General features: G+C 43.5%; 1 protein-coding gene across 5 annotated transcripts; it reads right to left on the minus strand.

Moving 5' to 3' along the window:
• Positions 1 to 403: 403 nt before the first annotated feature.
• nrxn1a (neurexin 1a) lies at positions 404 to 60346 on the minus strand (the record flags this gene model as incomplete). 5 transcript variants are annotated; one of them, XM_080517681.1, is made up of 25 exons in its annotated part: positions 404 to 705; positions 1775 to 1853; positions 9931 to 10238; positions 11482 to 11571; positions 12526 to 12697; positions 13201 to 13382; positions 14012 to 14131; positions 15027 to 15053; positions 15330 to 15503; positions 16680 to 16870; positions 17671 to 18052; positions 18374 to 18496; positions 22234 to 22260; positions 23404 to 23607; positions 28844 to 29096; positions 30197 to 30327; positions 31296 to 31443; positions 33353 to 33577; positions 33752 to 33823; positions 35834 to 35995; positions 37821 to 37844; positions 39077 to 39378; positions 52441 to 52470; positions 53171 to 53188; positions 59614 to 60346. In XM_080517681.1, the coding sequence occupies 25 exons, from the start codon at positions 60344 to 60346 to the stop codon at positions 404 to 406; spliced, it is 4479 nt and encodes a 1492-aa protein (XP_080373807.1). The 5 variants fall into 5 exon arrangements, with proteins under 5 accessions (XP_080373807.1, XP_080373805.1, XP_080373806.1 ...); XM_080517679.1 differs by lacking the exon at positions 15027 to 15053 and adding an exon at positions 51427 to 51438; XM_080517680.1 differs by lacking the exon at positions 15027 to 15053 and having other exon boundaries at positions 14012 to 14143.
• Between the last annotated feature and the right edge of the window lie 295 nt (positions 60347 to 60641).

Here is a 60641-nt window from a genome sequence, read left to right on the forward strand (position 1 = left end):
TTTTTTTTTTTTTTTTAATCTGGCTGCCCCCAAAATAGTTCTTTATTGGGAGTTGAACTGGTGCTTTCTAAATCATTTGGAATGGTGTTTATGTTCATAAAACAAGCCTCTCTCAGAGGCTCTGTTCATTGGTAAATACTGTACAGTGAGGGCTCGTACCCTCAGGCCAGTCTGTGTGTTAGTGTATGGATGTTTGTGCTTAATGTGTGTGTGGGCTTGTTTGTGTGTATGTTTGTGCTTGCGAGCATGTGTGATTATTCAAGAGTAAACATTATCATCAGCATGTCTATGTCAGTGTGTATGTGTGTATTTTTTTTTTTTCAGAATATATCTATTTATGTACATATACCATTATATATAAAGGTGTATGCGTTATATGTCTGTGTGTCGGAAGTCTCCCGCCTCAGACATAGTACTCCTTGTCTTTGTTCTTCTTGTTCTTGGAGATCTTGGCGATGCCCAGCGGCTTGTCCTTGGCGCTGCCATTGGGCTGTGTGGCTGAGTTGCTGATGTAGTTGCGGCTCTCGTCTACGTGGTAGGAGCCTTCATCGCGGTTGCGATACTTGTACATGGCGTAGAGGAGGATGAGGATGCAGAGGGCGGCGGCTGCCACGATCCCTACCACCATGCCCGTAGTGCTGCTGCTCTCCCGTACCACTTCAGACGGACCCGGGAACACTTTAACCTCTGGCAGGGGAGGCCGGGCTGCAAGAGAGGACAGTGGCATTATATCAGTTGGCATTATTATGATAGAAGCTAAATTAATATTCTGCAGCCAGAAGATTCACATTTTAATATAAAACTTTTGCTTTTTCACTTCATATAAGGGGGTTGCAACACTTATGTAAAGAATTTATGACAGTGCTGGTCAGTGTCTCTGCTTGAGACACATTAAACTGCAATAAAATGCCAAGAGTGAGAAATAATAATACAAAAAAAAGGGAGATGCTTCCTGCGGGGATAGGATTTGCAGTTCAAAAAAATTGCTACTAAAAAAAAAAAAAAAAAAAAAAAAACCTTATACCCAAGTGAAGTACACATCATAATAACAACATATTGTGACTCAAACATTGCGATAATGTCACGTCATGGGGGCTTGCGGCAATTTCCACCACAAGTATACATTATTAATTTGGATTACATGTGACGGTGGTGGGTGGAGAGCTGGAGCCATACGATACAATGCATCACCGCGATGAATTATTTGACGTCTATTTTGCATAGTGCTACATGCTGGCTGGGGAAAGGTGCTGCTTACAGCCAAAGCTGTTTACATATAATCATATAATGTGTAAACAGATTACATTACTCATTGCTGAGTGGAGGGCACAGGTGCCCATTATATCAAGTTTTATTACATACTTCTGGCAATTTATGATAGGGGGTTGCAGTGAGAAAATATCTGACACCCTATTAAATGACTGCTTGTACAAAATTTGCATATGAATTTGTTAGACTGTAGGGAGATCAGGTGATGGAGAAGAGGCAGGGGAAAAGAAAGAGAGGGTAAAACGTGATAAGAAAGCAATGGATACGGAAGATAAGAGAGGGGAGCAAAGGCTTATGAGAGTGAGATGAAGATAGAAGGTGGATAGAGTGTGTTAGGTAATGCCTGAAGGCAGGAACCTAAGTGGATATGAAAAATTCATTGTAGTGAGTGACAAAGCCAGAGAAAGGGACAAAAACACAGAGTGGCATTGAGTGTGGAGGACACACGACAGAAAGAAAAGCTCCAAAAGGCAGTCTGAGCGGAGCTTTTGTGGGTGATTCTCACCTGAACTGGGGTCACAGGGGTCAATGTCTTCATCATCGCTTGGACACTCAGCCGACGCCACCAGCAGGTCATCTGCCGACTGCGGGGGAAAAAAAACGAGAGCATAAATGCACATATATAGATACAAATCTGTGTTCCACAACATCTCCGCAGAGATAAAATGCCTGTGCTCCACACCCCTTCTGTTTATGTGTGAGTGCACAACACCAATCCATCGCCCACCCGTTTTCCAGTTTGCCACACACACTATTGCCTGCTATGGCCCCCAGCAATGGCAGGCGGCCAAAACCCGAATGCCAAAGACAGAGAGAATAAGAAAGGAGGAGGGCGGAGAGAAACACTGAATCCTGTTTGAAACCACAAGGGGACAGTCAGATATCATCTCCTTCCCTCTTAACTCTCTCCCCCCTCCTGTTTTCTCTCAACTGGCCCTCCAATCTCGATGCTTCCCTGTGTTCTGTCCTCCCCATCTCACATTGGCAAGTGTTCGCACGTGATGGGAAGGCGTCGCATGATGCGAAAGGCGAGCGTAAAAGCAGTTTGGATTGAATATTCCAGCTCAGCACTCGATAGGTGATTTAAATCCAATTTACTCAATAAGCATCAAGTCAATATGCTACTTATAGTCAACCTCTAACCTACATTATCTAGTTAACATCTCAACAGCCACTCTTCCTCTGTGCCTCACTCTCCTCTCAATGGAAAAGGCGCCCTTTATCCTCTTCATCCCTTCTCCTCCTGTTGCCATGGCAACTCTAAGTTCAGGCTGTTAAAAATGATGAGGAATAAAAAAAGGGAGTGTGCGACCTCAGTAGGGATCTGTGCATTGATTTGCCGTTCCAGCCTGAGTGTGAGGAGAAGGGAGGAAAAGAGAGGGGGGAGGTTGAGTGAAAGATAAATAGATGGATAAAAGGAATTTTAGGTGAAGGCGATTTGGGAGGAACAAGAATAGGGAAACAGATAGGAGGAGGAGGAGGAGGAGGAGGAGGAGGAGGAGGAGGACTTCAAAGTGTTGCGGTCTTTACTTAACACCGTGCTAATGTGCTCCGCATATTCATGAACTACTGTTAAACATCGCCTGCCTTGACGCTTCGGCATGAGAGATATGAGTGTGTATGTGCATGTGCCAGTGTGTGTGTGTGTGTGTGTGTGTGTGTGTATGTGCGTGTGTTTTCACCACACTGGGCGCTCGGTGCCAGCACTAAATTAAAATTGGATTGTGATGCATTGCAGTAGATGTTAGCAACCCAGAGAATAAAGGAGAAACGGGAGAGCAGCAGCGCTATAAAAGAGACGCGCTCTAGAGGCAGATTACAACTGAACTGCAGGTAAAATCTGAACCCAGTCAAAGTGCTAAGTGGTCGATGATGAAAATTACAAGCAATGTTTCAAAGAGAAATCCATTAAGCATTGCGTTCTCTGTTTTCATGCCCTCTTGTTTTTATAAGAGACTGAATAAGTAGTGGAAAAGCCAAGCATTAGTTTATTCATCTAAAAAAGCCTCCACTGGCCCTAAACGGGCTGCCGTTGAGCCTGACAAGCCTAGTGTGGTTTACTTTTGGCCTGAAACATACATTAAGTTATTGGTGCCTGACTCTGTCTCTTTCCTCCACTGCCTTTCCAATCAGTTCTGCCCACTGGGCTGTCAAATGCTGCTGGGGTGAGCTTAGCCTCTGGAATTCAGCCAGTCAATAAAGCTCTGTGCTTTTGCCAGGATCCAAATAGCACACAAACCAATCAGTCTGTAGGAAACACATCACTCCCGACATCTGTCACCGATCAATGTCAAGCCACCGCGCTTGATTATTAATCTAAAGGCACCTATGCACCCTGCACAAACAGCGGCTCTGAATCCTGTACCTTGTGAAATTAATAATCGGGCCACTTAATTTTACAATCTGTGACATCCCCCCCTTCAGCATACCGTCCCATTTCAACGGGAAGGTGTCAATAGCAGTATTGATCCACTTATCACATGGGATACGGCTGACGGAAGAAATACTACGGGCACAACAAACAACTTAAATCACGTCAATCACCCACAGAAGTTTGCAGAAGATGTGCTTAAAAAAAAATGTAAGAGGACCCTCCACCCCCTCCGCCTCCTGCCCCTCCCTCCACGTCCCCATCTTTTCAGCGTCTATCGTGATAGCATGCTGACAGAATGACGGACACATATAATTAGAGGACAACAAACTAGATGCAAGAGGAAAGAGACAGGAATTCAGAGGGCTAGAAGAGAAGAAGGACATCTGCATGCTTAAAGAGCAAAATTTCTACCTGAGCAGCCGAACAGTGCCAACGACCGTCCATGCCTCCCTGACTGCCTATTTCACACATGGTCGCTGCACTCTGTCCTCACACACTCTCGGAGAAGATTCAACAGCTTGTCTGCTACTTTCACAACTGGAAATCAGGCGCACACGCACACACACACACATACACACACGCTCTACAACTGCCGCACATGCTCCATTGGTCTATTTCTATTTAAGCAAACACAGGCGCACACAGGATCAGGCAGAAGTTGGCAGGCTGATGAAGAGATCCTGACGAGCGACGAGAGGAGCTAGCTTCACTACTGCAGATGGTGAGATAGACTCATACACCGCCTGCATTAACAGCCTATCACTGGAGCTCAACCACAGACAGAGGAGGGAGGGAGGCTAGAGAGGAGGAGGTGGCGGGAGTGACGAGTAAATATGGAAAGATATGGAGAGAGAGAGAGAGAGAGAGAGAGAGAGAGAGAGAGAGAGAGAGAGAGAGAGAGAGAGAGAGAGACACAGAGAGAGAGAGACAGAGACAGCAAAGGAGAGCAAGATGAAATGAAAAAGAGAAAGTGAGCGGGAGGACAGGGGAAAAAGTATCTCCAGGAGACAAGGATGGCAAGTGAGGTAAAAAAAAAAAGCAAGGTGGAAACCAAGATTTGAAAGATGTGAAGAGAGAAAAGAAAGCAGCAAGGAAAAAAAAAACTAACAGATGAGGACAGACAGACAGACCATCAGGGATTGTGTGGAAGTGTCTGGGTCAGCTGATTCCCCGATAGCCAATCGAGCGCTGCTCTGAGCCCCAGGTTTCTTCCATCAGTCCTCCCATCAGACATTCGTAGGTACACTCACACATGCATGAACCGAAACGGCCAGCGACAACACATCCACAGATCGAACATCAAAACCAAACTCCAATTGTGACTCAGAGCAGCCTCTAGCATAAACACTCATACATTCTCACACGGTCTCCCTCTCTGCTTCTCGCTGGTGCTCAGCTGTCATGCATTATTAATTCCTTCCACTTTTCAACAGGCACAAAAAAAAAAAAAAATCAACACATTGTGGACTTGGGGAGGAAGCATATAACATATTCTCACTGCATGAAGAACTGATGTTAGGGGGAGATCCCATGGGGAAATTTAGACAGATCAAAATTCAAGACACACCCAGTCGCGAGGCATGTGCGGGAAAATTAATGACTTGCTCGGACCCGTGGCACTTTAGTGAGACACCCCTTACTGCCCCTCCTCTGACGCAATGTGCTGCAATTCCATCCTATTGTTCTCGATCCACCTGAGTGTTTGTGTGTGTGTGTGTGCGTGTGTGTGCGTGTGTGTGCAATCTGTGTTTGTCTCCCCATTTTATGTGTGTGTGCTGGTTAAGACCAGGTTGGTTGCCAGGCAACACTAGTCAGCCTCAATAGAGGAGCTGTAGATTCTTCTTCACCCTTTATAGGGCGCTCTCGAAAGACTTGAACATTGAACATCTTCACCCTATGGGGCTGTTGAATGATTTTATTTTTCTTTCTTGATTTTTTCCCCCTACTTTTCTTACTTTTTGAAGTCAGCATAAATCATCATCACACTCATTTACATGCATATTGAAATGTGATTATCGATTTGTGAAGTTTTAACAATGATTTCTCTAATGCAATTAATGCCAGATCGTTTCTCCAACAATGAGCGTCACCGAAAAAATTGAGATTTGGATCATCATCAAGGTAATCTCCCTGAGTGAATCGGGACCGGATCCTAAAAATGGCCTCATGGTGAACACCGTCAGGCAAAAGAAAAGGAAAACCACCTGGCACAAGACAGAGCTGGAACAAATCAACCTGCCGTGGCGAGACGTGCAGCATGCTGCCATGGAACGAACACAATGGAGAGAACTTTTTGAAGCCTTATGTCACTGGGGACGAAGTGTTAAAGAAAATGAAAACCTTCCACACAGCTAATGTGAAGGCCAAAGGTGTCACCGTGTTCAACAAGACAAGGCCAGATGTATTGAATAAGTAAGTTTGAGTGGCACATCAATACGCAGCGTACGTCCTCCTGGCTTCTTTTGCTCCCAAAGACGTCTGACAATCATCACATTCCTGAAGCCCATTTGAACACGTCAGATCTGATCATGGCCTGGTGACAGATTTTTATGGTCATTGTATAAAGGCGCGCTGTTTGTTGCAATTCATAATCAGTGGCACTTATGCACATTTTAAAGCAGGAACTGTTTAAACCATAATATTGTTAAAGGGATGGTTTGTTCTTTTTGAAATGACGACTCCCACCCTTTCAAGGCTGTTTCATAGTTCCAGCCAGGAAGATGAAGCATTACAAAAACAGCTTCATCCGAAACGCCGTGGGCAACATGAACAAATAAAAGAAACTCTACAAGAGTTTTTATTTGTATCAATATTTCAATGGGATCTTTGCACATTCTGTAATCTTCCTTCATCTCCTTTATCGGTGGCACACATCGAATCTTCGATAGGCTTTAATCTTGGACTTTATTTTGTTGTTTTAATTGATGGTTCCCTTTTCCAGTGGCTGTCTTCTTGCTATTTTTGTCTCAAGCACCGTCATCACTGTGATAAAATATGTTGTCTTGCAATTTACCTTCATCTTGTCATGTACTGTATTTTTATCTCGCAATTAATCAACATTTTGGTATATTTAACTTTTTCTGGGTTTTAATTACCCACACCAGTTTATTATAGCCTAATATTTATATGGATCTTTATGTTTTAGAAATACTTCTATGTATATTTGAATCTCCCTTTATTGAATTTGACTTAAGCTGTTTTATTATATGTTGTTTCGATTAACTTATTTTCTCCAACTGTTTCAGGTATGGATTAGTTTTCCTGTTTAGTCCTATTTGATTTCAATACTCTGAATATGATTGATATGCATATATTGATTGGCAGTATTTAAATGTGCCGAGTGCATATGGTCAAGCAAGTCTTCATATTTTAAAATGAAGACAAATGTTTTGTCCAAAGTGAAAGAGCCAAAGCACTGTTTCTGTGATTAAGATGTGATTAAGAGCAACAGTGTCATCCATCACTGATGTGCACAATTCCATTAACCTCGACTGAGTAATTACGCCTTAATATTCTCCAATAACTGCAAAACTGAGAATGTAAGTAAATTAAAGTGATGCTGGACATTAAAAGAGACAGTTTGTGCAGGACATTAATATTAAGACCATTGAGTTTTGTCTTGTATGGAACAGATTGGATGATATGCCCTGTGCACATAAAACAGTGTGCAGAGCAGCAGTCTGTGGATTTTCACACACTCGCCAAATATATCCAAATAGTCTATGTAGGTTTTTTCCCCCTGCAAATAACACGTCATAAAATAGTGACCCAGCACATGTAGCGATATTTCAAGATATAGAAAAGGAAGAAAAACAATCTATCACTTGGCATTTCTATCAAAAGTAAATGGTGTAAAATGATATATATATATTTTCATCATGTTAAAAAGTTACGAAAAGAAGAAAAAAAAATCTTGTGTCATCTTGTTATTGTATAATATTTAAAGTAGCGTGCAAGCATCATGTATTTGCTGAGCATTTTGCACTTGAAATAGGAAGAAATGCGTATTTTTCTTAATAAAATGTTAAATGAGACAAATAGAAATGCACACATGAAGAGGAGTCTGGGGGCCAACAGGAGTGATTCGCCTGGCAGACTGGTGCAAACACTGCAGTATGCCGATCATCTGCGCTGACCTAGTTCTCATACAGTGATAGTGACTCCGGTGCTCTGCTCTGCATCGCAGATTCAGCTCAGCCATCGGTATATCACAAGAGCAGGAAGGGTTCATCTAAATCACATTTGCATAAACAGGCAGAGATTGAGAAGCGAGGTGTGAAAACAGGAACCAGTGACAGTGCTGTCACTCTGGAGCGCTATCCATCCAACTCCCGTATCCATTATTGATGCCTGAGGCTTAGCTCACAGCCCTCAGCGTTCTATTATTTATGTCTGAAACAGCTGGCGGTTTATACACAGAGGAGCGAGCCTCTATGGGAGTCTGGATGGGAGAGAGAAAGCAAGCAACGGGTAGTGGGGCACCCTATCTCCATGGCAACTTGTATCACTTGGAAAGAAGAAGAAAAAAGAAAAAGAAAGAAAGATCTTTTTTCAGTGCGGCAGGCGCACAGTTTTATAACACAGAAGACGAACTGCAGCAGACACAGACGCCCACAAAAAACCTGACAGCATCTCAGAGTAGTGATCTGAACAATAGAGTATGGCGTACCTGCTGCTAATGCATCCTCAGCCACCACAAAATATGTCGCTGTGACAATTCTGGGTTTCTTAGACCCATTTGCATCAGTTTACTAAACACATATTATGGAAAAGCCATTACTTCCTCCATTAGCACAAGCATTTCTCCTCCAGTAGTTTCGTGGTGGAGGGACCACTCAGTTTGAGAAATCGCTGTCTCATCCATTTGTGTGCATGTAGCAGAAAAATGAAATGAGAACATGAGCTTTCGATCCATTAGGTCATTTTGGTAGAGCTGACCAACGTGGAAGACAATGGGTCTTCTGCCAGGTGTGACATACAAATATATTTTCTCTTTTTATTTAAATCAAGATCTTTTCAATAAGTATAATAGAATTAATAATTTAACCGATTGATCCAACAATTGTAATTAAGAATATTGAAACCTCTTCTTGTGTTGCTCCTTTCAGCCTATATGCTGCAAATTGTTGAAGTTTTGAGATCAACATATTCAGACGCTGCAGTTTCTCTGCAATCTTTTGCTGACATTATTTTTTTCTCCAAATCAAGTATGACTTGTCAACAGTGTCTCTATTTCACAGCTTCTGAAGTGTTTCTTCTAACAGCCTTTTATTTATTTTTGTTTGGTGGCATTAGCCTTTCAAGAGTTAGTTCAGCACATCCAGGATAAGATGAGATCTGGGAAGTTGAAAATGTTTATTGCACCGGGAGTTGATTTCTAAAGATTTTTTGGGGGGGGGAGAAAAACACTTCTGAACGTTTTGCTGCATGAGGACTAACGTTACACAAGTGAACTACAGCTTTTGCAATCTTTAAAGGTCAAGGTTGATTTTGCAGCGACATGTTTTGCACAGTATTTACATTTTTTTTTGCTTTGGTGTGTTGGATGATACATTATTTCACCTCTTTGCAGCTGAAATGAGATAAATGAGGGGTTTCATAACAGTTGTAAACTCACTCTCTGGTCATCACATTCTCTCACACTTTCATAGAGCACAAACCACCAACTTATGTATGACTTGCACTGACTCCGACTTCCTTTAAATTCGGGCAGAAAACTTTGATGTTGGAGCGTCCTGGTGGCCCACGGGCCAGAAAGACTGACCGTGTAATTCAGCGTTTGAGGTTCAGCTTGCAACCTTTCGGTACACATCATGCTCGATTTAAGCTCCTCTTGGCCAAAAACGACTAAAAGAACCTTCAAAAAACTTTCCAGCCGTCCTCCGGCCTTTAACCGGCTCATGAGCAGGCATCATCAGCTGCCTTCTACTTTTTCGCTTTAATCCATAATGTCTCATGTCACTTGTTTTGTTCAATGTCTGTGACGGACCATGTGAAAGAAAGGAATATGTGACACGAGTGAAGTGGCCGCTTTGAGTGGAGCTTTAAACAACATCCCTCTTGCGGGCATATCTAGCCTTTCCTCCAGTCCTTGATTAGCGGGGCTGTGTGCTTGCTAATCCTCTTACCGAGCTAGAAAAGACATTTATCACAGCAAATTACCACTTTTTAATTATCTATTGTCACACCAGAGGAGGGTTGCCGTGTTACAGTTGAACAGCAGATATTTATGTGCCCACACATGGCGCGGCTTTAACGGGCTAGAATTGCGAGGACTGCGCTCTGACCTGTGTGGCGCCCTGCTTTCTGTTGGTGGCTGTGGTGGTGGTGATGTCACTGATGGAGGTGGCGGGGCCGGAGTGGTTGCCTCCGCCCGCGGCGCTGGACTGCGGGGTGATGGAGGAGGACGGCATGTCACCGACCAGTCGCGCGCTGCCCTCCACCCTGATGTGCGGGTGCCCCTCGGCGGCCATGTTGAGGATGCGTAGGCCGTTGTAGTAGAGGCCAGCCAGCTGCCCCTGGAACATGGCCGCGCCTGGCTCGCCTCCGCCGACTCGCACCGTCGTCTGGCTGTTGAAGATGGTCAGCTGGCGGCCTACGCGGGCACACGCACACGCCAAACGCACACAGGGAGGCGCACGGGAGGTAGAGGTGTACGGATGCACGCAAATACGGCCGCGTGCACACACACACACACACACACACACACACACACACACACACACACACACACACACACACACACGCACGCACGCACACGCGCACACACGCACACACGCACACACGCACACACACACACACACACACACACACACACACACACACACACACACACACACACACACACACACACACACACACACACACACAAAGAGGGTTTGAGTGTTACACAATCCACCACCCCCGAGCCATGGTGAGAGGATGGGATAGATTAAGCATGGCAGAGCAAACCGAAGCCGTGGAGAACCGTGGAGAAGGCCGAGACTGAGAGAGATAAGAGTGAGAACAGACAACAGAAAGAGGACGGGGGGGACGGAAAGGGGTGTGGGTGTGGGGGGGTGAGGAAATGGAGACGTTGAGGAGGAGGATGAAGAGGCAAAGAACAGCAGGAGGAGGAAGAGTCAGCAGATGAGAGGAGTCAGAGAGGGCCCTGAGAAGACGGGGCTGACAGATGGTTGGTATGGTGATGGCTGTGCGGCACAACATTATATTTGAAGGAGCGACAGACAGGCAGACAGAGAGACAGAGATCTAGAGAACTGTTGTCACAGCCCTATGAAGCATGCACAGGTTATAAGCTCTAGCACTGCTCACTGTTAAAGGGACTAGAGGCTAATTTAAGGAGCTCTGCTGAAGTTTAGGAGGAAAACTTTTACATACTTTTTTTTTTTTTTTCCCAAAAAAAGCATTGCTCTATTAATCATATCAAATTTACATAATTCTTACAAGTCACAATACTTTGCATGTACTTTAATTTGATTACAAAATTGTTCTCAACATATATGCTTTAGTAAATGCTTTATTGTTTACAATTTGATAAGAAACATTATTTACCATTCTTAATAAAGCATCTTTTATCAGTACTATTTTCTGATTTATTCACATTTAAATCTCTCCATCGTCCCTTTAACCTGATATTATCAGATACACACTAACAAGATACGTCCACAGGCACTACAGTTTACACAGTATTACACACTACAGCTGCCCAACTTTTAAATACTTAGTTATGGATTTAGATTTTTAGATGTTAGTTGATGGTGCACAATAAAGTCAACTGTCTTCAAGTTGTATTTTTTAAAGCTGAAAGTTTTAAGGAATTTTAATCAGGGTTTTTACCTTTGTCGAGTAGCCAATCGTCAACTACTCGACCGAGCCGATAGGGGATTCGCTGTCTGGCGATGGCCAGGCGCTCGTTATCAATGTTGCCTTTAATTTAGAGATGAAAACACAGTAGTAATTACGCACATCCAAACGTGGTACAGGAGCTGGATACAAAAAGAACAGCAATGAAAAGAAAGTAATGGTCTGCTCATTGTTAGCATGTCACTGTGTTACGGTAAGCTTGGCGTGCTGGAAGAAGAGGAGCTGAATTTTCTACGTTTCCAGTGAGCGGACTCTTACTCTCTGTTCATTGGGTTTAATTTAAAGAGACATTTCACGGGTTAACATCTGCAAGAGCACAGGGAAATAATGTTACAGCTGCCACATACTGAGTTTAGAGTTACATACAGGAAGAACCCTCACACACACCTCACAACAACTAACATTTAGCATTTTAACTAGACGCTAACTAAAGTCTGGACTTCATTGTGTTAAAGACTACTATCTAAGATTACCACTTTAAATATAAAAAAACAACAAATATAAAAACAAAGACTGTATTCAACAAAATACACTTTTTCTTTATCTTATTTTTTCTCTCTAGTTAAACATTTATCTCAAAATATGACATGATTTTAAATTATTATTTGTCCAAAAAATGCACCAACTGTTATTATTTTCTTTTATGGTGAGAAAAACCAACTGACACCTGAGTTACCTGTTTTCAGAAATTACCTTTAACACTATTTAACAGGGCTAACATGACATCGCTGGCTAGTATACAAGCTATCGTAATAACTGCCCCATTTTATGGTTTAAAAAGTCACGTTTCATGTCATTTCACACATAATTCATTTCAAACACATTAACATAAAACAACATAAAGAAAAGAAATTGCAATAAAAATTTCTGTTTAAATAGAAACATCGAAATCAACATGTGGTTCATCAGTCAGAAGGTGGGTTAATTTGGACTAAGGTGTATGCAGCGCCGCCCCGGGAGGAGGTGGTGCTGTGGTGGGTCAGAGGGAGGGGCTTACATGGGCGGCGCAGGGCCTACCTGAGGGATACCGCTCTATGACCGGCAGGTCGTCCAGTTGGAGGGTTGCATTGCCACCACTGCGGGTGAACCGAATTATGTGGTACTTCCCATCGTTGACAAACTTGGAGCTCTCCTCGATGTTGATATCATCAGTGCCAACGTTAAACACTACTCTAATGTTTCCTTTATCCTGAGAAGGAGGGAGGGGGGGGAGATAGGAATTTGTTTAATTGGAAACGTGACTAACTTGCTGATGTACCACTGATGGTAATTGTATCATATTTTAACATCTAATGATCTAGACCTGGGATTTGGAAACTGATCGGTGTTTGATCACAAACATTTCATCATCATACCAGGAGACCTTAAGAGGCTGTATAGCCTTAATAGCCAGTAATGTAAAAACAGGACTAATTGTATATCTAAAATGATAATCGATCCACATACTTTTGACATTTTAACCTTGAAATATACTCAGCAATATAGTAATACTTAAAATGACCATCATCATAACATGTGAAAACTATAGCTTATTCATTCTGAGGCCGCTCAGAACGAGTCGAGGAGGCGACAGGTGCTCATGTCTGACCTGAACCATAATGCCAGTGGAATCCTTCAAGAAAGAGATGCACGATAAACTAAATGTCAACGCACCGTTCGGCCGACACTCTGAAAGAGATTGCATGTGCTTACTATTTGCAGCTGCAGGTAGTCTCCCAAGCCATTTGCACTGTCCACCCGCAGCAGAATGGCATGTTTCTGTTGGGTGCTGAACCCCAGGGCGAGCCTGTCAGCCCTGGTGCTGGGACGTTCGTTTGGGGGCCACGTGTAAACCACCATGCCTCCGTCGCGGCCGAAGATATAGGTGGTCCCAGCTGGTCCGCACAGATTTAAAATGTAATTACAGGCAAGTCTGCATGCCACAGCACTGCTACCTATCATCGGGGGGGGGGGGGGTTCCCTGTTGCAGATAGTATTTCTGCCTGCTTTTCTTTGTGAATGTTTATATATTGGAGGCAGATTGCAATATAACAATACAACCTTTAAAATATCCCAGCTGACTACTCTTACTACTAGAGGATGACTGTAATGAATGACTCACAGAAACACATCATACAATAGTTTGACTCATAGGGCTACTACAAACCCATTAGCTATGCCACTTGTAAAGCAGCAGAGAAAATATGGTACTTGAAGCGAGAAAGCAGAGTGAGTTTTCATTCCACGATATATAAGGACAGAGAGACAAGTGAGGGAGTATTCATGGCCCAATATTCAAGAGTTAACACTGCCCTCCCGTGGCTGCTTGGGTAAATGCACACAGACATGCTTCAGTCTGGTGTTGGAAATCATACATTTTAAATGCAGCAACATTGTACCTGCAGTTGTGAACCAGCGTAAGTACAACATGTGCTGGACAATACAGTATGCCATATATCCTGTATTCTAACATGTATACACAGAAAATGTGTTTGAGGGGGACAGAATAACAGCAAAGGCTCACCGTCGTTGCATAACGGCCCAGCATAGGAAGTCATACTGCAGTCACAGGTGAACCCCTCCCACTGCTGCAGACAAACCCCCTGATTGGAGCAGGAATCTTCTTGACAGGTGGTGCTGGGACCTGCAGTGACAGATGTGGAGGGTTGCAAGGGTGCAGACATTAGCAATGGAGAGAAAAAGACAAACATTTTGTTGTTGCTGTGTCTGGAGCCCAGTGTGTTCTCTGCATTACAGCATCTGCCAATTTATAGCTCGTATTTCCTTGAAACAGTTCCCTCTTAATTCTAAATGGCCTCAATAAACGGTTACACCGCAAGGGTGTTATGATTAGCAGCATTCCTGACACCAGGATGTTGTGGATTGGAACTTTAACTTCATAGTGAAAGAAGAAGTGAACCTAGACTGTGATAACAGGTGAAAAAAGCCAAATGTGGATAACATGCAGGTGGTGAGTCCAGATGAGATGGGGAGAGGACAGGAGGAGTAGTTAAACATAAGAGCATGGGGTTATGTTTAAAGGTCTTCATTCTCAATACTCTCTTTTGACAGTCTTTCCCTGCCTCGTGCTATCGCCACGCACAAGGAGAATGTCAAAGCTCTAAACTTAGTTCTCCTTCACTGCACTTCCAGCATGAGGCATGGAGGAAAGGGTGTGAAATGATTCACACATGGAGTATTCGAGTTTAGGTTGGGAGTCAGCGGGAGGGGGGTTAGAGAGAGGCATGCTGCTCGGTGGAGCTGTGGTCAACTCAAGTCAAGCAGTGGTAATGTCACGACTGCGATGAGATCACTACGGTGGCTAGGAGAGGACAGGTCACCTCTGACCTTTGACTCTGGATCAATGAGATCCGGCACAACACTGGACACCACTGGGTAGTTTCAAGACACGCGTACGGACACGCACACACACACACACACACACACGCACACACGCCCACACACACGCGCGCACACACGCCCACACTTGTCTGCTACTCTCACGCACGTGTCTCACATGCCCACACAAAGCCATATACCTTGCAAGTCAGCTTTCATCAATGTAACTTTTGTCAGCCAAACAAAAAAGCAAACAGGCAAGTTAAGTTAGATGGTTAGTCGATGCACACAGATGCCTGTGAACTGCTGAAAGAGTGGAGAAAAAGTGCAGAAAGACTGAGGAGATGAAACGAAAAAAGAAAAAAAAAATCACATCTCAACCACAAGGAGCTTGGTTAGTGGGTTACCTTAAAAACAGAGAGCATGAGTTAAATGAAAACTGAAAGAAAAAGGCAGTAGGGACATGGCGACTGAACGGAGCTGCTGTTATATTTGCAACTCACCTTCACAACCTCTCTCCACTTGTCCCATGGTTGCCAAGGCATCGGCTAAAAGGTCCGGGAGGCGGCCATTTAGATCAACTGTTGCTAGGCAACCCTGAAATCCCTCCCGTGAGTGAACCAGCTTAGGCAGGTCTCGGTACATCTCTTTGGAAACACCCCCAATGTACAGATCGCCTGTCGAGGAGAAAATATTAAATGGCAGCAGCGTGAGCTGATGCTTCATTGTTTTACGTGACTACATCAGTGGTGATTATCTTCTCTATGGTAGTGATGGGTGTCAAATCCAGGTCCTAGAGGGCCACACGCCCGCATGTTTTGAACCTCTTCCTCCTGATTGTGACATGTGGCTCATTAGCAGGCTTGGTGCTGTGCTGGCTGACACCATATTCCTGATATTCATGTTAGTTGGTGCACTAAAACCCTGCAGGACAGTGACCACAGTGACCAGCGCTGTAATTATCGAGTGGAAAACCTGGAAAGTTAGCAGCTACAGCTATAAATACAAATGCTAAAATACTTCTAAATATACGGAAATACTGCTAGACATGAAATAATGTGGCAGGTTTACATAGATAGCAAATTATGTTTATTTAGAATAAGTTCGCTCCATCACCGAGTACACACCATGTGGGAATACGATTACTCATGTGAACGTATGCCAGTTTGCCAGTATTTAGATGACTTTTTCTCCCAGTTACTCATGAACGCACCATGAGATTCAACACTTTTCCTCTAGTTTAAAATTTCCTCTTTTAAATCACAAGACATGGTTTGGTTTGTTTCATCTGGACAGCGGCCTGCACCATAAATGAACACAGTTTAAAATAGCAGGGGGCCAGCGAATAGTTCGCTGCAATATTTAGCTGCACCATTCGCTTGATAAATTTGAGCTAATTGATTATGCATGCTGCTGCCCGTTAATTTTCCAGGAAATATCGATAATAGCTTTTTTAACGAGGGCCAAACTATGAAAAAGTTACCACTCTCATGTGGTGCCAGCTACTAGTGGGAAGAGGTTAATGCTGCTTAGTGCAACGACTCAAAACTGTGAGGAATGGTTAGGTTAGGTCGTCTAAATGTAACGCAAATCACCTCCAAACACATCTGCCATGCAACACTCTGCTACATGATTCATTTACTTGTACTGATTAGAATATAGATATAAGCTGCAAATTAGTGAGCTTTGAACCGGCTGGTACATTTTCATTGTTTTTTTTTTTTTTTTTTTTTTTAAATAAATACGTGACAGAGGCATGAGTCTTCTTATGTTCAAAAAGCTGCATTTCCCACATGTCAATTCGTCTGATGAAATATTCTGATTTGCATCTCTTGGCGTGCACGTTTGCATACCCTTTAGGTCGAGGTTCTTGGCACCCATGGTGGTCTGCGTGGTGACTTTGGTGTCAATCTTGACTGTGTGGAGATTGTTTGTGTCTCTGGATATGTGCACGTTGTGCCAGTGGTTGTCATTTAGAGGACTGTTAGAGTTGCCCTTGATGAGGTGGGCTCCGTTGCCCAGGTCAGAGATGTAATGAAGGTAACTGGAGGGGGAACAAGAACAGTAGAGAGGCGGCCGTTAAACAAGTAAGAAAAGAAAAGACAAATTGTTTTTTTTGTGGCGAAGAACAACACAGGGTCATAGACTTGTGGACATTATTGTCTATCTTGTTGAAGGTTTGATTGCAGCAGTGCAAAGACGCTGCTGGACTTGTGCATTCTTTACCTTATAATCAAGATTTCTTATTTTTCTCTGTTCATCAAGGACAATCTTAATAGTTTATCCATGAGAGGTGGAAAAACGGAGCATGCATTTACATTTCTGTAGGTGAGATGTTGTGGATAAATGAAATAGCATGTTTAATTTGTTTACTTGTTCATTTGATTGTTATATTGTTATATATTCTAGTGGGCATGAGCAGAAGGAGAGAGAAAATACAATCGGCAACAAGCTCAGTAAGGGGTTGTTTCCATGAAACTATTGACAGAAATACTGTTGAAGTTTTTGCTTTTATGGATTCTCTCTGAAGGAGAGAAAAATAATGATTCCTTACCTTGTCATCTTTTGAGAATTTATTTCTTAATCAATTTGTTAATCATAATTTGTTGCCTCCATCCCAAAACATGAAAGACAACTAATTTTCTGAGTTACCAAATATTTTCTCAAGCAAGCTTTTTGTTGCATCCACAACTACAGAGTTGGTGGAACACTCTGTCTTGATGAAGACAGTCACACTACTATTAGTGGTTGTCACACATATTGCTGGGGTCTATTAATATACGCTCATTATTGCACTGACTCATATAACATACATTCAACATAACGGTTTTTCGTCCAGCTCACCCTTTAACGAGCTCAACCACTATGAAGTCGTTGCCGTCACCCCTGTTGAAGAGGATAAGACCGTCGGGGGACGTTGTCTTGAACTGCATGAAGAGGTGCATGGAGTAGTAGGCCTGTAGTGTCGGCAGTGTTACGAAGCTGGAGCGGGAGCGGAAGGTGACGGGGTCCGCCACGATGCTCTTATAGCCGATAACGGCGTTGAGCTCGCAGTAGTCAATGTCACCATTCTTGCACAAGTCAATGTAGGGCATGCCGTTCAGCGTCAAGCCCTGAAGGTGGCCGATGAAATTAGAGGGCACGGCAGGCATGAAGCGTTTCTCCGTCACAATACCGGTCTCCACATTGTGAAACTCCAGCTGGGTGTGGTCGCCCGCCATCTGACCTGGTGGCGTGGGGGGGTAAACTTCAGAGGTGAGGGCTATGGAAAGCAGGGTTTCAAGTGGAGCTGTGTAACGACAAATCTATAATAATACTGTCATAATACAAAGAATTGCATTGCCAGTTATGATTAGGAATTATTAATTTCACTTACACAGGTATAGAACTTCTTTTAGAAATGAAATAAATCCTCTAACGTGGGTCTAATGGAGCTATAGTATGTTATGTAACAAATCAACCAACAACTTATCATGTTTAAAACCCACAAACCAAGTGAACAGTGTTATTTTAAAGAGATAATACTGAACTGAGCTGCTGTGGTTACCTTCTACGGGCTGCAGGTCGTCCACGGTGAGTTTGAGGCTCTTGCCACGCCGGACAACCCTCACCGTGTGCCACTCATTATCATTGAGGCTCGACCCAGCAAAGATGGTCTCTGGGCCTTTACCTACACATAGCCCAGAGCACCGTTAACATTACGAACAAAGAGGTCAGGAAAGACAGAGAGAGAGAGACAGAGAGACAGAGAGACAGAGAGAGAGAGAGAGAGAGAGAGAGAGAGACAGGAAAAGAGCACCAGAAAAAAGAAAGGCGGAGATCAAGGTAGGGTGAATGAAAACTAAAAGGATAGGAAGGGAGGAAATGGAAGGTAAAAGCAGGAGGAGGGAGGGACCATACATATTCTGGGGAGACAATCACCTCTGTGTCAACACACTCACACCGCTGACAGACAGACAGGTCTCTCTGCAGATATACTGGAGTGACAGATGATGTGACACAGACAGACAGAGATAAACATAAAAGGATGCTTCAGGGTGCCAAAGATGGAGACTGTGAGTCACAACAAGCCCATGCTGAGACAATCCATCTGTGGACAGATCGCATCGCCATGATGACCACCTACAACCCACACATACACAGACAACACAATCGTACCCCTTGGCTGAACACTCTCTTCCTCCCCACATGTATATTGGTCGGTGTTCCTCCGTGTAGAAGCTTCATGTGTTTTTTGTTTTTTTTTGTCTCCACCAGCGTGCAAAGCAGCTGCGAGCCTCTTGGTGGCACCAGAGGCACAGCAGAACATCAGAGCGCTCTCCAAGGTGCTGATGTGCAGCAGAATGAAAGAAGCTGAGCTGTCCTCTTATGATGTCTCTCTCTCTCTCTCTCTCGCTCTCTCTCTGCCCATCTACCAGCTCATATCTTCACATAGTTGACTGCACACATTTGACAGGCTGACTGTTCCTAAAACCTCGGTGTCCCCTTGCTCCGACTCTCTACAAGCACCCCACCAACCTTGAACACAACACCCGCCACCTCCTCAACATACGCACACGACGTACACCCCTTCCTCCTCCAAGCCCTTGCGGTTTGAGGAGTGTGGCAAAGTCTGCTTACTGTGACATATAGGAGGTACTGATGGGGGAGGTGAGAGGTAAACTGACCCGAACGGAGTCTGCTGCAGAAAATGTCAAGCGGGCCTACATCAATCATGGAGGCACGCAGGCACACACACACACACACACAGGTGAAAGGCTGAATACGGTACACACAGGCCTGCTGACATGCAAACATAATTAGATAAATATGAGAAGTCAATCACAATGGATTGACTGAAATGTGTCTGCGTTTGCTGATCTAAATGTGTGTGTTGTGCATTTGGAGAGGAGGCAGGGTTCCCCTGAGGAGACTCAGCTGTGCTCCGGGCATGAGCATCTCATCCTGTTACCATGGATCACTGCTTAGCAGTGAGTAAGGGAGAGAATACGTGTATGTATGTGTGACTTCTGTGTGTGTGTGTGTGTAGCTCTTTTTTTTTTTTTTTTTTGCATATGTAACTAAAACTCGCAGACTGAGTTGACTGATGTGCGTGTGAGGCAGTGATCTGTGTCCACCTGGGAACCGAGAGGCATGCATGCACATACGCATGCCTCCCTGCACACATAGACACACACACGGGTCCATATTGTTTATAGGGTTCAGGTTTCAAAACGTCATTTTTGGGGACCACCCTTTATTTTCAAGGGCTGAAAGCTTCTCAGAAAAAGACTCATCATGTGGGCCAAAGAAGCAGTATTGTCATAAACAGAGGTGGGGATTAAGATGTGTAAAGAATGAAGGCTACAACTGTGCCCCACTAACCATAAACTGAGCAACTTTTGTGTTTGGGTCCTTATGAATAAACATTTTGGACTGCTATGAATTTCATTGGTAAATTTACATTGGCTTTCAAATAAGCCAATAAAATAAAAAAAATTATGAAAGCTTTCCTTTTCGGGTCCCTATGATGTCTTTGTGTATACAGATTGACGCACACGCACACGGACACACATACACACACACACACACACACACACACACACACACACACACACACACACACACACACACACACACACACACACACACACACACACACACACACACACACACACACACACACACACACACACACACACACACACACACACACACACACACACACTGGTGCCAAGTCTAAGTCTAAGCTTCTCACAGTCAGCAAAAAGTTTTTTACTCTGTGAGGCTACAATTTAAATCAAAACCATGAGAAACAGTCCAAGAGAAAAATAATAATACAGGCTGTTTGTTGCAATTGAAATGCCACAAGCTATTAAAGATTATAATAGCAGGATAATGAAAACAAAATAACAAAAAAGCGTTTGTTGTTTCATTAACTGGAAATAACAAATGGTTTTTCTGAAGGATAAGCCTCAAATCTCTCCCATGCCGAGGCTTTTATTTGACTGCTGAGTGGACTATTTCAGTGGCGCCTGGCCATTAAATAAATTTCCCCTCCCTCTTGAATATTATATGTATAATTTATTGAATGCTCACAGTGTGCCAGAAAAGTGGCTGCCTACTGAAATGTTCATTGAGACAACTGGTCTAAAATTGGCCGGCAGACACGCGGGATAGCAACAGTGCTGTGTGGCTAGTAGCGTTTCTATGGCAACTGCAGTCGTCCATTTCACCACCTCTTTGCCGTCACAGAGCATTCGCCACTCTACCGCTATCGCTCTCTCTCTTTCGCTCTGCCTCCCTCACTCACTTGCTTTCTCTGTGGTCGTGACAGAGAGAAACTCCACGTGAGGGAATTAAACTTCATCAGGGATTCAGCTCCACTCACAGCAGCATGAGCAGAAACACACACACACGCACACGCACACGCACACGCACACACACACACACACACACACACACACACACACACACACACACACATACACACACACACACACACGCACGCACGCACACGCTCGCTCACCCTCGCGCTGAAAAACACACCCAGAAAACACACAGACACAGATGGGCAAAGAGAAGGTATCACAAAATGCACACCCACACACACAAATATGTACACATACACACCATATCCACGAAATGAAACACAAAACAATCCCCCATGTACAGTTTAGAGAGAGACAACGAGCAAACAAAGAACCTGACAGACGTTGGGATGAAGGTGCGACAGAGAGAAACAGAGTCTTTTTGTCTCTGGCATGAAGGAGAAGTAATTAGCCCGCAGTTCCGAGCTGCATTCATCCACCAGCCGCCGCTCTCTGCCTCTTTAGCTGCAGCTTATCTGCACACCTAATTTCACCTGGACGCCTCGCGCTCGGATTTTGTTCATATTCTATTTTTCTTCTTTTCCCCTCCCACCCTCCCCCGCCATCCTCGCTTCCATCTATCCTTCTTCGCTAAAATGGCCGACCTGGAAAACCCTGGCCCTCAGCAAAAATCACACCTCTCCTGCAGTGTAGCTGAACATGCAGCCACTGACACGCATATGTGCGCCTGCCTCCGTCCAACACACACACACACACACACACATGCACGCACACGCACACACATCTCCACCACATAGACACATGGCACAAAGATATGTTGAATAAGAGATAAAGATCAAATGGACTACTGACACGACAAAGAGAGTGAGAGGTAGCCAGACAGACACATTAACAAAAGCGCACACGCACACACACACACACACACACACACACACACACACACACACACACACACACACACACACACACACACACACACACACACACACACACACACACACACACACACACACACACACACACACACACACACACACACACACACTGAGAAGGAGAAGGAAGGGGGAGGAGTTAGGTGAGATGGAGGATCACTTACTGGCTGTACAGTTTATCCTGATACAGTCTGGAGGGAGAGCAGAGCAGAGGGTTAATGCTGCACACATTCACATACTATCCACGCCCTGGGGACGCACACATCGACACACCCTGCACGCTTAGATACAAACTTGGACACACTGCTGAGAAAACACACACACACAACACTCTCCTTTAGCACAAATAGGCCGTGTGTTTTCTTTCAACAGTGTGCAGTATATCAATTTTTAAATGTTACCGGCCTCCCCCACTCCCCCCCCCCAAAAAAAAAGGTTTAATTGATTTATAAAAAAAAAAAAAAAGATCCACAATAAAACGGGAGGTTCTTTACTGTTGAGAGTTACAGGTAAGAGAGCAATGTGTCACATCACGGGCAGCATGCTCTTTGGCTGCTCTGGTCTGAGCGACAGCTTCAGTCACCAATCACGAGCACTGGGAGACTGAGATGGGTCATGTGTGTTTGTCTAATGACACTGGACACATCCCATTATTTTTGTCACCCACCCAGAGCACAAATCTCCTCAAAGGTTCGGAAAATTCAGCCCCATTCTTCGGCCTGTTCTCTCGCCCACAATGCCTTGGTGTGTCGTGTGGCGTCAACCACAGAAAAGACGTGGCTGCAGACAACCAGAGACCAACACATGCACCCCTGTGTAATGCCATGTGAGTGTAGTAGACGTTTATTGGGAGTGTGTGACTGAAACAATAGAGGTTGACCATGTGTTCAGCTGTTAAATAGTGACATGGAAATGCTTCCCTGCTGTCATGTGTGCAGTGTGCTGTTTGTGCGTGTTTTGTGTTGAAGATGGTGGGGATGCACAGGTCTGCTGGGAGTGAGCAGAGAATGCAGCTTGGGGGCTTGACCCTCTGTTCGACACACAAACAATAACCTTCAACTGTATAAGCGCGAGTGTAGGTGTGCCATCCATAACCTGTCTGCCAAACCCTGCGGAACCTGTGATTACTGTTGTCTGGGTATGAATGCAGCACAATTATGTCGGAGATTTACTCTGAAGGGTGTAACTTTATTTAACAGAAAGAAAAATGTATTAGTCAACATTTGATGACGTTTCTCTGTGAGACTAGCCAGGAGGCCAGTATCAGCTGCATTCCCCTGACAAGTAATTAAGGTGCTGTTTGAGACTGTACATGTTTGCGTGCGTGTTCGTACCTAGGTTGACAGTGAGTCGGACACGGCCCCCATCCAGCTCCAGACGAAGGGTGTCTGCCGAGTTACGGGATGTGGTTGCCATGAGAACGCCATAAGCCCGCTGGGAGCGGAAGCGTAGCGAGACGTCCTCTGCCTCGGTGTGCATCGCCACAGGCAGCTGCACCTTCATAAACTTACTGCCGTCATACGACAGGATAGTGGCATCTGCAACAAGATGCAGGTAGAAAGAGAGAGAGGGAGGGAGAGATAAGGAAAGAGAGAGAAAGAGAGCGAGGGAAACAGACGGCAAGTGATTGAGAGAGGAAGGGAGGGAGGACTTGAAAGCCGGGCGGAGGAAGACAAAAGATGACAGTACAGCAAAGTGTGGTGGGTAGAAACAGCAAACATGTAAAAGAAAGATGATTGACAGGGGGAAAAAAAAACCAACCTAACTCCTGAGGTGGGAGGAGACAAAGGCAGCTCGACAGTGTGTGAATCAGATTTAAACATGACGAAGTGTGTTGCGGCGTGGCTTCACTCCCTCGTTCCCCCGCCACGACATGTTGAAACTCAAAACCTCCTTACAAAATTATCCCATCACTTTCCACTCTTAATTCATCATCACTCCCTCCGCCTTGCAGAGGAGGATGTAAAAATAGCTGCAGCTGGTTGGCTGGCCCTATTATCCGGTTAAATCAGAATGCACGGTGGTGAGTGTGTTAGCCACCGTCATTGACATCCCAGACCCTGGAGTCATAATGTAACAAGCTCAGGTGATCCCGCTTTAATGTCTTTTGCATACTCATTTACATATTCATAATCTTCTCTCGCTGCTACCTGCTGGGGCCAATCCCCGACTGCTAAACTGTTTACCTCCGAGGACCCTGTTTTTTATTGGCCAATTACATACACAGCTAAACACACTCACTACACCCCTGTCTTCATCTCTCTCTCTCTCTCTCTCTGTTTCTTCTTCCCTTCTTCCTATGTCTCTCCACTCTCCTCTTCCTTCACTCTCGCTCCATTTTGCTCTCCCTGTTTCTGTGGGAGACGGTCGGAGCCAAGGCAAAAAACAAGAGAACAGGAAGAGAAGGGAGGCGTCATGAATACTGATGAGCTGAGGAGGAGGGAAAGAGAGATGTGTGTGTGTGTGAGTGTGCGCGCGCGTGTGTGTGTGTGTGTGTGTGTGTGCGTGCATGTCAGAATAAGTGAGTGAATTTAAGTGTGAACAGAGGAGGTTTTAGTAAAGTGAGAGCAGGGGGGGAAGAATAGGGACAGAGCAAGTAAGGGGGGGGGGGGGGGACTCTTGGCTTAAATGCAAATGAACCCTAATTAACTTGAGGAAAAAGGGAAAAAAGAAGGTAGTTGACCTGTTCTATCGCAGATAACGTAACTAGCAGCCATACATGCAGCCGTCAGAGCGTGCACGGACACACACGTGCACATATTTCTGATACAGCTGACTAAACTCTCCTCACCCAAGCACCTGACTCACTGACCAGGCAAGCAGAGTACAAGGAGGAAAGCATGGAAGCCCATTTATGTCAGGAAATGAAAAAAAAAAAATAGACTCCACACTGGCTATGTCACATACTGTTGCATCACTTAATGCCTGTAGCATGTAGCTCCAGATGGACCGTACAAACTGGAGTAGGAGCAGAGATATAGTCTATATTTTCATTTGTATCAATATTACCAAGAAAATAGGAGCCTTAACACACATTTCTAAATGCTTTCCAACTCCGAGCAGATGGGGACAAAATTTCAAAATTAATGTAGGCAGGATTTTTATTTGTAGTACGATGCAGGTGTGAAAAAAAGGAGCAAAGACCAATGATTCCTTCAAACTTAAGTTGTTAATCATTGTTAATATATTAATCCTTGTCTTAAGTTCTTGTTTTTTTTTTTGAGAATTGTTTTGTTGAGTTCGGTCCTCCCTGTGTCCATCCGTTCCACAGCTTGGCTCCTTATATTTCTTGGGTCGAGGTCTCATGTCCTGTTATTTCCCTTGTGTTCCTTTTTAATTTTGTGAACAGGTATCTTGTCACGTTCCTGTAAACTCCACTCACCTTTGTCTCAATTTCTGCTCACGCTCTGTCTGCTAACCCAGCCATGTCACACCTGTTTCTACTTCTTCTCTAAGTGTATGTGGCCATGAGCTCTACATCACGTGTGCATGCCACCGGTAAATGTAGTGAACCAAGAACCAAGCCTTCATTCTCGTAGCTAGGGGAAGGTGTAGTGTGGAAGTAGCTCAGACTGTGAGCGAGCAATAATAAAATGTTAATCTAGTAACAGCATTTAAATACGTTAAAGGTCATTTAGAACAATATTTCATTAACACCCTGACATCAGACGGTGTAATTTCAACATTCTTAAACATGGGTATTATTCTACTTACATGGGCCATGAATGTACAATGAATATACTTCAGTGTGCCAAAATTACAACGTTTTCTCATGTGTCATTTACATGCGCAGCCTTCAGGAAATAACAGACCTAAGCAAACCAAGCATCAGACCATTGTTGTTGTCATACTTATGTACAAGGAAAGACCTTGATATGGATGGATGGAGGAGGAGGAGGAGGAGGAGGATGTGGAAATGGTCCAGCATTTTACCTCCTTGGAAATCTAAAAACTATTATTTTGATGCAACTTTTCAGTCCTTGAGGGCCTAAACATCTTCTGGCTTCAACATCCCTGATTTTATTGAGTGGCTGCTCATCAGGCTTTTTGCAGCACTTTTTCCCCACTGTCTTGTCCCCCCCCCCACACCCCCCATCTGCTCCTTCTCAATTGTAGTTTTGCTTTCATCTGGAAAGCAAAACTACAAAAACTTTGTTTTCAGTGCCTGAGTTTTATTTCTGGATGACTGCCTTATTGAACATCACTTCCTGTTCTAATTGTACCTTCTACTCAGCGTTAGTTGCCTACAGTTGCTGAAAATAAATCTTGGAAAAAAGATTTTCTCTGGAGGAGCTCCAGCTCCAATCTCTTTGTGTCCTCGCGAAGCTTGCCGTTTTAAAATCACTTTCTGTGTAGTAAAAACACAACCACTACCAGGACTTGTTGTTCTTTATAACAATGTGTTTGTGTGTGGAAACCAGGGATATGACTATATCCCTGGTTCAAGCCTGGAGTGGAGGCTTATCTGTTGTGAGTTTACATGTTGTCTGGACATTCCAGTTTATGTTTGAGTTTTATTCTTCACTCTAAATTGAACATTTATGTAAGTTGTAAGTTGTTGTAAGTTATGTGGTTGTATGTTGGACTGATGGCCTATCCATGGCGTACAACAGCTTCTTCAGCTGGAATTGTCTCTATTATAAAAGTTGGAATGGCTGAGATTCCCAAAACATTTGCATAGGACCATGAATATCTATATGATGAGGAATTCTATTGATATATTATTGTCACTATCAATTAACTTAATTAACTGAGTCGTTTGGGATTCAACAGGGTGAAGAATTCTATAAAGTTAACCAGTTTTTCCCCCAAACCTTGTAGAAACCACAATAAAATATTCACATTCATAAAGATGAAGCATATTTTTTTTTATTCATACAAATATGTAAATCATAGCAGCTACTGGTAATTTTCTGATAAGATAATAATAAATGATTGACATTGCTTGATTACATTCTTTAATATTTTCTCCTATCATCTATTAATTTGGCCCTTTCTTCATTTTGACTAAAAAGTAATAATCCTGGTACTAACTACTCCCATTTTATTAAATTAAATCTATATAATGATAAGCCTTATTCCCCTCATTATAATCTCCCCTTAAATGTGTGGTTATAAAAAAAAAAAAAAAAAAAAAAAAATTCTCAAGAGCGTGACAACCGTCTTCGTTCGTTAAAGGAGACGCAAGGAACAAAGGAGGAATGAGAGAATGAAGGAGGGGGGAAAAGAGAGGAGGAAACCGCAGGTAGAAGGCATAAACATGGCCAATCACTCTCTCCATCTGCTTCTCCATCTGTGCTTCCTTTAATCCACTGAACCACCAGTTAGTGACCCCTCAATGCACACAGAGAGCAATGAGGAAAGACGTGGACGGGAAGACGGAGGGAAGGAAGGCAGACAGGGTGCACTGCTATGATAAACATACACTGCGGATGTTTGTCCTCTGAAATAAAACATTTTCATATCAACACCTTTCAGAAAAACGCGTGTGTGTGTGTTTGTGTTTGTGTGTGTATATCTCCCGTTAGATGATAGTACAATCATCACTTGAGACGCATCAGCAGTTGTGGCACAAACAACATTTCTTCTCTTCTTCTTGTCTGACTCCATCTCGCCTCTTTCAGCGGGCCTGTATCAGTTCCTCTGCCAATCTCTTCCTGCTTGCCATTTCTCTCTCGACCTGAATTCATACCTTTTCTCATACCTCCCCCCCCCCCCTCAGCTTTCGTTTTTTTTTTTTTTTTTTTTCCTGTCAGATTTTCTGTTTCCGTCTTCCATCCCTCCTCATCTCCTCACCGGCTGTCATGTGGCGGTTTCGGCCTGGTGATTCCACCCCTCCGTCACAGCTCCTGCTCACTGCTTTCTGCACATTTCCTCTCCCATCGATTCCCAGTCACTGCATCCACGGCAGCCCAATGCTTCTTTCTTCCTCCCGCCTCTTCTCCCTCACCTGCGTTTCCCACCCCTCTTTCCCTGCCTCCATTTAACTGCTCTCCCTTTGACACTGTAAATGTGCAATTTTGAATTGAGAAAAAATAAATAAATAAAAGATACGGGATAGGATAGAAAAACCTGCACTGCTATTATTTTGATCGTTGAGGCAGCAGACTTTTTTCTCCCGTCCTTAATTTCCATCTGCATCTCGCCAAGCAGTGTCTGACGTCTCCCCGCTGTTCTCATCTTATCTTTAGCTATCAGCTCAGAAGTGTGTGTGTGTGTGTGTGTGTGTGGGGGGGGGGGGGGGGGGGGGGGGGGGGGGGGACCTACCTCAACTCATTTTCACCAGTTTTATTTTAATACTCTAGTCCCATTTTTATCTACCATAAATTTTTATGAGCGTACGTATTTAGCGCAATCGAGTAAGTACTATCAACCTGATGTAATCGGTTAGGATGGGGCTTTAAAGGAGGAAAAGCGTAACTCAAAGGTATAATGAATATAAATTTTACTGCCCAATATAACTGATGATCGTAACATATTTTCAGCTGTTGATGGAGTTATTTATGACTTTGAGATTTCTGAATTTCCACCCGACACCATCTGTCTTCTGCCACTCGTTCCTTTGGCATCACTCAATGTTCTCAATCCAAAAAAGCAAATGACAAAACCGTCATTATGACTGCCTTCTGCATCATGTCATATTAGTTATTTTCCCACAAAGAAAAAAAAAAAGAAAAAATCTTGCTATTTGGTGGCTTTAATTAGCCGGCGTGTGAAAATGAGACATCTCTGCTTTCCCATCAGTTTTTCAAAAGGTGTTCTCGCCGCTCTCACCTCTCTCACAGGAGCGTCCCAGGTAGCCCGTGCCGGAGCAGTCGCAGACGTAGCGGTTCCAGCCCTCCCTGCAGATACCGTTGTGCTGGCAGGGGTTGGACAGGCACTGCTTGGGCGGCTCTCGAGAGCACGAGGGCTTTACACCCACCGCCCTCTGGGCCTCGGCCAGCCGTCGGATGTCTTTGCTCTGCCCGTCCACAAACAGGTCTCTGATGCAGCCGACGTAGCCGTAGTTCAGCAGCGCCGTCCACACCTAGTTTGTTCAAGACATGAGGCGTGTTCATTGTTAAAGCCTCCGGCAATTATTCACCTTCATATATGATTTGGCATATCGCTCACCAGTGTGAAAAATAACACATTATGAAGTGACTCTGACATTGAAATTTGTCCCAGTGTCACAATAACGCACTACAGAAACGTTACCTCGACACGACCTGTCTGCTTGTTTGTAGTTAAGCTGTCCAGATTACAGAGTGACTTACTATCTGTGTCTGTAACTTCAGTTGAAATCACAAGTCATGAATGTGACCCAAATAATGCTGACAGCTCAACTGATGTGACACAGCACTGACAAAGATACACCTCTGTGCGCAGTCTGTTCACATTTATAGTAGGAGAAAGAAAATAGTAAAAAAAAAAAAAGTAGTAACTGTAATCTAGTTTTCATCTTCAGTAACTCCCTCAGCACTGATCCTCACACACATTTTTATTTTTCAAATGATGACTCTATCATACAAAATCGTAATTTAAAAACCAAAGAAAGAGTAATCTATTACCTATTTAAGAGAATATTCTGCCTTTTCAAGCTTCTCATGGATCCTTTTATTAATGGAACTGTTGAGTAGAAAAATCTCGTTCTCATTTAAAAAATATCTATATCATGTTTTATGGAATTATATTTCTTTAAATCCCTGATTAGGCTGACTCATGAAATCAATTCATGATAATATATTCTTGAGTAGCACTGTCATCACAGTTTCTGTTAATTAATCGTGTGATAAATAAAATGCAAAAAAGAAAAAAGGGTGAAACAAGTAACCATCATATATTAGAATCTTTTGAAATATCAATTTAAGTATGTGCCAATAATTCTTTTTTGACGAGTGATTAATTTATTAATCTTGGGGGGGCCTTCAGAGTTACTGAATAATGGCAGACACGAAGAAATAATTCCATCATTGATTATTCTGTAGGCGAAAGCTGCGCAAGCAATTTGCCGCATTTTTGTTAAAAACTAGCTGGAATTTAAATTCTGTTTAACTCTTGCTTACAGTTTTTTTAGTCAGTCTATAAACTGCTTGTTGCAGCTATAAAATCAATCATTGTGTGTGGTACCGGAAATAACATGCAAACCTCTGTGGGGAAGATGAGTCCAGCGCGGTCCTCCGGGAGACCCCCGAGGTACAAGGTGTCATCCAGGTCCAGGATCTCGCTGTCCCCCGGGGCCGTGTACGCTGTTCTCACACTGTTCACCGAGATGGTTCCTGAGCAGACGTCAAAACAACTTCAGTCACCCTCGGCTCGACCATCCTCATCACAATCATCAGGCGCAATCAGGAAAACACCCTGTGACCCCGGGTTCATCACCGCTGATGGCGTGTTCAAGCCGCACCCCCCTGTGTTTCACGAAACATGACCTTCAGCGTGAACATCCTCATCATAATCACCACTGTCTTCACCACCATCACTATTATGACTGCTATCCTCATCCTCATCATTTCTTTCTCCTCCTCCTCACCACCTCCGCACTGCTGTATTCAGAGGCAAGGCACTCCTGAGCCATCATGTAGCGCCTTTAAGTCTGTGCCGGGTTTAAAAGTGCTGCCGTCAACATTTTGTCACCGATAAATCATTAATAGATTTATTTTTAGACATTAGTAAGGTTACAGTACACAAACAAGACCCCCCATTGAGGTGACTGGCAGCCTCTACTGAGGGCTTCTCAGCTGGTAATTAACAAGGTCTTGAAAACAATAACTATATACTGACAGCAGGCTGATTACCACATTAAAAAAAGAACAGCTCTGTACCTGTACTGCAGATGAAAACTTCCTGAGAGACAGGAAAAGCCACTGGGCATGTACTATGCACTCCCAGTATTTGCAACAGGAAGCACGGGTTTCATAGAAACTATTGTCATGACAATATACAGCATTAAAAACCAAAAAAAAACAACAGCTTTAATTTTAGCCACAGTATTACAGTAATTATATCAACACAACAATAAACTTGACTCTGCTATTGTGTATCAATCGTTTTCAAATGGTCCATACAAAACCCTTAAAAACAAATTTAATAAACACAGTTAAATTGAATACAAACAGAAGGCAGATGGCAGTCAAATGGCCCAGATACAACGTTGTTTACTACTAATTGTTTAAGTACACCGACTCATTATCCGCCACTTCCTTCTTATGAACCCTTGCGGCGAGCTCTGGCGTTGTGAGCGCACCTGAGCGTCCGTCCCTCTGGAAGTCCACGTGGTACCACTCTCCGTCGTTGACTTTTCTGTCGATGGCCTTCGTCTTGGTGGTTCCTGAGCCCATGTCCAGCAGCAGGTACAGGTGACCGTCCAGCATTTCAATGGCGAAGAAATCCACCTGTGTGACCAAAAATTCAAAAAGCAAACCGGGAATTTCAAATTCTTGATTCCTAGTAGGATGGTGATCTCGGAATATTTCTGCATATTTACTTATTAACTTATTAACCCTTGACTCCTTATTATGCAAGAGACCATATTTGATCATTTCTGTAACTCTCAATGTTTTGTTCTGTACTAATGGCAAATACTTAATATAAACAAAATAAGTTTGTTTATATAGCAATGACCTATTTTTAAACATACATCTCAATATGTTTAAGTCACATTTAATATCGTTTAACACACTGCATTGTATTGCAGTAGTAATTAATAGCATATATATATGATCTTAAAGGAGGATTAATATTCTTTTAGAGAATTTCTCGCTCAAAATGTTTACATTTGTGGGATTTTGGGTCAGATTGGGTCAGATTTCTATTTTGCAAGACATTTGATCATTTCGAAATGTTTTTCAACCACACCCTAGGGCAGAGATGTTTAATTTGCAAATATTTTATTGAGTGTTCTCTAAACAGAGCTCTTAAAGGTCAACAAAGGATTCGGAAGAATGCAAGCAAAAATGATCACAGCCTATTTTTTGACTCTGAAATCTTAGAATTGTTTTCTGAATACTGTGCAAAGAATTTACTTTGTCTCAATAACATCTAAACTTCAAGATATTATGGCAACAAATAGATGGTTTCCAAAAAACATTGGCGATCAGCATGCTTTCCTTCTCGTCTTCCTTTTGATGCTTTATGTCTTTAAACTACATTTGAACAACATAGGGTCACATGGATCAGATAAAGTCTTATCACCTACCTCCTTTTCAGGCATGTACAGATGTGTGAGGTATGTGTGTGTATGTTTGTTTATAAGTATGTGTGGATGTACTTAAACATAGATTATCTATCGAGTTGTATCTGTGTATATGCCAAATGCCTGAAATTAATTAATTAATTAATAATAATAATAATAATAATAATAATAATAATAATAATAATAATAATAATAATAATACTTTTTTTTTTCAAAATCACAAACGCCTGGTAGTCGAAGACTGCAAATATATATTTTGTCCTGAAAGTGTAGGTATTAGATGCAGGACAATGGGAAATCCTAACAATGTGACAGCCAAACACTAATGGCTGAGCAACTGGGTCTTCAGCTCTTGTGTCCCAGTCAACCATCAAAGGAAAGCAAAGTGTTGAACCAGGAACAGTTCGGTTGGTGGCTGAGGCACATTGTGGTCCCATAAAAATGCCACTTCACAGCTTTCAGGACTAATGGGATCTTCTGCTAATATCCCGGTGCCAGATACCAGCGATCACCTCCACAGAGGTGACGGCCATTATGACAGCTTCTATTTGAGGTTATGGTCCTTTAAATCCTTCAAGCATTGGGGCAATGATTTATATAACTATTACAATTCATGTGCTCAACACTTTCGCTCTTTTATAATCATACAAATAATATTTGAAATAAATACAAAAATATTTTAGATTCCAGCTGAATACTGTATATGATCTACTATTGTGCTTTGCTTTATTTGTGTTTGATGTTCTGTGCTTTGCACAAAGTAAGAACATGGTATAATACTTGTCACATATCAGCCAGTTAGCATTCTAAATGCAAACTTTAGCATTTGAGTCAAACCACCACTTTTTTCAAGGCACAAATTTGAAAGAAATTGCTGTAAAAGTCATTTCTTTTGAAAATAATAATACACTACCCTCCAATAACAGGGATGCAGGTACAATCCCCCACGTCATCTTGTCCACATGACAAAATGTTCTTTAGCAGTTTGTTGTAAACCCCAGGTTGCTCACAATGGAGGTTGTGTGTGAATGTGACAGTTATAAAGTGCCTTGAGATTGCTGGACCAATGAAAACAAATGTCCCACGTTAAGCATAAATATAATTTTCACCTTCACTGCAGGTGGCGTGCGCGGGTCCTTGCGTTGCTGTTGTCGCGGTTTCCCATGGCTGAACAGCATCAAGCCGTTGGGCTCCGTGGTCCTGAAGTCAAACGATATTGATCCCGCCTTCTTTGCCGTCCACTTGCTCAGCGCCACGAAAGACTCCGGTGTGTCAAAGGTCACCGGATCCAGCGTTGCCACACTCTCGCACTTGAAGGACACCACCCCACTTACCTGAGACAGATGCAGGTCAAATTACTTAGAGGTTTTATTTTTGAAAGAGGAATACTAAATTACTCCTTTTTACAGTGGTCAGCCGCAGAAATTAAAGTAAAGAGACTCAAAGACACATGGCTCCTCCTTTAACTCATTGCAATATATATATATATATAAGTTGCAAATGCATACCTTCATTTTCGGGTCTCCTTGCTTAGCCAGTCTAGAAAGCTCTAACCGTACGTCATTGTTCTTGTACACCACCTTCAAGGGAAAAATCAAACTCAAATTTACTTTCGTCTTTATTTTTCATCGACTAATCAGTAAACAAATTGACAGTTGGGATTTTTGTGCTTTTTTGCTAGCTTCTTTAAAGCAAACATGCAGAGAAGCATAATAAGAGATAAATCAGGACCCAAACATTAAAAAAAAAAAAGTATCAAATGAAAATTGGTGGCCGTTACGCCTGTCACATGCAGTAATTGCTTCCATTTTTCCTTGTACAAACCTTCGGCATGAATCTTGTCCCATCACAAAAATAAACAACAAACAAAACATGTAAAGAAATACCAGACCATGAGTGACGCAGAACAGAAAAAGTGGTTTATCACAACGCTGTCACATGCTACTTCATATTTTTCATTCTATTCTATTCTATAGCTTTTGCTTATCCAGTCAGAGCGGTCCTATTTTTTTCACACCGCCCGATTGGAAGTATTAATTGCCCACCACTGGAGTATGACCATGGACTTATGAATCTATCAATCCAGAAATCATCTGTCAAATATAATTTGGGGGCTTATTTTTATATGAAAGCCTCTCCAGACTCGTCTTTTAAAAACTTGCATTTGGCCTCGCCACTTGGATGATCACTTAGACGCGTTCTGTCTTCTCAGCTTTGCTGCCTCTCTCTTTCGTTTCCCTGACACAGTCCACTCTCTGACTGAGCAGTGCGAGCGTTAAGAGTGTGCTTGTGCTGAGCATTTTGATGCTGAGTGAGGCGGAGCACACACAGGCTCTGCTTTATTAATCCAGACCTCGTTCTATGACCCGTGAGCAAAAAAAAAAAAAAAAAAAATTCTCTGTATTGCCTTTTCACCTCCATTTTGAAAAATGTTTTGTATGTTGTGCACTTCTATGTTCATGTGCAGGGCAAAGAGGGCAATTCTTGAAGAGAAGCGCTGCAAGCGTGCAAAACAGTGGTAGCGTGCGGGTGCGCGTATTGCCTCCATTGCATCGATTGCACAAAATCGTCAGGGTCGTGCTCGCTCATGCGTGTGATTCACTGCATACGTCTTAATTTGCGCACATAGATTATCATATCATCGTATTAAATATGTAAATGTGCCAGTGGAGGGTTAACTTTGACAGCGGCAGCCTCATTTAAACACCATCAGTCCTAATGAAGCAACACAGAGTGCATTCACTACCGATACAGATAGCTCTCTGTTTGGCAGATCATCTGTCGGCTTGTTCACTTGTTTGTTTATGCCTCTGTGTGAATCTGTGCGAACGAAAGGAAGGCTCAGACAGGGTGTGTTTTCGATAGGGATGAGTTTGGCTCTGTCAAGTGCTGTGAATCTATACGTAGGTTTATCTATGTTTGAGTCTTTTTTTTATATACATTGTTCCATATGCACACAGCTGTGCATACAGTATGAGATGGATTTTTTTTTGTACGAGCTTGTGTGCGTTAGTGTGTACTCATGAGTGTGTCATGTGTGTGTTTTTGTTCCTGCAGTGTTGTGGCCCATTTCAAGCAGGGTGGATGGATGGAGCATCTCTGTGGCGTATCTAATTAGCATGTTAGTGCTTAGTGCTGTATCTACTCCCTCAACGACACTCATCACTGATTCTCTCTGATGCTGGGGAGTGTGTGTGTGTGTGTGTGTGTGTGTGTGTGTGTGGGGGGGGGGGGGGACTATGAGTATATGTCTGCCAAATGGAAGCATTTCTCTGTTTCTGCATGTATGCTTTGTGATAATACGTGTAAAGTGTTTGCGTGATCCATGACAGAATGGGAAGCGAGAACAGTGAAGGAAAGTGTGAGAAAAGGAGTTTCTTTAAACTCGAGTGTGTATCAGAAGCTGTGCATGACAAATGTATGAAATAGGCAAAATCATTTTGTGGATTTTGTATGAATAAGTCTCAATCATTAATCATAAATTGAAATTCAACCAAACACAGCGTTAAGCTTGTTCTGGCTCATACAAATAGTCGTTTGATTCAACCGCGCTGCCAGACAGAGTGTGCGTTCTCTGCATGCGCCCCCACCTCTTTGAGACAGCCCATGAAGTTATTGCTGACTGGAGAACCAGGCAGGTCAGCTGTGCTGGGGCTCCCTCCCACGTAGAAGAAGTCGTCAGAGCCCAGCATGGTGTAGTCCTCCTGGGTGTAGCCAGTGGTGGTCAGGATGCCGTCCACAGAGATGGTCACCTACACAACAAAGCACAGGGAAAGGACACGCTATATACTCACACCAAAGGCAGCGCTAAGCGCTAGCTAGGCGCTGACCAGCCAAATTAGCCCCCGTTACTCTGGTAACCAATGTATATGCATTCTGGTGGGGAGAAGGCCTGATTGGTTTGGGGAATTGGCCAGTTGAGCTGTTGGGACTTTGGTTTGGTGCAGTTGGATCAGTCCTGACTGTGACTGTGTGGTGTAACCAACAAGTGCTGCCTCTTTGCTTTGCAGGTTTTACTAACACTACGAATGTGTCCTTACACACTGTTAAATGCCACTTACTCAGTTCCCTGCAGTTACTGATGCACTCTAGTCCCATCTACCACCTGGGCACAGTCAAACTACATCGTTTCTCCATCTTCATGATTTTGAGAATTCTTCTGCATCCGACCAACAACTTGCAGGACACCTCAAACCATTCTGCTTAGTGCAGCACAGCACTAGAGAGAGAGACATAACTATCTTCATCAAGCGCAAGAACACTAATTGAACCCTTAACGTTAAAGGTTTTCCACTTCACATCTCTGATCCTCGGCTGCTTCTGTGTTAAGTTTTAAAGATGCAATCTGATTTCTTCTCATACACTAACAACAACTTTCCTAAATGCGTGGCCTTAAGTGATACTAGTGCTCATGCCATTCTAATTCCATCAGCCTATTATGCTGCGTAATAGCCTGCAATTGAAGCTTTCGGTTGTCACTGATATCCAGCTCTGTCACATGCAAGTCACACACTGATATTCTACACTCCATTAATGACCACGCTCCTTACTCTTTACCCTCCCTATATTGTAAAGTCTTTCGCACAGATGGTGCGTATCATCGCCAGGCAAACTTGCCCGGCCAGACAGGTGTTAGTAATTGTCCACAGGCATCTTCGTGCTACACAATAGGTGTTAGTACTATTCACTTGTTAGTAGTTGTTAGTTGTTGCACTGCCGGCAGCCACAGTAATGTTACATGTGTCAGGCCAAGCTGTGTTGGGTTACTGAGGTTAGGGTTAATGATTTTAATGCTGTTAGTAGTTGTGATGATGTTATGTTATTGTGTTGTTGGGGTGAGTTGTGATGATGGTGTTAGTAAGTTAGTGGTCTGGGGGGGGTTTGTTAGATCAGCGAGTCTCGATGAGATGATGCACAGACGAACACACGGATAATCAATGTACACACACGCGCACACGCACAGGTGTTAAGATGGGTTACGGCTCATTCCGCACACACACATTCACTCACGTTAATATATAAGCATGCAGCCTGGTCCTCGCTCTGCATGCAACCACTGGCAAAGAGGACGCAGTTAGATAAAAAAAAAAGGACACGATGAATCAGAGGCGCCATGGAGAACATGCAGTGGCAGAGTGGAGGACGAAAAATTAAAGAAAAAAAAAAGAATTTTAAAAAAGGAAGGGGGGGGGGGCTCTCTATCCACTTTATGGACCAATCAGAGAGGGGAAGGGTTTCTGAGTCACGCCATGCAGGAAGGGGGAAAGGGGCTCGCCATTTGCGTGCAGGTGTGGGATGAGCCAATCAGTGCACGCCTAAATGTCAGTCACAGATTGATGGGGTGTAAAGAAAAAAACGGTAGAGATACGGGAAGAGGAGAAGGGTTTAAAGAAAAAAAGTGGTTGGCATAGACGGAGGAGGGGGCGGGGGGCTTTTTAAGCGTAAAAGATTACCAACCGCATTTATCCTTTTATTGGTTTAGTTTTGATGTCTATGGCTCGAAGGAAATAGACACGGGGCAAACCCAAACTAAGAAACAATTAGAATGATATCTACCGAACAATGGAGTTTGTTTACCATAGCGTGTCCAATGCCTGAGTGCTTTGTAGGAGAGGGGGAGAAAGGAAAGCAAAAAACTGTGAACAGAACAACTTCGGGAACAAAAAAAGGAAAGCGAGAAGGCCTCTGGTGAGGTTAGTAGGTTTGTTGGCGTGGTCTCGCTAGGAGAAGGGCACAGGTTAGGTTAGTAGAATGAATCATTCCATGGATGGTGGTTAGTTTCACTTGCAGGTTAGTAAAGTTAGTAGTCAAGTTAGTACAGACAGGCAAACGGTAGAGGTAGGGCACAGGAAGGTAACAAGCACTTGAGTGCTCGTGACCTTCAGTCTTTCTCTAGTTCAAGCTCTCTCTCATTCCCTCTCTTCAGGAACACGCGCACACGCCCACGCCCACGCCCGCGCGCACACGCACACGCACACGCACACACACACACACACACACACACACACACACACACACACACACACACACACACACACACACACACACACACACACACACACACACAATTGAAAAAGCACTCACCTAGAGCTGTGGGCAGTGCTGGTCTGGTGGTTAACCCACTGTAAACTAAGACCAAAACCTCAGGGATTTTCTCACTACCACAGCATCACTGCAGTTGGACAACAGACCACTGACCGTAGCTTCTACATTGATTACTGTCTCGCTGCGGACCTAAGTCCTTTCAGCTGGCCCAGGATCATCTGCAGCAGTGACTGTGGTTCAAACACACACTGACACTATTTGACAAGGAAGCAAAATGGATCCTGCAACTCACAAACAAGTTCAGATGACTAATCCGTCAATTATTTATCAAATAAACAAATGAATCATTCAGCGTCGTCACTCGGCTTTTGCTAAGTTTCCATTGTTTCTTTTGCCCCTGGCTCTCCGTTGGAGAAACAGTGGCATGAAGTACAAAAAGAGACATACATCAGTGACTGAAAGAAAGTAAGGATGCTTGGAAATATGCAGAAATATCTCATTCAGTTTCAAACTCTAAGAGGTTCACTTCTCGTTAATCATGTGCAAAATGACATAAAATAGATACAAGCTTTTGTCTTTACATATGAGACAAATGACACATTTTTTCCTAAATTACTTGACAGCATATCTAAAATGCGGGTAAATCCATTTCATGTCTAAACCTTCTATTAGTTGCGGGCATACAGTATGTGTTTTATACCCCTTCCTATGATCAGTTTTTCAATATCATAAACTAATTCTCCCCTCGGCTCCGCCGCTCGCACCTTCACCCCCTGTTATCTGGTTACCTGTCTCAGGTTGCGGGTGACCTTGACGTCATGCCAGGCGTTGTCGTTGAACTTGCCGTTGACTGGCTCCACCAAGGCCTCGAAGGCCCCGGAGCCGAGGTTGATGACGAGCGACACCGCACCGTTCTTGAGTGCCAGGTTGACGTAGTCGGCTGACTTGCCGGTGTGCAGCATCAGGCCGTTGCGCTGCAGCGTCTTGAAGGAAAGCGTGATTTCATCACTGCTCGACTGGATGGGGTTGGGCGACAAGTCGTAGCAGAAGTACTCGGAGCCCTTGAAGGTGGCGACGTACTCCTCGCGAGCTGAGAGGGTGAAGGGAGAGGTTTACGAGGAAGAAGAGGAGGGAATAGAGAGGGAGGACAAAGAAGTGTGGCACCGTTAAACTGATGTTAAGCCTTATCACAGTGATTAGCACAATATCCAAGCAATGTTTGCTCTTCCCACACTGCTTTTCACAAAATGCTCAAAGATGATAAAATGGTGGGTGTTCATCAGAGCCGGCCGAGTAAAACAAAAGCTCAGCTGGGTCTGGTTAAATTTGATTCGGATGTGCAGTACAAAACATATTGTTTAGGATGCTGGAAATTTTGTTATTGTCAAGCAAAGCCTCACTGATGCCAGTACTTGGAAGAAACACTTCCTTCCATACCTCTAATCGTACCATGGAGTGGTGTGTAAACAAGCTTTGATCAGTCATGTGGGTTAGAGATTAAACACTGTGGATGTGAGAGAGAGACAGTCGTGAGTCTGGAGCGTTTCAAATACGTTATGAAACCTGCCATCCTCTCTTTGGAGAGAACAGCTGTGCTGGCAGTCTGAAGTGATGTGGTCTTGTTTGACAACATGGTTCATTTCATGATGTTCGTTAATTGCCAGTACGCGCGTGTCTGCGTATGCGTACGCGGTGGCAGTAGAGGTTAGAAAGGTTTGGAGGAGGAGGAGGAGGAGGAGGATGGCAAAAACTGATGATGAAGATGGAGAACAGCAGCCTGCAAGCATCGCGGCAGCCAAAGCGGGCAGGAGTGGCCAATTAGAATTCCAAGTAACAGGCAGGCAGCCAATAGCAACTTACCTTGCACACCCTGAGTGACCCCCAAGGACACTAGACCAAGGTTTTGCAATCCATCATCCTTAAGCTCACACTCACTTATCTGCACTCTCACACCTACTCACACACCAATGCACATCCATAGACGCGCGCCAGCAAAGGACCAAATATGCACACCTACACACACATCTGCGTGCAAAAACGATCATACTACCACATTGGCATGGGAAAGCAGGGGCAACATTATCTGTCTCCTCTCACCCCCCCCCCCACCCCCTCAACCTCACCGAAACATCACCCTTCCTCTGCATCGGCTGTAGTGTTCTCCTCACCACCATGCCTATAGCTCTCACACCTCCCGTTCTCTCGCTGCACATCTCGTTGGCCTCTTTTTCGCTGCTCCGCAGAGCCGCTGGCATAACCACCATCTTGTCGTGCACAATAACAAGGAGGAGCTGAGGGGGGAATTTAATGCACACTAGGTGAAGCTGGAGCAAGAACGACACTTTGTGTGAAACCGCTGGAGAGGAGAGGGTGGAGGAAAGATTGCCACATAATGAATAGACTGAAGTGTAATAGGTTATTAAGGTGGTGGAAGGCAGAGTAAGGAGTGTTGAAATGGAATCGGCAACACTTCAGTTTCTATAACATGGAGAGAATAATGACGAGGAAAAAGTGAGAATTTAGCACAATTCAAAGAGCAATTGTGGCAAATTGTCTTTCTTTGCCTCTGCTGCATGGAAAAAAAATAAAGTGTGAATGCCAATATATGAGTGAGAAACAACATGTTGTTTGCCAGCATGTGTGTGAGTTCCCCCTAGTGTGTGATTCCTTTTCTCCCAGCATGTTAATTAAGCAAGGGTCTGTGCATCTGTGTGTGTGTATGTGTGTATGCATGCCTCAAAAAAATAAAATAAAAAAATGTGCGTGTAACTTCAGGCATCTAAAATTGTAAGCGTGCATGGACAACTATATGCTTTTTGTTTGTGTGCATGAAAAGTGTTGGGGTGTGGGTGGGTGCTGGTCTCTGTAAATATTGGTGTATTGCTGTCAGAAAAGCTATTACCAACTCAGGGCCTCGGGCTAGTCTTTACTGAGAGGAGCGAAAGCAAGGAGGAGGGAGACGCACACAGAAAGCTCCACACATACACGGAAAGAACGGCCACAAATGTTAATACAATCACACATACTCACTGACACACACACAAACAAATGCAGATGAGGTGGTGGAGCGGGGAAAAAGAGAGTGTGGGGGGGGTTGCTCACAATGAGAACACAGGCAGCCGTCCAGCAGCATTCTAGCGGTAATTTACAGAGGTGCCATTAGGTTTCAGTGTGGTGCTCCACCATTCTCTTGCTAATTTACAGACACGTCATTAGACCAGACAGGAGCACATAAAGCATCTCTGCATTGATCTGGAAGCCCTGGCCCGCAAACACTCACTCCTTGTTCTATTACATCATACACACAAAATCCCCCCCACACACACACCCGTCCACGCACACACACACACACACACATACACACACGGCATGCAGGCACACAAATCAGACAGGAAAATGGATACCGGGTGACGCAAACACAAAGAGGACCATGTGTTGTCCATGCATGTGTCCGCTGCGCGGACACACCTAAAACACGCGGGCGCTCTCAAGTGGGCAGGTTGGAGTGGATCTGTTGTAGCTCAGATTAATGGAGTGAGTCAGTATTAGCTCAGAGTAAACAGCGAGACAGACACTGACATACACACCACATGTCACACTTCATCCTGTGGAAAGCCCTGTCGATCAAAGCAACGGAGCCCAGGAGTGAAGAAATAAAGTAAAGGAGGGGAAAATAAACACTCGAAACTAATGGCAATTTCTCAAATATTCACTCTCCTTGGGGTAATTTTAATACTGTAATTTTAACTACTACAGCACGTGTGGAATCAGTGAATTTCTTTAGCTGTGAAAATGCTTTTTCCGTGCCATGAGGTGTGACTGCAGATGTTTTTTTTTTGCTCTTTGACACTACCTGAATAAATTGGGTTTAATGATTAAAAGAGAGGAAAAAGACATTTCTCCAGATGTTCGTGAGTTAAAAGCTTTATCTGCCTGTGCTTTAAGTCATCCTGTCGTATATCCTCAGGTATGAAGATAGTTTCAACTGAAGTGAGTGATCTCAAGATGAAATGAAACTCACTTCATATTCATTCGATTTTTCACACTTTCTTTTCACATAATATGAAGATCTACAGCTTTTTTTTTTTCATCTTGCACGGGATTGGCGGTTTTAGGTCGCGACAAGGAATCTTGTTTTCAACTATTGAGTTGTGTGACCAAAGTTTGGTGTTTATTTGTCATCTTGAAAGTAAACGATGAATCATCCGAATGAGAATAATCAGCCAATCAACTTACCGGTAATTAAATAAATAAAGAATTTTTTAATTGTTAAATGCAATTAATAATCATGCAAGTGGATTTTATTAGTACAATATCTATTGAACATATCCAATCCATTTGTGTGTGAGGCATTGCCACAAATTGTAAAGATGTTTGAATAACTTATAAAACGCTCAATTGAAAAAACTACCAAATACTTTTTTTTTGTTTAAATTTATGGTAAAAAGTATACCTCTCCCTCTTATTTGCTGCTTTGTCCACCTGAGTGTCAAAGAGGAACCGATTCTTGCTCACTGGGTGCAAAGGAAGGGTCATCATGAGACAGTTTACCATGTCCATCACATGGTGAGTCAAACCCAATCACACCAATGGGCGTGTTTATTATTTGGACTGTGGTAAGAAACCAAAGTACTCAATCAAAACCAGTGCACTCACAGGGACAACATGCAAACTCCATACAGACAATACACCCAAACCAGACTCAATCCAGGGAGGCCAGAGCAAGAGCCACTACACCATTGTGTGGCTGGTAAAAAAAAAAAAAAGTATGATGAGATTGAATTGTTACTTTTTATGGGGAAAAAATGTAATCAGATGTCTCTGATGTTTGTGCTTCCCAATGAAAAAAGAAAAAAGAAAACTGATCTTGATCTTGTGGAGACTGCATGTTTATTAAGTTACAGATGGAAAAAAAAAACAATAAAGAAAGCAAACAAATAAGATGAGGATACCAAGAGGGCAGGGAGAAAGAAAGAGAATGAGGGGAGAAATGTGGGAATGAAATTACCAAGAAAAACATGCATGGGGCTTAGAGAGAGAAAGATGAAGGGAGAAATGGAAAAAGAAGGCTGCGGGAGAAGTGGGAACATGAATGTAAAGATGCAAGGTGATTGGCATTAGACCTTGGAGACCATCATTAAACTACCACTCTAATGAATAAAGCAGTCTGTGGGGAGGTAGAGATAGAGAGAGAGAGTTGGGGGGGGGGGGGGGTTGAGGTTGGGTAACTGATGTGATAGTTGCAGCTTCAGGCATCATCTTCAAGTAATACCAGTGTTTTGATGATCAAACCTTCATCACATGGATGTTGTGTGTGTGTGTGTGTGTGTGTGTGTGTGTGTGTGTGTGTGTGTGTGTGTGTGTGTGTGTGTGTGTGTGTGTATGTGTGTGTGTGTGTGTGTGTGTGTGTGTGTGTGTGTGTGTGTGTGTGTGTGTGTGTGTGTGTGTGTGTGTGTGTCGTCTCGTGAGTCTCCTCCTTAACATTTCACTCACTAATTTGTCGTTTCCATGGCAACCCTGTGTGGCAGGGGCTACCGCAAATATGAATGTGTTTGTGCATGTGTGTTTCGGGGGGGGAGAGAGAGAGAGATACAGGAAGAGCGATGGAGAAGGAGGGTGAGAGAGAAAAAGAGTGATTGAGTGAACAGTACATTATCATGGACAGCTGTACTGAATCAAAATGGCGGATGGAGGCTGGGAGCATCACAGGGGAGCCTACATTATACAGCACCTGATAGAGGGAGCAGGGTGAAAAGAAGCAGGGCAGAGGAAAGGGAAATAAGCATGCGGGGGATTTGAAAGCAGGAGGAATAAAAACGAGGCGATGGAGAGACTCATTGAGATGAGGAGCACAAAATGGAAGAGAAGAGGGAACGAGGGAGAAGGGTAGAAAGACGAGACAAGGAAAGGGAGTGGCAGAGAAATGAGGGATGGATGGATGGATGGCTCGAGAAAACGAAAAAGGGAAAAAATGCTGGTGTATCTAAATCCTAGTGTAGCAAGCCTCAATCATGGCAGCCCTGTCATTCTGGAGATAGCACACTGCAATTCCCCCGCACCTCGTTTTTAGCCCACCATGCAGTTCTGCTATCAGCTCCTCTCAGACTGTCCACACACACACACACACACACGCACGCACGCACACGCACACGCACACGCACACGGAGGCGTAAAACTTAAACACCCTGCTTGGAGGCATCCCTCCTTAATAACAGACAGGTGGATTAACTGCACACTCTTACTGTAGACAGATAGATGACTGGCATTGGATATGTATGGAAATGTGTGCTAACGAATGCATAGTTTTCTACATTCAGTCAAAGTGTGAAAACTCATACGGCCAAGTTCACTGAAGACTGTGGCTGCTGCTTCCGTGTCCGTGCAGTGATGTACAGCACCGGGCTATCACATCACAGCCCAGGGAGCAATGCTGTAGAGGAGGATATTACTGTCAGGACACAGGCGACAGATTGGTCGTCTGCAGCGCTCAACTCTTATTTCTTTTTTGTTGTTGTTGTTGTTAAATTGAGGGTATTTCTTCCCAAAGTGAGACGTACAACTTGACAATGGTGACACTAACACACATACAAATGTCTGAACTCCAAACTAAGCGTTCAGAAACATTCTAATGATTTGGAAACTATTTTGTCAATAAGATCCCATTTCGGGACTTCGGGAAGCTGTGACAGACCTTTTTCCTTCTTTTATGTGCCTTTAAAAGCCTGGGTTTTTTTTTTTTTTTTTTTCAATTAATGAGATCAAACCTTCATAGTAATCTTAAGCTTGGATCATTCCATTTGTCAGCTGAATGTATAATGGAAAACATGCACATTGTCTATTTGGCTGTTCTCGTTACATGGGAGAGCATATAACATAGCCAGTTAAATAAATAGTAATTGTGTTTTTTTAAATTATAACTATATCTGCAAAATTGCCTGCATGTTCTACCTGCATTAGTTTAGCCCATTAGGTCAGCAATTCAAAAACAACGGCATTGAAAAGTGCCCATCACAGTTTGTTTAAGTCAAATGTAGCCCCCAAATTAAATTTAAACTACTAAGAAACAGACATGGGATGACATTCACTTGGCAAACAGGCATGATGCTAAAGGTAAAACAGTTTTTGAGCAGATTGGATCTTTTAAGTGAATTTTAAAGTGAATTTCCTCGAGACACAAATAGAGTGTAACCAAATAATACGTTATATTATCCTTCCCTTTGGATTTTATGGCAAGAAAAAAACAATGTGCAGCACATTTCCTGCCATTAGGTCCAATCTTTTATTTCATGTCCCTTTTTGTTCCTTTTATCTGTACCCATCTCTCTCTCTCTCTCTCTCCGTGATGCTTGAATTTGGCCTTCTCTCGGGTACCCAGGGAAACCGGCTTGTTTCCATGACAATGTCTTCAGGCAGAACAGTGTATTTGTCTTAAGCTGGATAAGATCAGAGTCAGTTTCATCCCTTTTAGACACACACAGGCACGCAAACACACGTTCACACATCATGGCACCGATCGGCGAAACTCACGCAGAATGGAGAAATGTATTTGTGCAAGTAAAATACCCAAACAGACAGTACTCTGATTTGCAAGCGTGTAGTTTTGCACGCACTGTGCAGATGTGAATATGCAGGCTCATTGTGAGCAAAACAGGGTCTCTTTTCATGAAGGTGATATAGAATGAGTTTTTAATGACTGCTGCAGCTTTTTCGATTGTCCAAGTTGCAGTACACCAGTACCACAAGTAGTAGTGTTTTGTGTGTGTGTGTGTGTGTGTGTGTGTGTGTGTGTGTGTGTGTGTGTGTGTGTGTGTGTGTGTGTGTGTGTGTGTGTGTGTGTGTGTGTGTGTGTGTGTGTGCGTAAACAATTCCTGTCAGTGCGTTGAGCTTGTTCATGTACTTGTTCTTGTTTTGGCAAACAGAAAAGAAATGAACTTCAAATGCCAGATGGGGCACTGGAGTGAATAGCCAATAGTTCTCAGCAGCTACCCAGACACAATGGAAACTGCTAGAACAGGTGAGAGACAAACCCCAGCTTCAAATAGGCCGTTTGAAAAAAAAAAAAAATCTCTATCTCCTCCGCATAAGGGAGTGTCCCCGTGTGTATAATTGTGTGAGTTTGCGTCGGTGTGTTTTGAGGTATCTGCATCGCTGATGAATAGCGTTCTGGCTGATGCGAGACTGTCAAGTCGGGGAGCCCAAGGAGAGATGCGGCGCTCCCGCTGAGAAACGCTGCAGCGTTATCTCCCCTCCCGTCTCCCCGCGCGTCTCCGACCTTCTCCTTCCACCTCTCTTTTCCCACTTTCTGAGTGCGTTTCTATCTTTCCTCACCATCACTTTTCTACACTCCTTTAACCAATTCCGCCCCCCCCCCCACCCCACCCCACCCCCTCCTCCCGCCCTCCCTCACGCACTCACAGCCAGCCTCCGCTCTATCTTTCCCCTTCATCCTCTGCAAATGGGGAGTCCGTTTGATGTCTTTATTTTTAGGCGATTACAGAGTGCGTCAGCTTTGTGTGTTGCCTATTAGCGTTGCGCCGAGTCTTCGAAAAATGTTAATGCGCACAATTGCTAACGGGACGCTAATTGTATACAATTACCAGTGAAAGTATACGTTTACCGGTGGGATTGCCGAGCATTTCCCATGTTGATTTCGATATCTGTGCATCTTTGTGATAATGTGGTGGGCCCAGAGTATGTGGCGTTGTGACTTTCATTACAAGAAGTGCATGGGTGTTCAGCATTAATGAGTGTTGTAGTACAATAATATAATAGCTGTTCGCACCGGAGATTCCTGGCAGAATTAGTGCCATTAGCAAAGACGGGGTATTTCGAGGAAAATTGTACATCTTGCCGCAAGAACTTTGGTTTTCTTTACCACTGTTGATGGCCAAAGGGGGCACAACTTGGTTCTCACAGTTTTTTTTCACAGCTCGAGATGTGGCCATCAGGAGCCAAATTCATGCCAGTCAGTAAGGCAGGCAGCCAATCACTCGACACTTGCCTCTTAACACCAAGCATCGCTTTCACTCTCACCTCGAGTTGGGCGCTGCTCACTTGCCCGTCTTGCTAAATTATGGAAGCATTGCCACAACAGAGGCTTATGTCCGTCTGACGAGCATCGTTCATTGACAAGTCTATATCACAGTATACCAGAAGTGAGGAGGAGCAAAGTTTTTATATTTTTACTCTACTAATTAAATTTTTCACATATCTGTTGCTTATTGATTTCTCCCCTTTACTTCCTACATTTGCACACAAAAGCTTTTACTGTCAAACTATCTAATTTCCTGTTTAAATCTTGATTCGGACTCACTGAGGATAAAATCAGCCGAGGTTAACAGTTATTAACAGTGAAGCTGCAGACGCGGACAACTTTGAGTTATCAGGTTTCTTCAATAAATGTTTTCCATGTAATTCATAGTCTTATATACACCAAGTAAAAGTACAGTAGCTTATGAGCAGTTTTCTTCAGGACATAATGTAATTTCTGACTCAATACTGTGACACAAGCGGAATCATGATCTGTGTGATTGTCAGTGATTAAGCTGGTGCATCAGTACTGACAAATGTAATGGGAAAAAAAACTACAAGTGGACGCATATTGTGTATCAATAAGGCTTTTACACGTTCATACAGACTTTTTTTTTTTTTTACTTTAACTCAATAAGAATAACCTTTTATTTTTCAGATATACAATTGTAAAATATATTAATATAATTATATCAAAATGTTTTTTTTCTGAATTCATCTCACCCCTCAAGAGTATCAATAAAACTTAAGTAAATAATGTGAATACTTTCACGACCTTTGCAGTAAATGACAAAAGTTACATACAATTATAAACAACAATTTCACTTGTAGATAAACATTTGGACAAGATGTTTACATTAATTAAATGGTGAATAATTCTGTTGTGTTAAAAAAAAAAAAGCAGGAACAGCTTCACTATACCTGTGTGCAGAAACTTCTAACTGTAACATTGTTCACTGAAGGGCAATCTGATTCTTTCAATGTGTTTAATCCTCAGGCTTAATCTATAACAACAAGTTAAACTCAAACTATATGCATAGTGGCACATAATGGTTAAACTATAAACTATTCCTACTCTTCATTGTCACGAGTCCTGCTAAGATAATATCATTAATTTCAAAGTATAATATTGATTTTTTTTAATTAAACATTTGGTTGGCTCACATATATTTAAAGATTGAATGTTTTTCTTTGTCAAACATGACAGTATAATAATATAAATGTGAAAATCACAATTTCTTTAATTTCCTTAATACATTAATAATTGATTGATGACTCCCAACAAACAAAGATTGCTAAATAAGCCTAATTCAGAAAACAATGGAAGTCTTTATATTCAAGAATCTGGAAACACTTGTTGTTATTATTAACATTGATGATTAATTTTATGACAAGCAATGATACGTTTGAGGACCACCACCTAAAACTAGTGCGATGAAAAATTGAGAATTTATACATAATTGAAATGACAAAATATGTTTTAAAACCTCGTGTCAGTGGGCTTGTACTTCATTAAAAATATAATCCGGCCCTGTGTGATTTATTATTAGGACTGTAAGATGGTGATGAGTAAGAGGTAGGAGACATGCTGTACTTTGCTGGTACTGACTGGTTCCTCTTGTCTTGGCGTCTGCTGCCACTCCCAACCCCACATATGGTGGAGTCAGCACGGCGCTCATCCGCTGTGTTGTGTGTGTGTGAATATGTGTGTGTGTTTGTGTTTGTCAGAAAAGCACAAGCATGTGTATGTTGAGGAAAGAAAAAAGAGGGGGTTGGAGGGACAGAAACTGAGGAGACAATTTTGAGAAAGTGTGCGCGCGCGGTGCCTGAGCAGAGTGTGCGTCCATCTGTGTGTTTTTTGCCATAAGACAATGTGTTAAAATGAGCCGCTTTGATTGCCGACGCTTTTATGAGTCACAACTGATGACTCACAATCCACCTCCCCTGAACAGGCACTCATGCGCTCACACAAGATTACACACTAACATACAGATATGCACACACACACACACACACACACCTCGCTCCCGCTCCTGCTTCATCCACTGACCGTGAAGAATATGTGCAGGCAGCCTTACTCATGCATATTTACACTGAACACACACTCGCTCACCTACTCAGCGGGCACTCTCTAAAGGTTATTGTGTGTGAGTGTGCGTCTGTTTGTCCGTCCGTTCACGTACGCACGTCTTTAAAGGTCACTTCAAGCGAGGTTGACCACTTGTCTGTGTTGCATAGATTGCCGGATTGATATCGAGCACACTTGGACATGCAGACAAACAACCGTTATTAACTGGACAACCTGCCTTGGAGCCAAAAGAACATATAAATATCATAAACAAGCACAGCTGCCAATTACTTCCAAGAGCCGCTCCTCAAACCTATTCAGAATCTGCAATCACTCATTCTCCCAGAACCCTCCACAGTCTATTCTTGGCCAGACACAGAGAAGAGAAAAGGGCAAAATCTGCTACTTGGCTTTAAGCACATTTTCAGTTCAGATTATTGCTGCTCAATACTTAAAAAAAAATCCATTTCCCCCCTCTTCCTTTGGCTGCTCGATACTTATGAAAATCCAATTTGGCTCGTTCTTTTCTTTCTTCCTTCCACAATTCGTGCATTTTCACCCACTCAAAGTGATTAGTGATCTGTGGGTATCATTTCCAGGGAGAATGATAACCGTGCTTTATGGAGGAGGGGAAAGGTCCAGAGCTCCCCATCAGGGCTGATGTCCCTTGGAGAGCGACTGGGCTGGGAGGGCAGACGGGAGCACCGCTGTCCCTTTGCAGATACAGGCAGTTGCTCTACATCACAGGAGAGAAGACGACTCACTTTATCTCTCCCTCGCTTCCTCTTTCCCTCTGCACTCCCTCTATCATTCATTCCTTTAGCTCCTCTCTCACAGGCACAGTCTCTTTTTCTCAATTTCTCCAGCCCACACACTCACATACACATGCACATGCACACGCACGCACACACGCACACGCACACGCACGCACATACACACGCGCCATATATCTTTCGAAGACACCCCTCCCCACACCCGATCCACCCCCTCAAAGAAACTCATTTCAGCTTCGCGGTCTCCTCAAAAAGCCTCTTTACGCTGAGCTAACCTAAGCTAGGCTTCGTCTGCACCATTTGACAGCCTTTACATCTCAGTATGCAGAGCAAAAACACACTCACACAAACACGCGCGCGCGTACACACAGCCTTTTTTTTCATGTGTACACTTTCTGAAAAAGACTTCAAAGATTTTGAAGAAGAAATAAAAGGAATCGTTCCACTTTCAGCCTATCACAATCCAAACATTCCTAATAGTGAGGGCATCCACTATACACAAACACACTAAATACATTGTGTAATAATGCCGGGAACATATGTTAATACGTGTCGGTCCTAAAGTAGGTGATTTAAAATGCCAAGCACAAGCCAAATGAAGCAATTACATTTTCACTGCCACCTGGATGATTCATGGCAGACGTTTTAAGGCAGGTACTTCCGCAATAGGAGTTTATTTAACAATCAAGACATAGTCGAACGCTTGGATAGAAATATACTTGTCATAATAGACATTTCACATGATAGATGGTTGGAGGCATCGTTTGTGTTCTCTTCAAGATATTTCTATCCACCAGCCTCGATGAACATTTCATTAAATAGCACATTTCACCGAATATACGACGGCCCTGTCACAATGGGAGACAGCCGTCATCATGTCTTCTCTTATCCAATCAAAGAGCACAATAGACGCAGATCAGCCCGTCACGGTCAGGCCTGTCTTCATGTGGGCCAATCAGTGTATTCATCAGCGTCATGCAGAGCCAACCAATTGAGCAGCACCTACCTTCAGATTGTCAAAAGCACGGTAGGCTGGAGCTTTTATTCATTCGTGCATGCACGTTTGAGTCTGAGCACACTCGCACACACATGCATCAAAAGCTTACCTTTCCAGAAAAATGAAATGGCAACCGTAAATGAGGATTCGAAGCTAAACGTTTCCGCTTAAAGCCTGCGTAATGGTTCATACAGGAATCTTTCGATACGTTCGACTTTCAAACCGTATAGAACAGTCCGTTAGCCGTGTGAAAGAAATTAGTGGGAGTACCTCTGAGCTTTCCTAAAATCACAGAGGGTGGAGTCCCAACAGTGAAAGACAGAGGGCAGGTGCAAAGAAGGAAAAAGGAGAGAGAAGGTGAGAAGAGAGAGGCGGGACTGTGAGTTTTGGTAATCAGTGAACAGTTTTCAAAAAGCACACCAGTGATACTTGTTTTTTGGGCTGTCATCAATAACAACGAGCAACTTGGGGGGCGTTGAGCTGTAACAGCAATGCTTTCATACACTGCAGGAAATTCTGTTCAGAATCACATGCGGCCGCCAACATATGAACAGGAGCCCATGTGAGCGCCAGCTACAGCAAAGTGAGGCATGCTGGAAGCTGATGAAAAGCCATGTAGTGTGGAAGTACGTCGCTGTGAAAACTGCCACAGTCATTGAGTCAAACACGCACACGCACGCACGCACGCACGCAAGCACACACACACGCACACACCCTTCTGAATCCAACTCACACATACAGATGAGAGAAAATGAGATGACGTGGAAGAGTAAAGACCAATCCAAACCATCCGTGGTGTCAGTCGGTCAGTCGGCCCTCAGCTCCACTCCCATGACGTGGAGCCCTGCCAAGTCTAACCCAGCGAAGTGCCAAGGCGCAGCAGCCATCTACCCCCGCCCATTACTGCTTCCCACATTAGCAGCCATGACTGAACATTAGTTCCCAGCAGAAGTTGCTCTCAGGTTCATCACTGTCCTCAGAAATCAAACCTAAAATACTCTCTGAAGCCATGTTTCATATTTCCACTTAAAGCCGTCTGTTTCAGTTTAAGTAAAAACTGAATTCATCTAATGAGACCAAATGGGACTGTTTTAACGTCTCAATTACAGAGAAGAAAACTGACCTTTGTTCAGTGCCTAGAGACAACTTCCTCCCGTGCCAGGTGGTAATGAGGTGGGGAGGGATACAAGGAGTTTTGAGAGTGGGAAAGTGAGGAGGTATAGGGGTGGGTGGGATGATGGTATAGCAGAGGACAACAGGAATTGAGGTAAGAGGATGCCATACCTTGGTCGCCAATCATCAGGTGTGCCAGACCTTAAAGGAAGACAAGAGCACAGTCAGCATAGGAAAGGATCATGGGGTGTGAAATATGTGTGCATGTGTATGTGCACTTATGTGTTTTTTGCAGTACAGCGGGTGTTTGTCGGTGGCATGCTGGTGGTTAGAGTTATCTGTTTTGGTGTGTATTTCTGTGCGTGAGTCATCTAAATTATACAAAATGTCTTTGGAAAAAAAAAATGCATCGAAGACACTTACTTATCCTAGGCACCCATCCTACGCACAAACAGGTACGCACAGAGACGTTCGCACACGACCAAAAAACTAGGTCACATACACTACTGTGTTTGTGTGTCTAAGTCTGTGTAACCTTGAGGCAAGCGCCACTTCAGATGGGATTGCACATGGGATGTAGTACTTACCAGATGTCAGCAACCAACCCTCACATACCCACAAAGACCAGCATTATATATTTACAATTGCTACCTTGTAAACTGGCTGCCTAGTGCTTCTGCATCTGCACAGCAGGAGGGGCAATGAGTAACCAAGAAGAACAAGAAAGTCATGAAAAGACGAAAGACTGAGGGATAGAGTGGCGAGAGTACAATGATGATAAGGCTAAGAAATTAAAGTACGTAAAACTAATTGATTAAAAGAAGGAATAAATAAAAATAATAAGGAAAGCTGTATTAGAACAAAGAGCAGGAAGAGACACTAAATAGATAGTACGACCTACCTGGAGTGTAGCTGTGCTCTGGAAGGGTGTTGCGGCCGGGCGAGGAGAGAGAGAGACAGACATTCATTAACATGCATGCTCAGCCCTTTGGGTTACCATCGCTACTTACTGTACATGCACACCTGTCCAGGGTTACCGTGGTAACAAGCATGCAAAGTCCACGCAAACGCAACAATGGATACCATGCTGCACTGGTAGCCAAAACTGAGTCTATACGTAGAGAAATGTTTATACATATGCACACATGTCTGTTTACAGCTTCTCGTGTGTTCAGGTACAATGTACCTACACACCCACAAACACATACCCGCCCGCTCTTGTAGGGACAGAGGGTGGGGTTAAGGGTGGAGGGTACATACACATTCCTACCTGTAGATTTGGATTCAAGAGCCGTTCACCCCAGAACTTACCTTGAAGCCGCTTCATCTCCCCAGAGCCCCCCGACAAATAGCATGCAACAAACACATACACACAAATCCACTCCCGCAATTGCTGCTTCTCTCTCCTTCTGTCTTTCGCGCACGCACGCACGCACGCACGCACGCACGCTCGCACGCACAGACACACACACACACCAACGTTGAGTATGGCAGTAATAATGATTTGGAATAGCAGGGTAAACATGTAGGGATGAATTAGCAGTGCAGGAAGACGAGGGGCATGCATGATCCAATACTGGGAAAGAGTGTCTGTGATTGTGTGTGTTTGTGTATATATGAAAGTGTGTTTGTGTGTGTGTGAGTGTGTGTGCGTGTGCGTGTGCGTGTGCGTGTGCGTGTGCGTGTGTGTGTGTGTGTGTGTGTGTGTGTGTGTGTGTGTGTGTGTTAGAGCGTGTAATCGAGCTGTGTGCTCATTTGAGGGTTCCTCTGCCTCTGCCCTTGTGCTAGTAGCATGACAGAAACAGGTGGAGCTATTAGCATGCTAACAGCGATTTGCCCTCAAGGACAATGGAAGCCAGGCCAGGCCTAACAAGCCGAGTGCACTCTGCCTTCACTGGGGGGTAAAATGGCTCAGGCAGTAATTACTGTTTTTGCATAGACCTGCTTGAACTGTCTTTACATACTACATTAATTATGTTTCTCCACAACTGACAGGTGGAGATATTTCTTCGTCATGCTCGCATAACATATGTGACTTACTACAATCTTTCAAGTGGGAAAGAAAAAAAAAAAAATCTCCAGTAAATAACAATGCAATATTGCTGTGCAAATGTTTCTCAGCTTGTCACATATCTGCATAAATATGAGGAGGAATAAAACTGCAGTCATTAGGAAGCCTTGAAGTCATTTTTTAATTGTAAACGTGAGATGAAATTAACACTGCCACCACCAAATTGCTTATTTCTGGCTTCAAACACAGTCCTAACAGATCCCTTTTTTTCTCCTCTTGCAGGGCATATTCATTCAGTATTAAAGATTCATGACTGAATTTATTTCTAATTTTCAGAGGGTTATAATTTTATCTCAAAGCTTTATCGTGCAGTGAGGTAGCGGGGTTCAAAATAACACAATTATTTCGAGGTACCACATATGAGATAAACCTTTATACTTGACACTGCCTTTTTCTTACAAAGTACATCCTGGACTCCACACACACACACACACACACACACACACACACACACACACACACACACACACACACACACACACACACACACACACACACACACACACACACACACACACACACACACACACACACACACACACACACACACACACACACACACACACACACACACACACACACACACACACACACACACACACAAAACCATCAACCATTTCCAGGGAGACTTCTGCAGTTTCATAATTCACATTTTACATCACCTCGAAAGACTATCAGCATAAAATCTTTGCTTCATTCAAAGATAGATTTTGACCTGGGTCTTTATTCCCTGCTCACTTTGCAACTGGCTTCATTTTTCACAGACACAACCTTTAAATGATCTTCTGAGTGCGTCTGCACACTAGAAAGGAGATTTATTTTGACATACTATTACTTTGCAATGTATGTTCACTGGTAGTGATATTAAAGAGTAAATATTAAATTAGCCTAGGCTGGAGATATTTCCACTGTAACAGGATTTTGTGACACCAAATAGAGCAACAATGCCCAAGACCAGGTTTAGAGACATTTCAAAGAAACGTCCAATTGCTTGGTTTTTCTCTCACATTTCTATTTATTTCTAAGTTTATTCACCAACAATGAAAAACGGGGATCCGTGAAAGAAGAATTAAGCATTGGACAAACTCTTAAGATGTTGTATTCTGTTATCCAAGGTTTATACTTTTAAGTGATTCTGAAGAACTGCCTTTTCATAGAATAGCTACTCTGCTTTTACCACCAGTGTTCATGACTTATTGTAATTTCACTGAGTGAGTGATTGGAAAAAAAGACGACACTAATTAATACATTTTGGCCTCACAATAAAAGTCGAGACCAAAAAATTGCTCCACTGTGATTTCTTTAAAGTTGTCACAATATTCAATACGATAGGTGTTTTTTTGTTTGTTGTTTTTTTGCTATATTATTCTACACTATAGTAATTTACTAAACGCAATGATATCATGGCTCACATCCGGCCAAGCAGCCGGTGCAATTACTAACAGCAGTCTCCTCTGCCAAAAGGAGAAATGACTCCAGCATGTGTCTTCCACAACACTTGGCTTCACTCACAAGTGAAATGTGAGTCCATCTATAGAATTATAAAACATACCCTTAAAAGATATAAGTAGCCTCTTGTTGAGCGACAAGTAGAAGTGCAGGGTGGGCATTGCGTCTACTGAGAGCCTTTATGTAAAATGTCTGCACCTCCTATTTAGCCTGTAGAGCTCCACCGCTGTTAGGAACCTCCGCGGTGCTGTGACTAATGGAGCTGGTGGAGCCTGCACACTGCGCGAATGTGTTTCTCCGTGCGCTTGTATGTTGGTGTTACGTGTGTTTGTGCAGGTATACGTGAGTGTGTCTCACTCGGCCTTAACCAGAAGCAAAAACAGCAGACTGGATCAGACTGGATGGGATCGTTCTGAACTCTCAGTGCAGCACCGGGCTACTGCTGAGAGCCTAGCATAGCTTCACCTGTCACCTCCTGAACGCACAGACACCCCACATGCAGCGTGAAGCACCAGGTCTACAAACACCAGCTGTTTTTATTATCAATCAATCTGTCACCTAGTTTTGAGCAACTTGTTAGTGAGCCCCAAAATAATGAAATATTTACCAGAGCGCTGAAAGTGAGGGCTTTAAACTGTTTATAACAGCCCACAGTATAAGCACTCAAATTTATAACAGCATAAATTGCATATAATAGCCGATCCTTACATTTTACAAGCATAAACAAGAAAATGTTTGACACCTTTGCTACACAAGCAGATTAAATGTGAGGCAGAAAAACCTATTGAATAGTGAACAAATGCACAAGGTGACATCTTTTATTCAGGTGAAGTCAGTGAAGACTCAGAAATATTCAGTTTACTATCATCAATCTCAAAGACAAATCATAGACTCTGCAATGCTAGTACCAGTAAAAGATTAACACCCATGGTTTAAAAAATGGCTAACTAACCAAACAGTTGCTGATTAATTAATGACTAATCCACTGCAGCAGCTAGTTGCTGCAACCCTACCTAAATTATTGTTTCTCTCTCGCCGGACTAATTATTTCAGCACTAGTGAACATAACACACCAGCTACTGCGCCTTCTCCACCTGCTTTGTAAATTAAAAGCGCTGACAAAGACTCTAGTTATTACCCTGGCGCCTTATGCATTAAACATGCAGGCACACTCACCATCATAAACATGTAAATATGGTGGATTTGTGAGACGTTATGCCTGAAGTAAGTATGAGCTAAGACGGAGCTGCAGGTAGATGAGAGGTGGGGGCAGGGAGGAGGAGACGATAAACGAGGATGAAGAAGCACTCCCGGCATGAGGCCTCCCTATTAGTCCTGTCTCCATGGCAACCTAGGCCATCCCAGTGTCCAGTAAATGCTAGGGTGTGATGTGGTGGGTGGCTAAAGGGATGTGTGATGTTGACAGTGGTGCTGGGTGGGGTGTAAGGTCGGGCTGGTGACAAACGATGGCCGTGCTGCAAGGCCACTCAGCCGTTTTCTTTTTTTTGGCAGATGCATTAGTGTCATTAAAAGAAAATCAATCGCTGGGGCGATGCTGAGCAGTATCTCCAGTGGAAAACAAAACCAAACAAAACAAAAAATGCATACAGTAATTTAGGGCACTATTGATTAAGAATACAGATTTGCCCTGAATGAACTGAAGCAAATCTGAGGACACACACATTTGCAGTATTGGCCATAACAAGGTAGTTCATTAAGCAGCTGTTTCGTTGTTGTAATGTCCGTCATTACACTACTCTGTATATCAGCGGCTGTATTGACCAAAGCCCTAGTTGGCATGATTAACCATTTTAGGGCACTCATGGAAAACAAAAAAGGAAATTTCTACTTTTATAACTTTCTAAATATGGTAAAAATGAGCGTCTATATTTACTTTTAGCTACTAAATTTGTTTGGGAAGTGGAGGAAATCCCTCGCATTTATGTCATTAAAATATTGTCTAATTGGGGGGAAAAGATTTCACTCAATTCTTGAAATATGTTCTAACTTTGTCAAAATTACAGCCTGGGAAAGAAAAAAATAACAGGCTTGGAAGGATTCCAATCTGGGCCAGCGGGATGACCTTGCACAAAATAGAAATCACATAAATCACCATTATTGCAAATATATTTACTGGCATTCGCACTGTGTGGCACGATCAGCAGGCATAACGCAACAGTGACATGAGCCACTGAACAAGATGCAGAACTGAAAGCGAGCTCCCTTTTCCCCTAGAGAGATCATGTGAGCCTCAACATGAAGGTGAGTTTGTGAAAACATGCTTGCTGAAGGCTGCAGATGTTGTGCAGCCTGAGAAGCCTTTGCCGATGATATTCTGCAGAGAAACAAGGTGGAAAGGAGGATTTCTATCTTAAAAGGAATTTCAGGTTGTTCGTTATGTGTTTTGTGAGAAATGCATTAAATCTGAATACATTGACTATATATATATATATATATATATTTTTTTTTTTTTATGTGCTTGCCCTTCTTTGTATTTAAGATTTGCTGATATTTATTGGTTATCATGCTCTGATTTTACTCATCATCGGGGCTGTTTGAAGCATCTGAACTAAAACGAGTTTAGATAAACTATTGAGAACCAGTGTCCTGCATGATAATTTACACACAAAGGATTCAAACTTTGACTGACAACAATCATCGGGGTAATACTTGAAATAAACACCCTATTTTTTGCACTACTTTTAATACAATCTCACTTTTCAGTTTCATATTTGAAATTTAAGGCATCAGTTGGGTGCACTGGTAGATAGGCAGAATCTCAATGTTTAGCACAAATATTTAATCAACTATCCTTTGATTATTGGAAGAAAAATACCTTTCCAGATATGGTTACTTTCTAAGTAAAGGGTGTTCTTGTAGAATTTGAAATATAATATAAAACTGTACTTTCCTTTTGTTTCTTTCCGTAACATGCTTATAGCAGAGTATCGTCACTCTGTGAGCACTATTGGCAGGACACTGTTTCTTTCTCATAACAGTACCGACACAAAAAACTCTTTGCACAATCACTCGGACACAAACAGCATCTCGGCCGGTTGTGAACAGTTCAAATTAACGGCAGGCGATAGATTGTACACACATCATTTCAACACACTATGTATGGTACCACTGAAGGCCGTCTTGAATCAATGCAAATCCATTAACACAGGCAGCCAGGTGTCACCCATGTAACAACCACTGATTTCCAGCCTCTTCGCCCAGTTCTAATTAAAGTCTCTCAACACAAGCCAACAACCGCATCCATAACAGATCTATATGGTTACTGTGTTTTGCCAAATACAACATCTGAGCCCCTCAAAGCTTGTCAACTGGATTATGTTTTTGGAGTGAGTTTCATGAATTAGGTTTCTTTTCATTCTTCAGGCTCTCGAGCTTGACAGTCTGAATGCAGCAGCAACCAACAGCTTTTCAATCTCTCAGCTCCAGATTCGCTACACTGACTGCTCTTCTTGGTGGTGGTGGTGGAGGGGGGGGGGGGGGGGGGGGGGGGGGGGGGGGGGGGGTGCTAACTTCAGACTCTGCAGAAACACAGTAAAACTTGGAGTCACTCGCAGGCTTGGAAAAATCAATACTAAACATAGTTGGTATGTTCTGCACTGGCTGTGAAGGTTATATTGGCACCACCTGAAGGTTGTTGTGAAGCTGTGAATGAAAGTAGATACTTCTGTTGAAGGACCTTGTGTTTGGAATTGGAGATATGCATCCACACAGGTACATGTATGGACATGTCTGCGTTGGGGAATAAGTGTGCATGTATAAGGGATGAAACATATGTGATGGGTCAGCATGGTTTTGGGCCTTACCTTCGCTGCAGTCATTGCCTTGGTAACCGGTGTCGGAGCAGTCGCACACGGCCTGGTTGTTGACCATGCTGCACACCCCTCCATTCTGGCACTGGTGGTCTGGCCCACAGCCAGCTGTTACTTTGACGCCCTCCGAACTGTCCAGTGTCACCAGCGAGCCGTTGATGCTCACTGCCGTGATCCAGCCACGGAAGGCGGGGTGTTCCCGGACAGAAGGAGCAGTGAGGCGAAGCGGCGAGGAGTGAAGATCTGGCGTCACCCCGCCCATGTAGGTGTGGCTGAATACCGTCATGTCTCTTCTCTTACTCTTGACTTCCGCCCATCCTTCCAATCTCCCGTCCACCTCCAGTGAAGTGTTCCTCCAGTCCCGCTTGACACGCACCGCGTGCCACCTCCCGTCGCTCACCGCCACGCCTGACTGCAGCTCAGCTGGCTCAGCACAGAATATGGAGAAGCGCAGGCGGAGGTGGCCGTGGAGAAGCAGCAGTTCCAGGAAGTCGCAGAAGCCCTCATCATCCAGGTAGAGCAACAACCCCTCCTGGCTGTGAGTCCGCAGGCTGAAGCTCAGCACGCTCTCGCAGCAGGCATTCCACACTGGGAACCGCCCCCATTGACTGGATACACCTCCAAACTCCAGGACCTCCCCTTGGGCCTGGCCCCCCACACTGCACAGGCACAGCCCCAGGAAGAGCAGAGGGGCTGCCGCCCAAACACAAACCGCCATTACACTCATGCACACACTCGCTCGCACACTCACACACACACACGGGAGGAGATAAAGGCTAGAGCTGAGGTGTTCCCTCTAGCCGACAGCTCATGGTGACAACTGTAGGGCACTTTATAGAACCCTTTCTCGGCGCCGCGCCCTGCTTCTTGGTAAGCAGTCTTCTCAAGGGGGTGAGGGGCTCCTATGATACAGGTCCAATGCAGAGGGTGTCACACCGCAGCTCCCTCTGTCCTTTCAGCACACTTGCGACATCTTTGGCCTTGGCCTGGTGTTTCTGTCTTCTCTGAGATGTCTAAAGTCT

This window comes from Blennius ocellaris (assembly GCF_963422515.1).
Source record: "Blennius ocellaris genome assembly, chromosome: 21".
In the NCBI taxonomy this organism is placed as follows: Eukaryota; Metazoa; Chordata; class Actinopteri; order Blenniiformes; family Blenniidae; genus Blennius; species Blennius ocellaris.